Source organism: Cupressus sempervirens, chromosome 10 (genome assembly GCF_028749045.1).
Source record: "Cupressus sempervirens isolate cs-2001-9-10 chromosome 10, ASM2874904v1, whole genome shotgun sequence".
NCBI lineage: Eukaryota > Viridiplantae > Streptophyta > Pinopsida > Cupressales > Cupressaceae > Cupressus > Cupressus sempervirens.
Window position 1 is genome coordinate 362,961,213 of NC_143127.1, and position 72,089 is coordinate 363,033,301.

Consider the following 72,089-nt stretch of genomic DNA (forward strand, 5'->3'; position numbering starts at 1 on the left):
AAATCTCTTAGAGGCACCTGAGGATGGAGATTTCATCCTTTCCCCACAAGATCTAGGCCTCCCATATCTTCAATCTTGACAAAGGAAACTAGACCGGTCAATATCAATCTGACTGAGATACCACAGATCACATATATCGCAGCATCTCTATGACCTAAGCAGGAGGATCTTCTCATCAAAGTCCTCCATGAAAATGTTGGTCGCTTTGCACGGTCCTATCAAGACATGTCGGGGTTGGACCCCAAGTTAGTAGTCCACCATTTGGTTGTGGATCCAGAGGCCAAACCTGTCAAGCAAAAGCTCCGTAAGATGCACCCCAAAGTTGCTTTATTGGTTAAAGTGGAGTTAGAAAAATCGCTAGAGGCAAAGATCATTCGCCTAATTGACTATTTAGATTGGACCTTCGACATGGTACCTATCACAAAACCTTCTAGTGATATCAGAGTTTGCACAAACTTCAGATATCTCAACAAAGCTCGCCCAAAGGATGATTTCCCATTACCAAACATAGGCATGATTGTTGATCTCACCGCAGGCCACGAACTCTTATCACTCATGGATGGTTTCTCCGGATACAATCAAATTCAGATAGCGGAGGAAGACCAGCATAAGACAATATTTACCACCCCTTGGGGGACATTCTGTTATAACATGATGCCATTTGGGTTAAAGAACGTCGGGGCAACATATCAATGTGCCATTACGGCCATCTTGCATGAACTCATCCATAAAACTCTTGAGGACTACGTGGATGATATTTTAGTCAAATCTATTAATGCCCTTGATTACTTGTCTCATCTTGAGGAAGTGTTTGATCGATTGGCTAAATATCATCTCATGCTCAATCCTAAGAAATGTGTCTTCAGTGTTACCTTAGGAAAACTCCTCGGATTCATTGTATCACAACATCGTATTGAGATTGATCCTAAGAAGGTCAAGGCCATCATGGATATGGCTCCTCCTAAGACACTCAGACAACTCTGCTCTCTCCAAGGAAAGATGCAATTAGTCAAGCGATTTATCTCACAATTCGCTGACAAGTGTCAACCATTCACACATTTACTCAAAAAATATCAGAATTTCAGGTGGGACCCCATTTACCAATGCAATTTTGAACTAATCAAGCAATACTTGGCTAATCCACCTATTTTGGTTCCCCTGATTGTAGGTCATCTACTCATATTATACATCACAACTACCCCCATAGCATTGGGTGCTCTTCTAGCACAACTTGATGATACAAGAAAGGAAAGGGCTATTTACTACATCAGTCGTACTCTAGTTGGATATGAGCTCAATTACACACCAATGGAAAAGGCTTGCTTAGCCATGGTATTTGCCACTCAGAAGTTGTCATTACATGTTGAGCCACACTGCACAACTAATATCCAAAAGTGATCCATTAAAGTATATGTTGTCATGCACAGTGCTCATAGGGCGCCTAGCGAAATGGGTCATGCTTCTCAGTGAATTTGACATCCAATATGTTGACAGAAAGGCCATCAAAGGCCAAGCTATAGTAGATCACTTGGTAGATGCATCTTTGGTTGCGGATCACCCTCTCATTATGGAATTCCTAGATGAACACCTCTATTTAATAGAAGAACAACCATCCTGGAAGTTATACTTTGATGGATCATACACATCCCATGGCTCTGGAGCCGGCATACTCTTGGCCACACCATAGGGAGATTACATTCCTAAATCTTTTAAACTACAATTCTAGTGTACCAACAACATCTCAGAGTATGAGGCCCTTATTGCAGGACTCAAGATAGCAGTTGAGTGGAACATCACAGAGCTACAGGTCTTCGGAGATTCACAACTGATTATCAAACAGGTTCTGGATGAATATCAAACCAAAGATGACAAGCTACAACTTTACTAAGAGTTGGTAGATCAATTGAAGGAACACTTTACTCATATTCATTTCCTACAGATACCTAGATTGCAAAACAAGGCAACAGATGCCATGGCCACTATTGGCTCACTTTTAGAGATCTTGCAGGAGGCTACACAGTATGAATTCTTAGTTGAGCAGCTACACGAGCCTACATACGAGAATGATGAATCGACATGGGTTTGTGTCTTGGTTGGTCCCCAATCCCTATGGTACCACGAAATTCATGCTTACCTACAAAATGGTATCATATCTCCCCATCTCACGTGAACCCAATGCCAAAACCTGATTTGCAGAGCTTCCCGATATAATATTATAGCTCAACCCCTATATCGTCGTGGCTATCATTATACTCTCTCTCGATGTTTAGACCAAAACGAGGTTGCGATGACTCTCAAAGAGGTACATGCCAAACTTCGTGGTGAAAATAGTTCTAGCTAAGAAAATCCTACGGGCAGGATATTACTGGCCCACTCTAGAGCATGATGCATGCAACTTTGTAAAAAGGTGTCTACCCTGTCAACAGCATGGTAATCTAATCCGAGCCCCAGCTCAAGATCTCCAACCTATTGTGCTACCATGGTTGTTTGCATGTTGGGGGTTTGACCTTGTTGGTGTTATAGCACCTCTCTCTTCAGAAGGACACAAATGGATAATCACCGCCACCGATTATTTCACTAAATGGGTAGAAGCACTTCCCCTTGTCACTGCCATAGGAGTTCAAGTATCCAAGTTTATTCTCTATCATATCATATGTCGCTTCAGCATCCTGGCTACCATTTTCACTGACCATGGAGGTAATTTTGAAAATCTCAATATGGAGGAATTGTGCACTTCCCTTCATATACATCACCGTTTTGCTAGCCCATACTTCCCACAAGGTAATAGTTAGGTGGAGGCAACTAATAAAAACCTACTCAAAATCCTAAAGAAAGTTGTCAATGATTCTGGCTACGATTGGCATTTACAAATGAACCCCGCCCTATGGGCCTACCGCACCTCATTCCGTACATCCACAAGCACAACCCCATATTCCCTGGTCTATGGTGTTGAAGCAGTATTACCTATTGAATTTTAACTCCTATCCCTATGCATTTCTTTGCAGGGCCAGATATCAGATGAGGATTACAGAGTGGCTAGACTTACCCAGCTAGATTTACTTGATGGAAAAAGGCAACAGGCTTATGACCACCTCATGGTCTACCAGAATCGCCTCAAGCACAACTTCAATAGTCGGGTCCATCCGCGCCAATTTCAAGAAGGAGACATGGTCCTTAAAGAAAACATGAAGGTCCAAGCTGACCGAGAAAAGAAAGGCAAGTTCGAGCCCACGTGGCTTGATCCTTATGTGGTCACAACCTCTTTTGGTTTAGGGGCCTATCAACTATCCATACTTGAAGGTAAGTCTTGAATGATCCCACCAACGTCATTCACATCAAGAAATTCTATGCCTAAAAATTCCTTAGTGTATCTTGCTCCCTTAAGGGGCAGAAAGTGGAAGAGAAGAGAAAACAGAAAACAGAAAAAAATAGTAAAGAGAAATAAGCGTCCAATGGTGAAAACTGGCAATTCAAGCACCTTGGATAGGTCCCTTGGTGCAAACCTAGCAATTAGGCGCCAGGTGTACTTAGCCTTTTCATTATCTATCAATGACCTACATCTCCCCCATCACCTCTTCACACCTCACCGCCCATCTTCCCATTTTCCAAGGTGTTCCAAGAGTTTCATCTTCATACTCCACCACATCCCGACATTTCTTTTCAACATCCTTTGGTTTGGAAAGCCTTTATAGGTCATCTATTCTACCATGATTCGCATCTTTGTCCCACTCTTGTATCCTACCAGGTGTATTATATTAGGTCTATTTTATCCTTTGTATCATGTCTATGTATCATATCCTTGTAACAACAACAGTACTCTATGTATCATATCCTTGTAACAACAACAGTATTCTATATATCATATCCTTGTAACAATAGCAGTATTTTATGTACCATACCTTTGTCACAATAACAACCTTTGTGTATCATACCCATGTAACACTAAATGTAATGCATCAATACTATCTTCATATCCTAAGCTTTTCCCCATCATATGCACACCCGCTATCATATTCTATCATAAATCCCAACGTCATCTACCTATTGTATAGTCATCGCTTGTACATTTTCAAACTCCTACAGTGAAACCTCACATCAATAAGCTAGTTGTTTGTAGAACGTTATCAGTTGCCAATTTTGTCCTCATCCCAAAACATATTGTCGCTAGGTCCTTATAGGATGCATCCTTCCTCATCCTTAACATTGGCCTGTCAGTATCCAATTATCCTGATCTCTTTGGCAAAAGGTTACTTTTTCATGGATTTACATTTTCTTTCGCTCAAGATTTCAAGTTTGGTTCTTAAAGTATCTCTTCCAAGCGATTTAGGTTATTCCCTCCTTAAGGTCACCATGATCTTTTATATCATGGTGTGCTACAAATGGGGCAATTCGAGAGCAAGGTTTTGATCAGGTCTTTTTCATCTTCTTTTCTGCTTGTGAGTTAGTCGGATATGACCCTTGCATAGTCCAAACATGTGATCACTTGCATTTAAATGATGCACTTGGGAAATATCATTTACTTGTGGGTTATCTGGTATCGTTTCCACTCTGATTCCTCTAGGATTCATGTGTGATGCTGGGGCAATCCTTAAGTGTTTGTTTCAAGTCAGTCCTATGTAATATTGGTACAAAGGCCTTGATGTTCTTATTAACCTTGGCATATCCCCAATATTCCTATATCAAAATAAGTGTTCAACTACATGGTGGTGCTCCCCTTTGGGACATCCCCACACTCAAGCTTTAATGGATTACTTCACACTCCCATCCTCTCCAAGCCTCATATCCTATCAAAGCCTCCCATCCTATCCAAGCATCCCATCCTATCTGAGCATCCCATCCAATCAGTCCTACAATCATCATCCAACAGTTTTATCCATATGATAATCATATCTCCTACATCAATCCCATAGTATCCAATCTTGTATCAATCATAATCATAGCTCCTGCATCAATCATAATCATAGCTCCTACATCAATCATAATCTTAGTCATCACCAATCATAATCCTAGAATCATAACCTCCCCAACCCTACCATCTTCCAAATCACTTCTATGGGTTCCATTTAGAACAACCAATCACTCTCCCCCCTCCCCTTGTAACTAATGTTCTTAACCATTGGTTATCCTTGCGCACAAGGTTTTCCTTTGTATCATTCTCCCATAGTGAGAGTATGAGTTTCCTTAAACCCCCTCCCTTAGCCACTCTCAGTCCTCCTACTCGCTCTAGATTCTTGTGCCTTTCAAGAAGCTATCGGGCCTCGCCTTCTCTCCCCGCCACCTTCTTGAGGGGGCATCACGCAATCCATTCTCTCCTCTTCTATTCAAGACTGGGGAAACCATGTTGCTTTCAAAGTTTTCTTCATGTTGTCTATCTTCAAACTTCTTTGCAATAGTATTGTTCCAACACTATCTCAAAGAGGGGCAAAATGTAGACACCTAAATCTAATTACATCACTTAAGTAATCCTATTTAGTCATCTCCTAAGGCATCATTAATTAAGTATTTAATATTTAATTAATCTATTGTCATCCCCTAGTTAATTAATTCAATTAATCAATTATAGCCAAATTGATAAAATCAAATGACAAATTCAAAGTCTAATTATCAATTAAATCCCTATTCTCATATTAAATTAAATAAATGCATAAAACTATTTAATTTAATCCAAAAAATCCCCCTTGATCTAATAAATAATTTCAAATCAATTCCCAACCCCTGACTATACCCAAATCCCTACCATTAGCTAAATCCAACCCATTGACCCATGCTAACCTCGCTTAACCAATTAATTAACCTACCTCATAAATGCTAGCCCACTTGCACCCTAATGCCCTCCTAAGCTAAGCCTAATCCCTTTCCTAAGCATGTGCACAACTTTAACCAAGGGTTAAGAAAGTCTTAAACCAAACCAAAGTCAAAGTTCTATCCTATCCCTCTTACATTCTTATCCAAGAGCCTTAAAGACTCTTACATGACTTGAAGGCTCTTTAAAGCCTTTTACACCTATTTTCCACACTCATCCTCCCTTATCCTCCCTCATAACTCCCTCTGGCCACCTATCTTGACCCTCTTCCCTATCTAATCCCCTTACAACACTTGTCACAAAGTTAGAGCTTTGAAGAAGCACAATCCATGTGCTCTCTTCTCCTTGCATCCTAGCCCTCCTTAACCAATTCCCCTTCTTTGCATCTTGTCCCTCCATCCTCTCACCCTTGGCCTGTAAATAAAACCATTTCATTTCACAATTGATCATCCACTTCCAAGCTAAAGTTATCATGCTATTTTGAGAGCCTAAGAACTATCAAAATACCATTATAATGGCAAAATCCATCCACACATACACTTTGAGCCTATCCCCCATTGGAGCTTGAGCAACATTTGAGCACACATCATATCTTTTGGACACATCTACGCATCAAAAGGGAGTTTGCTTGGTTTAAGAGGTTTGCACATTCTTAGGCTACTTTGGTATTTTAATTCTCTTTCGTCCAATCATATATGTTAGTTAAATCTATTGTTTTGAATGCTTTGGTTATTCATTGTATTCCTTTAAGCACTAGTTTTACAGCTCTACACTTGAGATTATTGTTTTCAACTTCTATTGTACTAGCTTCCACTTTACTAAGGAAGGAGTTGATATCCATTTTTTCATTAGTAAAGATTCTTTTGTTTTTTTTCCTTCCCTATTGCCCATAGGAGAATGGAAGGAGAATTTCTCCATAAGTTATTGTAAACCTTAGAATATCCATGTTTGGGCTAGCTTTTTAGGAAATTCCACAGATTATAGGGGAATGTTGTTTGCCAATTAAATTTTTGGCATAACCCCAATCAACATAGCAAAGGGACATTGAAACAATAGGTGCTCAATCGATTCAAAATCATTTTCGCATAGCAAACATCTCAATGGCCCCTCAAAACCCGTCTTAGTGAATCTATCTGTTGTGAGAATTATCTTTTGCAATGTTGACCACAAAAAGGTATCTTCCTTAGGGAGGCACACAAAGTCCGAACATAGATTGAGGGGTATATCTATCTTTTCCCTCTAATGCGAGTTTAAAATCATTTCATATCCCCTTTTAACACTATATATCCCATTCTTTAAAGCACCCCAAATTAATCTATCCCTCCTCTCTTTATGGTTGACTTGTCTTTGTTTGAGAAACTGTTCAAAAAAATATTTTTCCTGAATTGACAAATTAGTCACATCTAACGATTTCCATTTCCATCCTTCATATTGTGCTTTGTTTATTATTTCTATATAATCATTCACTTTCGGTCCCCATAAGCTAGTTAGTATAGCTTTGATATTAGCAGGAAAGTTGAAGCTATCTAGATAAGGAAGCCCATTCCATGAATCTTCCCATAAAATTTACACCACTCGGGAAAGCTCTAGACATCAAACCCTAACCCTTGAATCTGACCAACCCTAAAATTACATATAGAATTGGCTCAAAGCAATTATAAATTTTATTTTGAAATTCTTGGATGGCCCCACTTTGGAAGACAATAACTTGCAAACCGTTGAGCTGATTGGCTACTATGACCCCATTCCAAAATCCGTAGCTTATGATCTACAAAGCCTAACTCACTCAACCTCTAGTTGATCGAGTTTCAAAGCCCATCTAGAGCCTCTACGGCCTTCCAAAACAAGCTTGAAGTTTTTGTACCTAAATTTCACACCAAAAGTCCAGAGTAACTTCATGAATACTCGTGACATGACAATGAACCCCACTTCATAAGCTAATATATATCCAAGGTGAACCTCTACTTCTAAAATTAGGACACTTCGAGCTCGTATGACCCACTTATTATATAACAAGCCTCCACAAACAACAACTCTCCACTGAGACAACCCTTATTTAAGAAACAAAAATGACATATTTTTCGGTCATACAAGATTCTCCTACACCTAGGATACTCCTACATCAACTACCTAAGTAGAAATTACTCCTAAATAGGTGCATGAGAACATGAATTTATGTTTAAATATGCTTTCATTCATTGACTTAAGCTCAACAAAACATCATGTGTGTGTGTGTGTGTGGAGATAGATCTACATACATACATACATACATACATATGTGTGTGTGTGTGTCATTAATACGTTTCATTTTTGAAAGGACTATATCATATGAAAATAAGCAATTTTGAACCTATACACTATATACCCATCACAAACTCTTCAAATTTTGACCTTGATTAAGGTGGTTTATTATTGTTCCTTCGCCAAATTTGATCTGCATTAGAATTTTGAATATACTTTATTTTAATTATGGTGAATCGCCATCAAATTTTGAATTGTATTCCGGTGACAAAAGCACAAGAATAAAACAAATATGCAAAATTACTATTTCCACGTGGAAAGGCACTAGTAACCGTTAACTAGATTATATATCAGATTTAACTGCTTGAGACTAAGGTTTTGACCAGGTAGTTATGCATAAAAAGGTAAAAATAATCATTTCTAAGTATTGCGTAATACATGTGATACATGTAAGATTAATTAAGCTAACGATTCTTAAGAGGCTCACTATGACAATTATTTCCGCCGAACGATAATTGGTACATTTTCTCTACATTGTTATGCAGAAGCGTTTTGCCATTTATATAGGCAGAAGCAAAAGATGATTATATAACTTATGATCAGGCAAACTTCGCGTTGCATCTACTGATACAATTCATGCAGATCAAATCATCAGCCACTGCCTGTATACCAAAATTATTAATTATTAATTGTCTTGCACAAATCTCTATTAATCCAAATTATTTTCACTCTCCTGCATTCCCATTTAACAAAAATAGAACTAACAGTGAAAAAGCTCTGCGAATTGCAACTCTGAAAATGCTTTGTGAAAGCCGCCGATAAAATTTCAATGGCAAAATATATGCTTTCACTAATTTGACGAGAGCACAGATAGAAATACAACTATGTAACTCATGCATAGTATAATGATTTCACTACGGTCGAAGGGAATACGGGTATTGGACTGTAGTATATAAATAGGAACAAATTTAGATTTCATTGATCTTAATTTGGGCAACACTTCTTTCATGGAGGCGGCCTAGGCATAGACATTCTATTTTACTCTGATACATTCTTTAATTTATCCTCGCTCCCAAAAATAAATAAGCGAATGCTTCATACTGTTAAAAAACTGAAGCAAGATCTCAATATACATACACTGCTCGTTTGTAGCACGAACCCACAAGTATACCAGCATTTATCAACACAAGAAGCTAAGTGCGTGGACGCTGTGTCCTGCGCCGCTTTCCACGGATAGATTTGGTCCATCCAACTGCGCCCCCCTCCACACCTGCCTCCTGTGTTTTGGGCTTACTCCGTCTAGTGGAGTTCTTTCTCTCACTTCTATGGCACGTGCTGTCTCTACTAGAATGACTTGAAGAAGGCCCGCCACAAGCAACCTGTCCTTGCTGATGGGTGGCACTTTCCTTTGTGACAGAGCTGCTTCTTTCAGACATGTCCTTAACAAGGCTCAGAAGTATATTAGCTGCAAGATTTTCACGTGCCTCCTCTTCTACTTCAGGGACTCCTTTGCTCTCCTGTAATTTATTGCATTCCTTAGGTGTCTCAGTTGCCTCAGGGGATCTGTCTTCGGATGGCATCTTTTCTTTTATGGGATGATCACTTTGTAGAGCTAGCATTTGATTGGTACATGAAAGTTGTGTACTGAGTTGGGTATCAATCAGACGTTCCATTCGATCTCGGTGTTTCAAGCTGTCGGTCTGAATATCCTCCATAGCCTTTTCACCTAATGGAGATTCCTCTTTCTTGACATCATCGAGCTCACTTCTTGGACTACGTTGGATCTTTACGTGACTGTTATTGATCAAAGGCTGGGAATAAACTTTGTTGAACTGTTCTTTATCATCAGCCAGAGCACCTTCCGGTTCTTCTATCTGTCCAGTTCCGGTTCTATTGTGGATCCCATTTGTTTCTATCTGTTGCCGATCCTCAACCCTTTCTCTCAACTTACTTTCTGAGCAAATACTTGTGTATGTGTCTATGGGATCAAGCTGTCGTACATCTTCCACTCCACATTGTTTCCCCACATGGGTTCCTAGATTGTTGCTTCCATGGCCAGAGGAATCAAGGTCATCTATCTTATTAGTTTCTTTCTGTGATCCCATTCTTGATGCACACATTTCACTCTTCTCAGTTGAAAGCGAATGCATCTTGTGGCTGGCATCTATTGACATTGACGACTCTAAATTCAATGATCCAGAGAGTTCTGTCTGCGTCCCTTGTATCTTAAACCTAGTTTGTAAGTTTTTCTCAGGGGCGATCGCAATTTTTTGCATCTCCTTTGAGTCTTGAGATACTGCTTGCCCAGCGGAACATTCACACTGGGAAGTATCTCTCTTTTCTAACAGAGGATAATTTCCTTTACCAGATGAACTTGACTTGGACCCATTTTCATCTTTGCTTTTACTTTCACTGCTCAATATTCTGCTCAATGTTTGTTCCGTAGAAACTGCTTCAGTAGCACGAAGCTCAGATTTACAATCTTTGCTAATTTCTTCTTGCTGCCCTTCTATTTCCTGTGTATCTAGACTATGGTCACTACATCTTGATATTCTAGCATTAATTTGCTGTTTCTCCGATGTATTGAAAGGCTTCGAAGGCTCTCCTGACAGCTGATTCCCTGTCATCGAGATTCTTCTTTCTGAGTGATTGTATTTCTGGATATCTCTTGAATCCAATGTACATCCAACTGTTTTATCAAAAGTTGGGTTGGCTGATGTAATGCTAGAATGTTGAGGTCTAGGAAACCCTTCAGGACCATTAACACTGGAACTTTCCTCGTGGCAGCCTTTTGTTTTAGCTTGCAAGGAGGTAGCGTTTTCTGCTTGCGGTATAGGCTTTCCAGGAGTGTAACTTTCCATGTGTCCATCCCGCTGCATTAACGACTGATCAGCACTGTGACATGGTGCTGAAAGTTTGTTGCTATGTAAAACTTGTTGCTGATATGGATATAATTGGAAATATGCTCCCTGGGGACACCATGCAGCTGAGAGTGGATTTGGTAGAGGCCCCATTTCACTGGTTTTATTAACTGCTGGGAATACAAATCCCTGAGCTGCAAGGGCAGCGTGACCTTCAACACTCCATTGCATGCCAATTGCAGGGATAGCTGCTCCAACTGGATATCCTGTAGGGAAAACTACAGGAGTGAGCTGATTTGGACCTCCATAAGGATTGGATGCTAAAATAGTTTGGAATGATTCTGTTGGATGTCTTATTAAGTTCTCCTGTGTGCTTCCATTCTCTTCACAATTCTGTGCTTCTTTATTTACATTTTTCTTATCCATGTCTTGCGTTGTACCCGATATCTTGATGTCTGTCAGAAAGGGGAAAATTCCTTTCCCTTGTACAAAAGAGTCTTCGGAGTTACCAACAAAGTTCCATCCTTGTGGTTGAGAGAAAACTGGGGCTAGCATCCAGCTTGTCATTTGACTTGGAGAATCATTTTCTGGGTTTCTCGAACCTGCCACTGATGCCTGAATAAAGCACCAAACTAGTTAGTTTTAATTTGCTGGAAAAACATATTGTGGGACTGGGATCTGCCTAGTCCAGTTTCCCAAAAAGGAAGAAAAGGATGAAATCAACAAATAATTGTAATTTTCCTCAGCTTATTCTTATTATAAAGGAAATGATCTATGTCATATGGTTGAACTCTTTCCATAACAAAAGATATGTATTCTAAAGATGATATGGCTATGTTATGTAAGCTTGCAAGACCTGTCCAACTTTCATCAAGGATAACAGGGTTTGCAGTTTCCAAAATTCATACTTTTACAGCAGATAAGTATTTATGAAAACAATGTCAGTTTCAAATGAAAAGATCTGGCGATTGCAAGATCTCTAATGTAGTTCTTGTATAAGAAATGATGATTATTAAATTTTTTAAGCATGATTAAGATAATACTCATATGCATTCTTAAAAATAAGATTCAAGGAAACGCGAAGTGAGATAAAAGTAGGAGAAAAAATGACACGGATTAGTTTCCAAACAAATATTTCGAACTGTGTATAACTTAATGCAGGATTTTATAATCAATTGAAGTAAGAAATAGTACATCAATGTTCAGCGGGTCTCTCAAAATCTATTGATTTATGTCTAGTACGGAAATTTGAAATTATTCCGTATCCTTTCAATTTGGAGATTTTTGTCACTATGGTTAAGATGCTTAATAGCATGATAAATTGCTGCATAGTATGCATAAGCTTTACCAAACACTATTGCAAACAGCTATTTTACATTTTTGAGTTTTAAAGAAAAACCAATATGACAACTAATTGACAAAATTGAAATCATCAGACTACAGTTGTCACCAATGATTAATGCTCCGAAAGATAGTGATCATACCAACACAATTTGAAAAGAATATTTTGTCTCTGAGATTGCTGGAAGTGACAAGATTCAGGATATCAGATGATATGGACATGAAGTTCCAGAAATCAGAGATGAAAAATGGAACAAAGCAGAAAGAAGCGGCCTGCTTTTTCCAGTGGTAAACAGCCAAGTTGTCAGAATGTTGATTTTTCATATCAGAAATGAAGATACGCAGCAAAACAAAACAATGCACAATAAGACACAACAGATACAATAATGGGCACAATGAATTGTCCTGGGAAAACCCTCCAACTTGAGGGAGAATAACCCAGCCACCAATATATCACTTATATATTTAATGAATGTGCAGAAGACTGATTTAGAATTTGCCCAAACACAAGGCTAAAAATGAAGTGATGATAATAGCACCTATCAATATGCAGACAAATAAATAAACAAAAGATATCTAGCTGTGTGTTCTTGGAAGAATATATAAACATCTCGACGTTGCAAGGTGAAGACCCTTCATTGCCTTCACGTTACAAAGATATTTATTTATTTCAAATTTAGGAGGAAACAATAACACTATAACATCAACTCTCCCTCTTAGCTAGGGAGGTATCTTTCCAAATATCCATGTCATAGAGCCTCTCAATATGACACCTACAATGGCTACATCCAATTGTGGAAAAGAGTTTATCACAGAATCACTTAACGTGAAAATGTCATGGAGTCACTCAACATGACACCCACAATGACTACATCCATTTGTGGAAAAGAGTTCATCACGAAGTCTCTCAACATGATAATGTTATGGAGTCAAGATGATGTCCACCATGGCTACTCCCATGACGGGAAATGCAACATCTCTCAAGGGCTTTCACCTCATATTTCTCCATCTCAAAGAAATATACATTTTAGTAAGTAAAGGATCACTAATGTTGAGACTCCCTCTCAACACGGGCAACACCAAGCAAAATCTCTAGGTACATAAACAGGAACAATAAAATTGAATGATACATCAGATTCCCTCTGAATGTTAGAGGTATCATTGGGAGATATGTCCATATCCTGAGGAGCCTCCTATTCCTCAGGGTGCTTCCCATGTAGTCTCCATGAAATTTGTCACCGAATAGTACTTCACAATTCTAGCACAAAGGACATCAAAATGGGCATTTGTGATCAGTAGGGGCACCTTCTGGGAGTCATAAAGGGCATAGTCCATGAAATGCACAACAAACTCTCGCATGTGGCTTCATCATGCAAACCGACCTCAGTTCTGCTAAAGAAAGAGTTTTGTCTCTATGACAAACAGTAAGCAGTCCACACGAGTCTTAGATGATGCACAAGAAATCTCAATGACTCCACACGAGCAAAGAAAAGAGTTCATAGAAATCCAATCCATTCAACACATTCACAACCAATCCTACCACACGAGATAAATGTAGATCTGCTTAGTCACCCAAACCAAAATTACACAGTACCATTATATTTTTCCACAGTAAATGTATCAATGAATATAAACTTGCAACCTTAGTTACCGGATTCGTGCCCTAGAGGCCGGATCCGGATTCGGGTCCGATCCGGATCCAGATTCGTGCCTGGATTCGTGCAGATCCGCGCAGGATCCTTGTTTTACACAGTGGATTCGTCCGGATTCATGGCCCACGAATCCTGACGAATCCACTGTGTAAAACAAGGATCCTGCCCGGATCTGCACGAATCTAGGCACGAATCCTTAAGGATCCAGTGTGAATCCTCAAGGATTGACAGGTTTAAGTGAGTCTAAGTTATTTAATATGACTTTTTTAAATATATTTTTTTGCTTTCTAGTGCTAAAATGACCTTTTTATGCATTATATATACTAATAAATGAGAGAAACAAATATATATATATATATATATTTGTTACTAGTTGGGGCTTGGGCAAGATCAGAAATATATATATATATATATATTCACGAATCCTAATCGGGAAAAAAAAAATCACGAATCCACGGATCCGATTCACGTGTCCGAATCGGATTCGTATCCCGAATTGGTAACTAAGCTTGCAACTGATCAAAATAGTAATATTCTTTCCCTTTTTCTTAAAAGTTCAATAGTTTGCATGATGTATGTATCCCAAGGACTATACTCATGTAAGGAGACTTAGAGAGAAGTGAAAAGACAAAATCCATAGCAAGAACATCCACCATATTCTTTCGATGAAATGGCTTCATCATCCCTCCATACTATATTTCCTGCTAGACTCGGAATTCCTTACACAACATCACATATCCCTCTTAAAACTGGTTTTTGCACTAACCAAAATGCCCAACCCCAAAAAGAATAAATGTCCTGCTCGACTCATAACAGCTCCACTCAATCATACTTGGAAATGATTAAAGCTGCACTGAAATTGCTGCACATATTGTCCCAGCCTCACAATCACATTCAAATCGCTACTTTCCTCCAGAAGATTTGAGTTCACATTCTGTGATTCCCAAGCTCCCACGAGTGGTGATGAAGCAAAGTAATGTGAGGAGTCCAAAAGTTGTGCCCAAGCACAAGGAGAGACAATTGACTCAAAGAATTCAAGATGCAAAGTTACAGTTAGCAGATCCAAAACCATGTAAAAGTAAGCGTTTGAATCAGTGTGATTTCAAAAAAACAAAACATTTAAGATGGTAAATAGAAACAAACACCTTCAAGATCTGGTTTGAGCCAGATAATCCATCGAAAGCAGCAAGATTTACCAGTGCGAAGCAGTAAACCCTTTGTGCTAAGTTGTCTCATAATGTGTTTAATACTATTTGTTGACTGCACAGTGGAAAAAAAAGTGATCAAACAATTCAAATCCACCAAAATGAAGAGACATAAGACTCCATTTGACCAAGGTGCTAGACGCCATAGTATGATCACTAAGTGCTCGTGATTCCATCGCAATCCTCCAGAAAATGAACAAATGGCAGTGCATGAAGTCCAAGCCTATGCATTTCCGTCAATGAAAACCAGTCCCATTGTTGAACCAAGGATCATGGAGAATGTTGCTGCCACATTTGTGGACAATGTCGAGTCAAGTGACTATTTGGATAACCCTCATTGCCATGCCCCATGTTACAAAGAGAGGACCCTTTGTTGTCTTGTCCCTCCATTGCCTTCATGTTACAAAGATATTTATTTATTTCACATTTAGGAGGGAAAGGCAACTCCTGATGCTATAACATCAACATGGGAATCATGGTAGAACCTAAATTTGATGTAGCTTGTTAGCTTCCTAGAATCATGATCTTATTTATTTTCAATGCAGTGACACCATGTTTTTTATGTTTCTTTGTGCAACCAATGAACAGATTCCCTGCAAACAGTCTCTCTGTGTCAACACAATTATGAAGCTTTGCATGAGATATCTACCCACCTAGTAGAAATACCAATCCTAGTAAAAGTTTCCAGGGGCTTATGGAAAAGTTTGATGTGTTCATAGAATATAATATGATAAAGGTAAATAGGAGGCCTCCTTTCAAAGATAATTCATTCTTAGATGTATATCAATTGTACATTCAAGCTGAATCCTTAGCTGTGACATAGATTTAGTGCTAAGATACGTCTCTAATATTACAATAATAGATAAGCTTCTATTATTAGTTAATAGTTATCTATTTGTAATGTCTTGTAAATATTAGAATGTTTCTAATATTAGTAAGTCTATAGTTATCTGTTAACTTTCTTTTAGCTAGAATAGAATGTTTCTACTCTTTACGATCGTTTCTTAAGGAAACATCATTTTATTCTTTTGTATATATTGACGTATCGGTCTCTGTTAATATCAAACAAGTATTTTACCAATTACATTTTAATATAATATAAGCCACTTCTTTAAAAAAAATTGAAAATCATAATTTCTTTTCTGAAATTATCAGACCCTATTTTTTTGAAATATTTGCTTTGAACTAAGGTTTGTCTAAGAATATTGACCATCGATATTCACGTTTTTTTCAGGCCATTTTTTTAAAAACATGATTTTTTTTTGGCCATTTTGGTCCATTTGTACTGCACATCTAGGGCTAGGAGCCATGCCAAGGGTTTCTTAAAACCCTCAATAACAGATTGGCACCCATAAACTGTGTTTTGTTTGCAGATTTGCCATTGATTTCAAGCTTTTCTTAGCCCAGGACGTTTCTGTTTGAAACCCTAATTTTTGGGCTCGAAATTTTTTCTAATCACAAATTCTTATTGGATTTTTCGAGAGCTCAATTGGGTTGTCATTAGATTTGTTGGGTGCCTCAATTTTTGTGCCTCGATTATCGAGTCAACAGATCAAGAAACCAACATATTCTTTTTGATTTTTTCGAGCTCTCTTCTAGGTACCCTTTCAAAAAATTTAGGTCTTTCATTTTTTGCCTCAAAGTACGTGCCTTCACAAATTTTTACACTTTTCATTGAAAAACGTGCTATGGCTCTGACTAATATTTTGCTCAAGGGCAATTCATAATTCAATGGTCAAAATTATGGCACTTGGAAGAAGTGGATAATAGCAATTTTTGAATATCAAAATATTGATCAGATTGTTCTAGGTGTTTCACAGCATCCAACTGCCCTTGGTACTGATTAGGATATATGGGATCTGAATAATCGGGAGGCAGCAATGCTTCTCAAATTATCTGTAGCCGATGATCAACTCTCTCAGATTCCATCCGACAAGACAGCTGCCGAGATATGGGCACATCTCAAGAATCTTCATGAGACTTCTAACAAAAGCAGAGCTTTCTTTTTGAAGAACACTGTTTTCTATTATCATGGATGACCAAACATCGCCCCAAGCTCACCTGAATAGGATTCAGGAAATCTATGATCAGTTGCTTGCCATCAGTCACAAGATGGAGGAAGAGGACATTATGGTTATCATTCTCCAGAGTTTACCCAAGTCCTACGACCATTTTATCGAGACTCTCAACATCACATCTTCTAGTGTTGATATGAAGTTCACAGATCTCTGCACATTTCTACTTCAGCAAGATAGGTGGAAACAACAGTTGGGTAGCAGTTTTAGCTCCACCTCCATGAAAACCTTTGTTGCTAAATCCTTTCAGAAAGATAAAGGCAAATCTCAACAGAAGTCCTCTACTCCAGCTTTAAAAGGCTCCTAGAAGAAGAACATTCAATAGTTTGGTCACATGAAGGTTGAATGTCGAAAATGCTTAGCTGCCCAATCCAAGAAATCAGGTTCACAGCCCAAAGCGAACAATGCAGAGCACACTAAACAGACAAAATCTGCCTTTTACGCCTTCATGGCTAAAAGACCAACAGATCATGTAAAGTTGTCTTCCTGGTACATTGATTCAGGTGTCTCTCGTCATTTCACCCATCACAGAGACTGGTTCACTAACTACCAGCCTTATTCAAATTCTGTTATTTTTGGTGGTAGAGAAAAGTGCATGGTTGTCAGCAAAGGCAACATTCAAATTCAGTCTGCTAGGAGGAATCTCATTTTCCTTGATGTGTACTATATTCCAGGGATGGAACTAAATCTACTCTCGGTTAGTCAGTTGTTGGGACATTCTCCACAGTTGGATGTCACCTTCAGTGTACCATCACTGATAGGGCGACTCGGTCTATTGTTGTAGTGGGTCTTGAGTATCATGGTCTTTTTTGACTTACTAATTTTGGTGATTCTCGAGACCTAGTTATGATTGCTTGGCGGTCTTCTATTAGCACACTTTGGCATCAGCTGTATGGGCACTTAAATGTGTAATATATCTCTTAGCTTGCTCAGGAGGAGTTTGTCCTTGGTTTGCCAGAGATTCAAACTTAGTAGCTTGGAGTTTGTGATGCATGCCAAGCTACAAAGCAACATCGCACACCTTTCACAAGTGGTGATTCATGGTGAACTTCTTAGGTACTTCAGCTTGTTCTTGGGTTCATGTATTTTCTGTTGTTTGTTGATGATTTCAGTAGAAAAAAGTGGGTATATTTTTTTAAAAAGAAATCAAATGTATTTTTTGTCTTTCAGATGTTTAAACCTTTAGTTGAAAAAGAGCCTAGGAAATCTATTATTACTCTTAGGTCAGACAATGGGGGGAATTTTGTTCTAATGAATTCTCTAGCTTCTTGGATACTCATGGCATCAAACGCCAGTTAACCACACCCCACACACCACAACAAAATAGTGTAGTTGAACGTCGGAACAGAATAATCACCGAGATCGCTCGATCTATGCTCGAATATAGTCATATTCCAAATAAGTTATGGGCAAAAGTAGTTAAAACTGCAATTTATCTTTTGAACCGGTCATCGACAGTGGTGGTAAAAGGTAAGACTCCAAAAGAGATCTGGTCAAATCGCAAGCCCAGAATCAATCACCTGAAAGTTTTTGGCTCCCTTGCTTTTGTTTGGATCCTTGATGCATCACGCACCAAGTTGGATGCCAAGAGTCAAAAACTCATGCTTGTCCAATACAGTAGTGTTCACAAAGCCTACTGCTTGATTGACACTAAGACATCTCATCTCCTTCACAGTCGTGATGTAGTCTTTGATGAGCAATGAGGACCATTCATGCTTGTTTCTCCTATTCTCGATCCAACAAGCCAACCTATGAAGGCTCATGATTTGGGAGTTAGACTTGCATTAGGTCCACCTAATGGGAGGGCTCTAGTAGCTCCTACAACTCCAGTTATACCAATGATCCCTATATAGACACCTCCAGCTTCTCCTACAGGATCACCCAGATTTGTAGAAGCTTCACTTGAGTTTGATCCAGATTCTTCAGATGAGGAACCTGATCATAGAGCATCTCTTGATTACTAATGTTGATCATTCTCCTCTCTGGCCTAAGTGGTGGGCTAAGACACTTGTCGATCTTTGTGATGACGAACTTGTTGATGGAGAACTGCTTGGAAAAAGAGGAAACCTACAGAATCTGTTAACTTTTCTCTCATGGCCAACAATCACAGTGTATTTGAACCTCAAATATATTCCAAGGCTAAAGGAATTCCAGCGTATTTGACATCCAAGGAAGAAACCCATTGGCTGCAAATGGGTTTACAAGATCAAATACAAATTTGATGGTACTTTGGATAAGTAGAAAGCTCGTTTAGTTGCAAAGGGATTTTCTCAACGTTAGGGCATTAATTATGAAAAGACTTTTGCTCCTACTGCAAAGATGAGCACAATCAGATTTTTCCTAGCCATGGTGGCACAGTTTGGCTGGAAGGTCCATCAGATGGACGTCAAGAGTGTTTTCCTGAATGTTGATCCCCACGAAGAGGTCTACATGACACAGCCTCCTGGTTTTAAGGTTGTTGGTAAAGACCATCAAGTTCTCAGATTGGTGAAAGCTCTTTGTCACTTGAAGCAAGCCCTTAGGGCAGAGTACATGAAAATTGATAAGTACCTCAGTGATCAAGGCTTCTAAAGGAGTTCTTCAAACTCAAATTTGTACATCAAGACTATTGATAGTGACATCATCCTTTTGGTTATTTATGTGGATGATTTGATCATCACTAGTAGTTTGGCATCTTTGATTCAAGGAATCAAACATTTATGCCAGTGTTTTGATATGACTGACCTTGGGCTTATGCATTATTGCCTCGATGTTGAGGTTTGGCAACAATATTCTAGTAAATTCATCTCTCTGTCCAAATATGTCAGGGCTCTATTAGACAAATTTCGTATGCAAGATTGCAAGCTTGTATTACACCCATGGAGAAAGATCTCAAGTTATCAGCCAAGTCTGATTCTCCTTCCATTGATGATACTACATATAGGCAACTAGTAGGTCACCTCATCTACCTCTATGCTACTAGACCTGATATTAGCTTCGAAGTCACCTACATCTCACATTTTATGACAGCTCCTAAGGCTGATCATTGGATGGTAGCAAAGCATGTGCTTTGTTATGTGAAGGGCACTACAGATTTTTTACTTCTTTACTCTCGAAGTTCTGATCCTACACTCAGTGGGTTCACAGATTCAGATTGGGTGGGCTCTGTTAATGATAAAAAATCAACTTATGGATGTGTTCAGTTTGGGATCCGGTGCCGTCAAATAGACCAATAAGAAGCAAGCAGTTTCTATCTCCTCTACAGAGGCCGAATATAGAGGGACAATCAAGGCAAGTTGTGAAGTTGTTTAGCTTCGTCAAATGCTTAAAGATATGCAAATGTCACTAGCAGGACTGACCACTTTGTTGATAACTAAGGCGTTATCAAATTAGCAAGGAATCTAGTCTTCCGTGAATGAACCAAGCATGTGGATATTCATTGTCACTATATACGACAGCTGGTTGAAGATGGGATAATAGACTTACAGTATGTTCCTACCATAGATCAGATTGCAGACATTCTCACCAAGCCTCTTGGTCCTAATAAGTTTGTTAAATTTAGAGGACAGCTCGATGTTGTGGATAGATTAACCATTAAGGGAGGGTATTACGATAATAGGTAAGCTTTTATTATTAGTTAATGGCTATCTATTTGTTATCCATTGTAAATATTAGAATGTTTCTAATATTAGTTAGTCTGCAGTTATCTGTTAGCTTTCTTTTAGCTAGACTAGAATGTTTCTATTTTTTACAATCGTTTCCTAAGGAAACATCATTTTATTCTTTTGTATATATTGACCTCTCAGTCTTTGTTAATATCAAGCAAATATTTTACCAATCACATCGTAATATCTACCACTTATCTAAATTTTATGTGTATGCTTTAAATATAGGTTTCATGCAAATCAATTACTTGGCACTTTTGGAGGCCTATGGACTTGGTCCTGAAGACGAGCATTTTTTTTTGAATAAGTGTTTTGCGTTTTGCTAATAATGTTCGAGAATAAAGAAAGCGTATTGATTTATGTATGTTATTGTTCATAAATGTTTCATTTGTTCTTTGGGTTATTGATTTTTTGTTCTTATGTGGTTTTCAACATCTCAACTTTTGCAGCTTTCTTAAAATATTTTTTGAGTCAATAAAGATAAGTGTGGGCACATATGTAGCCCAAAAGAAGAGTGGGTTGATCTTTTAAAACCCAAAACAAGCAATATAACCTATTTCTAGTACTATGTTGAGAATATCCATTGTCATAAATCCACAAGGGATTGGAACAAATTGTTACCTTACTCTTTTCTCCACACCTCCTCTATGGTATAAGCCCTCATTTTTATACATGTCTGCACAATTTTTTTGAAGGCCCTAAACTATTTTCTAGAATTGTGTGCTTCCTTATCCAAGTGGTTCAAAACCATCTTGCAAACTTATATTGCTTTAATGAATTTATATTAGAACCATACACACTAAACATAGATTAATGATCGCCATAATGTTCGCACAAGCTTAAACAATATCTAATCTTTTAGTAGTTAGAGCCTGCACATTAAATGTATGTATAGTATTGACCAACATTATATTGAAATGGTTTACAAATCTTGTGCCCATTCAAGCAACAACATGAGAATTACAAGCTTATTCAAGCTCCTTACGAGCAATCACACTAGAAACAACATTTGGAAGACCAAGAGTCACAACTTAGAATCCACCTTTTTACAATGAGACAAATACAACCAATAGAAGACCAAGAGTCACAACTTAGAATTCCACAAAGATGTCCCTCTTGGGATTTGAACCAAGGTCTCCACAATGAGAACTCACCGCTTCAACCAACTACGCTAAACCCCTTGGACAGTATTGACCAACATTCAAAAAATCTCATGGTTGGAAATGATATTTAAAGCTCCATATTCAAAGAATTATTTTGGAACACCTAAGTTCCTGCATCAACTGTACTCTATAATGACAAACTTCATTGATGCATATGCTGCATTGTCTGGAGTGTTCAATTTAATTGATACACTTCTCCAAACTGCATTATCTCTTAGACTAAGTGCTAATATAGATTTCTGCACTTAGATAATACATGAAAAGGAATATTTCACCAATTCCAATTCAGTTTGAGTATCACATTCAATCATATTTGGTAAGTGGTAATTGATCCAATCCAATGTCCTTTCTACAGTTTCGGCAAACATACACAGTTAAACCACTTTACAATCTTAAGTAGCAACTATGTACTTGTGCTTCAGTTATGGATAATGCTACTGCTATCTACCTCGCAGCATCTACAAACAGGATAGTATTGCAATCCAAGCATGCAAGTCCAATAAAAGACTACCCTGCCTAGAAATCACTTGTGCTCAGATTATATTCCAAGTGAAAGCCTCAAAACATTACTATTTTATTGATTCAAAAGAAATCTGCCCTTACATGCTAGAAAGGGCTGATAATAAACCGTTCCACCATCTTAATACAATCCCACATGCCCTGCAAACTATGGCTTACAGAAGGGTACATGAACGTATTGGTTTCATGGTTCAAAAGTAAACTAGAAAACTGATTTAATCTTCTACCACTTGACATATCTCTATCTTCAGCTCTTTCTCAGTCTCAAAGAACTTCTGTGACTATCCACTAGGCACGTCATCTGCATGACCAAACTCTGGCAGATCCATCTCTAAACTCTCTATCGGCTATAGTCTATCCTCAAGTAAATCCCTCTCCCTTTCTCTTCCTTGAGAAAATTATCTATCTTTCTCTACCTTGAGCAAATTATCTCTCTTTTGTCATTTATAACCTCTATTCTTCTGTATTTTTCTTAAAATGATACAGTCGGGAGTATAGATAAGCTTCAGTGTATGGCTTAAGAGGAGAGTCGATTGACCTTTTAAAACCTCCATTAAGTCATGACCTAGTTTTGATACCATCTTCAGAACATCCATTAGTTAAAATTCCACAAGAGATTGAACACAGTGTTATCTTCCTCTTTTGTCCACAGCTCCTCAATGATACAGCCACATTTTTTACACAATTGTGCATAAAAGTTTTCAAGGACCCCAACTGTTTGCTAAATAGATGTGCTTCCATGGGCACTAATTTCAAAAGCATGTGCAAAACCTATCTTTCTCTAATATAACTATATTTAAACTATAGAAATTAAATGTCAATTGGTGCTTCACATAATGTCTAAGCATCCTTGACCAACATCCAATCCATAAGTAATTAGAGACTGCCTGTTAAATGTAAGTGATTGGAACACATGCCATCAATCTCTTGATTGGCAATCATATCTAATGCTCCATTTCCAAAAAAAATCAGAACTCCTAAATTCCTACATCAATTATGCTTCTCTACAATGACAGGCTTCATTGATAGATGTGCTACATTGTCTGGATTGCTGCAGTTTTCAATACCACCTTCCCAAATTCCACAATGGTCAAACAAAACACTAATATAGATTTCATGTGCTCAGACCATGCATTGTAAGTGTGATTCTTCACTAGTGCCACCTCACTTTGAGTATCCATTAAATTGTTATTTTTTCCTAATCAAATCCAATGTCCTTACATAGTCTCTACAAGCATACACCCCCTTTACAAGATTGAATAGCAACTCTATGCTTGGATTCAGCTTTGGATAATTCCCTACTTGGAAAACTTTAGGAATTTGACAACATATCAAATTTGTGCAAGCTTAAACAATAATCGAAGGACTGATATAAATGCAGTGATATTTGTACGTGTCAAGTACATCAAGTATAAATGCTTATAATTGATTTTTCTGTAATAAATTCATGTGAGAATAAAGATTTACTTTTACTTTTTTATTTGTGCATTGCTATTTTTTTCATTATTTCATGTATTCATTTTATCAGATAGGAGACTAAAAAGTAAGAAAGAGGGTTGATAATAATTGGTAACAACTGACAATACTCAAAATAAATAATTTATAAAAATCACCGTTCATCACTTTTCACATGTTCCTCCAAAAATTTGGGTAAACAGCAAAATATCACAAAACAATATGGTGTGCAAGGAAATCTGCTCTTCAATTTAGCAAGAGAAGCTTTTTGATTTAATCTGTTTCTGAAATTTAAAGCAAACAAACTCAAGTGCAAATTGTGTAGACTGCACAAATCACAGTTACAAGAGTTGCTTGAAGTCCTCTTTCCCTTAAAAATCTCTACGTTTCATGGTTTTTTCAGTTTTCTGAATCTAGGTGCCGAGTCTGGACCCCTGTTCCGTGTCCGAGTCAAACATCAACTTGCTGAATCTAACGAGTTCGAGTCTTGTAATGCTGGTAGAAATTATCTTTTGCGGGCTTTGTATGTAAACACAGTGCTCTTCAGAAACAATTTAGACCTATCTTTTCATCTCAGAGGTAGGAGCACAAGACTAAAAATGCTTATTTCACCATGACATTTTTTGTCTTTGTAGCTAAACAATAATATGACTCACTCTATCTTGGTTGGTCAACCTCTTAGACTTCTTCTTTTCTCTTTTATTTCTCACTCTGTCTTGGTTGGTCATCCTCTTATCTTGAATTCCGTGCCTGAAGTCACCTCTCTCTCTCATCTCCTAGGTCTTTTTATTCACTCTGGTCTGCCTTATTCATTTTCTCTACTTGCATTTCTTCATCTTGATGATGGATCATAGAGTATGATCCGAAATGTTGATGAAAAAAAGAAAAACACAACCGGATCCAAAAGATTCGTTATTAATTGATGGATTGTGGAAAAACAATGAATTTGATAACATGATTGTAAAGTCCAATGTTATTGAACAATTAAAGCAGAGTTTAATGAATAAATATGAACATGTAGATTGATTTGAGGAAGGAAATAATACTGAAAGAATGAAGGAATTTTAATGACGTCCATGAAACCAATGGTCTAAGAGACCAAGAGAAGACCTCTTGATCAGTCTGCTGCAATTCTCCAAGTTAACCCTTCTATGGTGGATCTGCATTAAGAAAGTAATCATTTTGTGCAGTCTTGCCTCTTCAAAAAGTTCATTCATGTTGTTCACCTATAAGTTGTCATCGTATTGTCTGTGAATATCTTCATAAGTTGCACTCTTTGATAAAATGCCACTCTGTTTCAACCACACCTTTGTTGCAAAAGTTACATGTTCTTTCCTCCCACCCCTCTTGGGGAGTTTTCCATCTACCCCTTTTCATATCACAAATGGTGAGAGTTGGTCCTCAATTGTGCAATTAGGATTTTGGCCTTCACATTAATTGTGGATCTTAATTAATCTTTATCATCATAGTTCCAAGTGGTGTTAAACTCTTTGACATAATAATTTTGTTTTCTGCCTTTTTTGATTTTGAGTTGTCTTGCGGATACTAACAATGATATTTGACAAAGGAGGTTGGATGCAAGCAACAACTCCAAGCATACACTTCACTTCACTTGCCAAACTTGCACCATTGCAACACAAAATTCTCACTTTTAAAACTTGAATGATAACGGTTGGCTATTTTTGCCCCCATTCAGCCCATCACAAATAACCAATTTGAGAGATCTTCAATGGGCTGGGTTCATTTACAATGGGTTAACACATCAAATTTGTGACTAAGTTTTGTGTTGTCCACATTTCACTATTTCATAGGATACACTTTTCTGCCCTTTGCGAAATAGTGAGTTCCGCTCAAATTTCTCATGTGTTCTTCTTTGGACCAATAGGTGTGGTGGACCCACGACAGTGCCACATGGCGGGGGCTTAACCTTCGTGTTAACCCATTTCACTATTTCGCAAGTTATTTTGGCAATCTGTGAAATGGCGAAACCTTTTGCCAGTTATTTCCACTATTTGATGGAAACTATGCCAACCTTCAAATATTAAGGATTTATTCATCAACGGTTTTTTTTTAATCTTTCATCAAGAATCTTTTGCAGCATCTAGGCCACCCATTTCAAATAGAAAAATCGTCATCAATGGTTCATTTTTTTTCTAGCAGAGATCATTTTCCACGCAAGTTGACTCTACAGGTGTACGCAGGTGGGTTAACACTCTGTTTTACCCCTTCCCTCATTTTATGACTGCTTTTAAAGAAAACCCAAATTCTTTCTATTGCAGAAAGGAAACAAGGCACCAAAAATTAACAGAAATGGGCTCTTATATTGTTTTTTAATCTATTTCACAGGGGTCCTTTCTGCCCTCTTGCGAAATAGTGAGTTCCGAAATAGTTTTTTTTTAATCTTTCATCAAGAATCTTTTGCAGCATCTAGGCCACCCATTTCAAATAGAAAAATCGTCATCAATGGTTCATTTTTTTTCTAGCAGAGATCATTTTCCACGCAAGTTGACTCTACAGGTGTACGCAGGTGGGTTAACACTCTGTTTTACCCCTTCCCTCATTTTATGACTGCTTTTAAAGAAAACCCAAATTCTTTCTATTGCAGAAAGGAAACAAGGCACCAAAAATTAACAGAAATGGGCTCTTATATTGTCTTAACTCCAATTTCTCCTCAGTCAAGTTATTTTTTTCCAATCTACTCCTTTCTTTTGGATGCCAATGTATCTATCACTTAAGTGACATATTCACTTTGTTGAACATCTTAGCCATCAAAACTATCAAGTTGCATATTTGGAGTGACAATGCCACATAAACAGTGCCTATTGCACTTGAAATGTATCATATCCTTTTGTCACACTTTTTTGGCCACTTCAACCATCTTGATGACACTTTTGGGTTGGCATAACCATTAAAAATGTGTAAAATTGTCATATGTTGCACTTTATGACATTTATAACCACCATCGGTGTGCCTTCTATGTTACATCCCAAATTTTTTATCTTTTAAAATAATATTATAGCCATTGTAATGGTTGGTTAGAAAGTCTCAGATATCATGGTCTTGTGAAATGGAAGTTTGATTAACCAAAATTGATTCATGTGTAAATGACTTATTAGTTGATTATTGTCATTTCAATGTTTATATTTTAAGATAAATGTTAGAGGTGGTTAGGAGTTGTGACAATTATCAGTTATTGTGTTTCCTTGATATTTCATTTTAAATGGAGGAACATGTTATTATTGTGGAATATGCATTTTTGGTTGTAGGAGCAAACAAAGGGAGGAAGCATTGCTAAATGGGAATCAAGGAATGGAGCACCAATTTAGTCCTTCATCAGACCGTAAGGTATGGACTCTTAACTACCTTGATGAAGGATTTAACGAATAGGCAACAGAATATATCTTGGACAAATCATGAGCTACTTGGTCAATTTTTTTATAACAAGAGAAATATTAAACATTTAAAATTATAAGAAGAGCTATTACCTCTCCTTTATTTTGAAACTGTGGAAGTTGTCAACATTATAACTTTACATATATATATATATATATATATATATATATATATATATATATATATATATATATATATATATATATATATAATGCCACCATGATATTCTGGTAATATCTATGAGTTGCACTTACATGTATATATAGAAATATGCGTGTGTACCTAGAGGGAATATAATGATAGAAAGGAATTATACGTACTCAGGGATAACTTTAAGAAACCCCCCTTTGAAAAAATGTATAAAATCGTGGCAAATCCAACATTATTTTAGGGGCAAAAAATTAATTTGTATTGGCAATTTTTTTTCAAAATAGAAAAAAATTTAATTTTATTGGCTTTTTTTCGTTGTATGAAAATTTTGTAGAACAGGGTGAATCTTTAATTATTTTAGAAAATCGTGACCAAAAGTAAAAATATCTAGAAGCCATAAATTTGTATCATCCATGATACAATAACCCTTTTTAATGATAGTTAGATGATCCTAAATCAACGGTATAAATCCTATATCAGGCTAAAAAGTTAAAGTACAACAAGTTTCAAAGAAGGTTTCCAAAATAATGACACTTGTCCCTAGTATAATCTATTTCAGGCCAAAGATTAGAAGGATAAAAAGTTCCTTAGAAAGTCTCCGGAATAGAGACACTTGTCAAATCTATGTACTTTACATATAACCCATCTTAAAGTTTTACTATAGATTGGTGAATGTGACCATCTATTAAGTAATGCCTCAGAAATTGTGGGTGAAAATATTTAATTTACCATGTGGAAAGACTAGATTCCATTGACGACGTCATTGTCAAAAAAAAAAATTATGTATCATTATTGGCGATTGGTCTGAGCATGGGACCCAGTTTTCATAAATTGCGAGCAACGTGGCCACCCCAAAAGTCCAAAAAAATTTGCCAATGAGTGAGATTCGCCACTAAAGTAAACCATGTACGTACTCTCAAGTTACACACGTGCATAGATATATGTATATGTATGTAAAATTATAGGTAGAATTCAACAACATGATGACATAATATATATATATATATATATGGCACAACCATGAGAAAGCATAATCTTTATGTTTTAATTATGACTTTGTATTGACAAGTGTTTGCCACCATTTCGGCATCACTCATTTAAAATTTGAAAATTTTAAAGTTCTCGTAATTGGTGTTTGGTCGCGATTGAGCTTCCTTTCTTGTAACCGAAGAAGCCATGGGAGGCCTTAATTTATTCTCCCTATGGCCAAGGACAACCGTAATCATTCACTTTCTTCTCCACCTACGATTGTTCTGAGCCAAACGATTTTCTCCTTATTCCTTTTGGTAATATCTCAATATCCATTACCATACCTCAATGACATTATTGGCTGCGCTTCAGAAAGTGGTTCCGCGTGGAGCTATGTATAAGATCACGTCAACAGATTTTGAGTTGCATTTCAAGTCATGAAATCATTTTCACCAGTCTTATTTCATACTTCATATGCTATGCCTTTTACAATGCATCTTTTCTTTTTGAATCTCACTTTAGAGTGAAGGAACTTTATAATAATGTGTAACCACGATCTTGGTTTTGTATCTTGGTCGTAACCAAGGCTCAAGATGTATTAAGAATTTTGATAAGCATCAACATTGTTCTTCCTTATGCACAATAGTTCTTTTATCCATGCATATCGGGTGCTAGTACAGACCCGTGGAGTCTGATCCAAATGGTCACATTTAGAATGTCGAACAAATATTGCATAATGCATAATATAGTACTTTTTGTTCAAGGAAGGTTCCTTCAATTTTCACAAAGTATATAACCGACTTGTACATTGGTATTAGTCATATATCAGTTGAAATAAGAATCAGATTGCTTCACATAAATTATGATTGATAAAGAGCTCATAATTACTAGCAATCTCCTAGGATGCACCCTAGAACAACAAGGTCAAGTATGAATGGGTGAAGAGGAGAGGTATCACTGCAAGGACAAACTGTAAATCAGCAACTAAAGTGCATAAACATTTAAAAAGAACTGTTTAGTCCAAGTCAGCTCACGATTGTCCAAATTATATTCAGTTGTCAAGTCAAGCGGTGGTGATCGGGATGTTTATTTGCCCATCTAAATCCTTGGCCAAGGTAGATTAGAGGCATGCTTGCCATGAATGATCACTAGAGGTCAAGAGTGCTAGCTGACAGAGGGAAGGTTGAAGGAGGAATTCCTCAACCTTGTCTGCAACTTAGCCGACTCTCGAACACTGAAATGCTCAGATGGCAGGACTATGGTGCCCCAAGCCTAACCTGGGGTAGGGAGGACCTTTCTTATAAGAGATTGTGTGGGGATATATTAAGGTCTACGGTTGGGAGGTTAAGCCTATGTCAATGCTTCTCCTCTTTACCAGATGCCAAGGCTTGCACAACACATTGACAGTTATTTCAATTCATGTATGAAATTCTATATCTTTTACTTGTACGTACTTTTATAATACTTTGAAATATATAGTTGTAAATATGGTTAAGTTGATTTGTTTCTTTCAAAATGTAAATGTAGAAAGTTATGGAAGTTAATTTAGTTGTCTTTCATATGAAATGGATATAATCGTTACTTAAATTTTGAATTTATAGCTTGTATAATAAATTCAGAAATAGTTTCATTTTTGTATGATGTATTTTTTCTATATTACTTCATGTCATTCCGTTATGATGTTCGGTAATAATCTTAGAATATGTTCTTTACTTGCAGCTTAGTATAAATGGTATGTTACATTCTAAGTTATACTACCACTGCCTCTTGAATCGCCACTTTTTAAGTGGCAATGCCACCAAAAGAATGTAAATAAGTTTTCAGCTGGTCACTTTTGTAGTCATCATTGCCAATGCTTTCATAACATTTTTGTGGCATTGCAATAAGAAAAATGAGCATTTTTCGCAATTCTGCAGTTTTAAAGTGGTATAGCCACCTAAAAATTAGAAAATTGCTTATCTTTTACTTGATTTCATTTTGTCGCACATTTTGTCCACTATAACCAGTTTTGTTGCATCTTTTGAGAGTCATACCCACTTTGAATAACATGAATTTGCAACACCTAATGGTTGTCACACTAACAGTCTCTTTGAACATTTATGTTGCAGTTTTAAAATGGCTTTTGCCATCTCAAAAAGTTGATCTGTACTTATGTCTTTTTCCTTTCAATTAACTTAAATGCTTTTTGACCCCCTTCAACACTTTTGAAACAACTTTGAGGGGGTATAGCAGCAGTCACACAACATGTGCAAATTGGGTTGTCTCATTTCCTCTTTCCTTTGTTAGAATTCTCAACCACTTCAACTGCCTTAATTGCTTCTTCTCCCTAGCATAGCCACCAAAAATATGGAAAATGACTTAAAATTTCAAGTTTGAACTCTTTGATACTTGTTGCATATTTTAGCCATTATGGCCACGTGGATTGCTTTTTTTCACTTCTTGTACTTCCTTGCCAGCATTACCATTTAGAGCACGCCTTTTCCTTGGATAAGCAAGTGAAATGGTGTGGGATGTTCACTAAGACTTGTATGTATCTCTCTTGGACATAGTTTCATGTCTTATTCATCATATTAGATATCCATCTTCATTTTTGTCAACTACACTTTCTATGGCACTTTGGTACCTTCCATAAACTGAAATCTGGGTACATTGACCATAACACTTGTTGCTTCTTCGATGTTGTCACTTGATCAAGGTGCTAGAATATTGCTGTTTGGCAGCCTTGACAACTCTGAACCCAATCTTGTGATATTCATCTTTTCAATTCACTGCCAAAGTCACCATAATACATTAAACAGTTTCATGATTAAATTGAAAAGGATCAAACTCGAACAACTTGCAAGACTTTATAGTTGAAAATTGACAAAGATGGGACAATTGTACCATTGGACTAGATGGATATGTACTCAACTTTGATAACATGAAGAACAAAAACTAGTTTAAAGCTACAAATTGACTGTAGGAAATGTTTCACAGGGGAACCAAATTGGTACTAACAAGGGATCTAAGATAATCATTTTTTATCAACGCGGATTAAGGATAATACTCATAACACATCATAAAGGCAAGTCAAACTCCATTCAAATAAAATAGCCCATAAAACATTGTTATTTAACTAGGGATATAATATTATAAGGCATTTAGGTGGGATGGAGATGTTGACAATATAGCACACATCCCTTATGTTAGTTATATTGAGTCATGTAAATAATTTATGTAAATTAATTATATCAGGAGTTGGGTCGGCATTTATTGGATTTACCCTCATTATTAGGAAGATGTATATACAAAGTAATGTGATATCATTGTAGGAGACGTGTGAAGTATGATATTGTATTTGGGATCTCTTGCAGATATAGCAATGAGTGGCTTCTTCCTTAAGGCATATTGTAACGTGTTACCCTACCTTAAGGTTTTACTCTATTTTGGCATATATTAGACATTTAGAGCACATTGGCCCACATACATCTCCTTCTCATGTCATGTGCAGTATATCTTCTGCAATTTATTATATATCAAGTTCTTATCAAGTGTTATCGGAGCATGATCTTGGCATGGTGAAGGCAATACATTTTCTTAAAATTTGGAGGTCATTTTAGAAATCATATATCTTTCGAATTTGAGTGTCATTTTGGAAATCATATATCTTTTGAATTTTAGAGAAATTTGTTTGTGATTTTTAAAGGGTTTTAGAAGAACATGTTGAAGCATTTTCAGTTCAAGTTTTAGAGAAACTGGAGCAGAATGAGCGAGATATTATAGAATTAATGTTTCTACCCTAAATATTTGTAAAGCGCATATCTCACAAATATGAGAGAATTTCTTTGTAAATTTTTGAGGAGTTTTGAGGTCATTGAAGAATCTACAATGAAAACTTTAAAGTAGTTAGTGCAGAAATAAGCATCTTATTGCTAAATTAGTGTTTCCAATAACTCTAGAGGCCACAAATTAGCTAATTTCTAAGAGACCTTTTTAGAAAAGTGATACCTACACTTCATAGAAAAAAAAGAGAAAAAGGAAAATTAAAAAGTAGAAGTAGAAGAAGAAGAGAGAGAAAGAGAAAGAGTAGGAGAAAGGGCAAGCACAAGAGACAGAGAAAAAGACAAAAGAAAAAGAAGAGAACTTAGAGGAAAAAGAAGAAGAATTAATAAAAGAAGGTGATGAATAATAAAAATAAAATGTTAGCATTAAGGATAATGCTTTTGCAAAGATTGGGTGATGTGTCCCTAACCCTAGAGTTTGTATAGTTTTATGAGTTGTCAGCTTGTGGCTACATTAACTCTTAATATTATTCTAACCATAATTCTATGTGTGTGTGTGTGTGTTGGGGGGAGGGGGGGGGGGGGTGGGTCATCCTAGGAGTCATATTTAAGTACTAAGTTGGCCTAGGTGGTATCCAAGGCACAATATGGTATATATAGGAATTATACATTGCTTAGAATTATCATGTGGTGTATTGAGTACTTATTAGACACTCTTAGAGGTGTCCCCCTAGAAGTGGATTAGGAGGTTGTCCCCTCAAAGTAGAATATTGATATCAAGTATTTGTAGCATATACCCTATTATATTCTTCTTTAGACCCTATTTTAGGGGATTGTTTGATCACTCATTATCCGAGCCTAAGTGAACAATTTTCGAACCTTGACTAAGGGGGTTGTTTGATCACTTAGTATTTATTTCAGCTCCGTAGAGGAAGTTAATGGTGCGGGAGCACCTAGGGTACGTGCACACCAGAAGGATAAGGGTCACAAAATGATCATTTTTGAGTCATACGAATGTATTTGTTGTAAGTTGCTCAAATTGCCACAAATGGTCCTAGCTTGGTCATATGGCCCAATGTTTTAAAAATGCCCACAAAAGGGTAACCATGATGTAAAAGGTTATAAAATGTCCATTTAGTAATGTTTGGATGTTTTATACTAATTAAAAAGTCATTGGTTGAAAATGTCCAAAATGACAAAAATTGCAAAAAGTACAATTTCGCAGAAATTGCAATTTGGCAAAAAGTTGCAAGAAGGGAAACGGTTGGACAGGGAAGTTGGGAGGTCTGTAACAGTCCAAGAATATTATAAAACCATTGTTATGGTCATGGTTGAGGAGAGAAGGCAGATCAGAGGGTTAAAATGTAAAGTTTCACTTTAAATCTTTAAATCCCTCTAGCTGACCTGCTGCAGTAGGGTTCAGTTGAGGTTAATGAGATGTGAAGACTCAAATGAAGTTAGGGCTAATCAAAGAAGTGAACAGCACTATCACAATCATATTTGTATTGTATTTTGATAGGAATGATAAGTTTTCTTGCAGTGTAGTTTGAAATGTTTTTAACTGTTTCTGTTATAGTCATGCTTCCCTCTGGTTATGAACAATTTTCATACATGCAAATGAATTAGATAAATGCAAAATGGATATGGAGATGTAGTGCACTCAATGTACTTTAGACAACACTTGGTTTAAGTCCAAAACATTAAGGCATGTGCAAATACAGTGTTGCCCTAGCAGGCAATGTGTAATGATTTCGTCATTTGACAGTGTAAGTGATGCCTTGAAATATGCAGTTTCGCCACTTTGCAGGTCGCTTATTTTCCACCTTGTGAAATAGCGATGGCTTCGCTATTTCGCAACGTGCCTATGTTCACTCTTGCAAAATGGCAAAGGATCATTTGTGTTTGAACATGCAGTTTCGCTATTTCGCAGGGTACCTAATTACACCCTTGTGAAATGCAACAATAAATCTGCACTGAATGGTTGAAGTCTATCAATGGAGACCTGGTTGGTTCGTTGCTATATGCCTCTAAGGAGTTGTTTATGATAAGATTAAGGAAGGATCAACAGGATCCTAAGGAAGTTTATTTGAGTTTTCTGAGATGCTCTGCATCAGTTAATGTTCAGGAGGTAAATGCATTGTAAACCTCATCTCCTCTGGCTTTTGAACTTTTATGCTATCACAGTTATGAGTTTTCTTGGCTGGTATGTGTTTAGAGTTTTTGACAGTACTAAAGTAGTTAGTAAGGAGCTCCTTAAGAAATTAATTGTAGCTTTCTAATTCAGACATCCCTCTCAGATTATTAGGAGATATTGAAGTAGTGTTGTGAGAGACTCGTTTGGAGCTTAATTGTAATCAACTATTTTTGGCATTTTATGAATTGTAACTTGTACTTCAGCCTAGGAAATATTTAAATACATATACAAAGGGGTTACTTTGGAATTTAGTAGTTGTTTATTTTTTTTTTTTGAGCTGGATCTTCCATTTCAGCACAATTTGATCATGGAGCATAGTTGCTCACAGTTTCTATCAGCAGATTGAGATACAGTTAAATTTGAGTCAACAAGAATTTAAAAGTACAAACCTGCAGGTAAGAGGCATCAAACATAATTTGAAATTCATGGTTGTTGGCGATCGACCCTTAAATCCAACCCTCTTTTCACTATGATAAAAATTTATTAGAGATCATAAAAACTGTACCACAAAGTTTTAATCATAAACATAATTAGGTTATTTTAATATCTCCAGCAAACATTATTCATGCCATCTTCAAGACCTGGATGGAAAGGAATACAACCTGAGGAAACCAGGATGGCAGTTTTGTATTGATGTCTGAAGGTTTATCCTTAAATTCCATAGCTGACAACAGATGCTTCTGCTTTTTATCATGCTGGCCATGATTTATGCTATTGCTTTCCCATTCAGAACTTTTTTTGTTTATCTTACCCTCTTTCTCAATAGACATCACAGTTCCTGAAGTGCTTTGGACTCTAGTTGGTGTGGAAGTTTCTTGATCAATGCTATCTTTTAAATCTGTCCGCAAATCAGCATCATCTTGTGATCCTCTAAGCCTCTTTAATGGAACACTTTCCAAATTCTCTCTCTCTGCATGTCTTCTGGTATCTGTTCTAAACCATTCGCTCTGCTTGGAAAATTGTTCCTCAATCTGTGTTGTGGTACTGAATTTTTCACTGCCTCCAAGCATCTTGTCTGTATCTAAGACATTTCTAGGTGCTACAGAAACTTGATCAAGATTTCCAGCTTCCCTCATCTCTCTTTCCTGATTTTCCGCAAAGTCATCAATATCATCCAAATACTCCTCAGGAGGCCTTTCAAGGTCAATAGTTTTTCTTGCCCTTTTCTCTTTGACAGCTGAATTAATTGCTTTCTTTTCACCATTCCACAAAGAATTCTGGCCACTACTTTTGGCTATGTTCTCATCTGTAAGTGTGAAATGTACAGGAGACTTGGGTCTTGTAATCGAAATGGAATGGATTTCTGCTTGCTTAAAAGGAGATGCTTGGTGTAGTTTCCCTGTAACATCTGAGATTTTTGATGCATCATCTTGAAGATGAATAGAAGTTGTAGAAAATATAGACAAATTGCGTGGACTAAAAGAATGTTTTCTGATCTCATGCATTGCTGATCTCTGAATATTGTAGAGTCTGTGCAGTGCCTTAACCTGATACAAAAGAAAAGTTGAACATGTGTTATTCACATGTTTCCAATTATGTCTGCCACGTGTGTGCACCATTTATCTTTTAAGGTGTACCTGAAAAGTAAAATGAGATAAAATGCCTTATAGACAATACCATTTATTAGATTTGAGAGATTTCGGATGAATTTAGCAGATGCATTATCTAGTTCACTTTCTGCATTTTTGAGGCAAATATGAAAGGTGAATTGAGATAAATACAGTATTTCAGACATTTCAGATGAATTTAATGGGATGTTTATCTGATTAACTTTATATACTCTTTTGAGGTATACACAAAACATTAAAAAGTGAAATGAGATAAATACTTCATACTATTTTATATAATTCTAAGATTTTAGATGAATTTAGTGGATGTGCTATCTAGTTAGATTTCTGTACCAAATGTAATCTTACAGTTTACACGGAGCAAAGATTATAAAAGCTGTTGACCTTAAAATAATGTGGATGTTGTTAAATTCTAATCAGAAAGTGGGTAATTGTGATTGATATTAGGTACCTTATATTCAGGTTAAATTTCATTTTTTTCCTATCACTTAATATATTGACAAAAAAATGGTCTTTATTCAACTTGTGCTTCTGCGCCTCTGCCTACTTCCAACTATCTCTATATACTAATCATCGTGTTATTGGTGCCGCTAGATCAGCCATGCTCAATTTGCTCCAGAGCTTGGGCATGCAATTGAAACCTTTCGCTACAAAATCTGAACAATATCCATGTCCATGTTCTCTTGTTCTTGTAGACACAAAAGACATGATTTTTTTATGAGAAGGTTTCTGGATGGAGAAAATGTCTATCTAGCTTTCTCCAGCAAATCATAAATACAAGAAAGACAAACATAATGACCACAAGCTGGCATTTCAAGAACAATAAAAAGACAAGAGGAGAAGATAATGCATCATTCCAGGTCCCAAAGATCAGAAGGTTCATAGAAATTTGTTCCCCAAAATAATCATCTAGAAAGAAGTGGTCTGTTGAGGCTAACCATAATATAGAAATCAGAGAAAACAAAGCAGTATATATCCTACTCATCAGAAGGATTCATCATCCCAAGGTATGATAACTTTGGCCTACAATTAAAACCATGAGAAATCACATCATCATAATAGGGTAATCAAAAAACAATGTTCACAAAAAGGGTTCTTGGGGGATACACCTTAAGTGATTTCTTAAACTTAATTTTCATGGTTCTTTAGGTGGAAATCTTGGTCTAGCTATTGCTAGCATTGTCCTTCCTAATGAGAAGTGCCTCCTAGTGAAGGATGTGTCACTTTTTCTTTTGTGTCGTTCTAAGAATGAAGCTAAATGGGAAATTTCTGAGGCTTAGCTTGCTTTTTCCTTGTTAGTGGAATTCAAGGGTCTGGTAGTTGAAGGAGACTCTTTGATTGTGACTAAATTGCTCAAAAAGACAGATTGTTTTAATTGGAAGCATAGACATTTGTTGTGGAGGCCATGGCTTTGAGTAAAGGTTTTGATGATATCATGAGATGGTTAAGTCTGTCTTAGGCCATTCTAGGATAGGTGCAGTGTTGTTTGGATGGTTGGTTAAGCTTCTATCGTCTACTTTGTTGAGCAATATAGTGTTGGGTTAAGGGTGGTGCCTTTGTCAGCTCTAGGCTGGTTGCAAGCTCCAACTACAATAAGTTATTTTTAGGTGATTGGGAAGGAACTGCTTGTGATCTTAAGTTAGCTGCAAGATATCAAGGCTTTCTTCATTTGTTTGAGGGTGGCTTATAAAAACCTTCTGGTTACCCACACCAATTGTTGGTCTATTGGTCTAGGAGGATGGATCGCTTGCTTGTGCAAAAGAATGGCAACATTTAATTCATGGCTTGCAATTTCTAGAGTTGGATGTTGCTGTTGGGAGTGTCATTCCTAAAATGTCACTATGTGGTGGCCCTTCAAAGAAGGCTAAGGATGGTGATAGTTGGGAGGTTGGCTCACATGTCCATGTAGGTTGTTTGAGTTCTCAATGCAAAAATTGTTCCCTTCTCTCAAGTGCACTTAGGTTGGAATATAAATACTTGTTGCTAGTTGGTGATAGTATATAAGGTATGTTGTCTATTATTAGAATTCAAGTTGATCACTATAAGGTTGTTCTGTTTGTTAGTCATTACAAGTACTTTGGTTGTACTTTATTTTTTGTATAATTTCTCAAGCAAGGGTTCCTAGAGAACTGTCAACATATTATCTAGAAAACCATAGAGAATCAAATTTTTAAGGAGAATTATGCACATTTTTTATGAAGCGCCAAATATATTTACCAGGAATTATGTGGATCTAAGTGAAATCTTTGTCATTCAATTACTATATCTTTTAAGAAGAATACAGTTGAAGCTCTTATACTTACACTTAATCATTGCAATATTTGATTAATCAATTCAAATTATAAACATTTTAATCTTTCTAAGTCCAATTGTTTCTCTATCCTCACCAATTTGTTGCTGATGCTACCATTCATGGCGTCTTGTCACATAGGTGCTCCTTTCATTATACCTGAATTCATCCCTTTGTCATTTGTTCAAACGTGTGAGTGAATTTTGTCGGTGTCCTAATTACCAATTTTCATGATAACAACCAGGTCTGAATGTGCAGCCCAAACATGACTTCTATCTTCTTGTTATCTCATCAGAGGAATCCTCTCCCCTCTCCTCACACTTATTACATAATCCATTTTGCTATATCTTGGTTGAACTATTTGATAATTTGTGTATGCTTTGCTAGAAGATTCTCTGTATTTCATCTTTTTCAGACATCTCCCTGATCATTGCTTCTGTCCATGTAGAATATCGACTTTTAACTCCAGGCTGCAAATTTTCTGACAGGAATTCAGTATAAGCTTTCCAGCCTGCTTACTTCATCGTTCTTTTATTGGTTGCAACCTTTTCTATGAAAGAGTTGTCTTTTACCTCAAAGCTGCAATTTTCCAATGAAACTTCAATATAAGCTTTGCAGCCTTGTCACCTCATCATTTCTTTCTCGGTTTGTTGTTACCAGTTCCATTTTTTATTTTACAGTCTATCATTATATTCATTTCAAGATCACCTATTAATCAATTCATGTGTTATCCCTTGGTAACATCTCCATATCATGCTTGTTGCTTATCTTAATTTTCTGTCATAACTTCAATAATTCATTTTGTGGAATTCTCATTTGTCCCACTTTCCTTTTCCATCTTTCCAAAGAGTTTCAATTTTTCTCATGATGTAGTATGCGTTTGTCTTCATTTGGTGGACCACTATTTTGCAGCTCCATCTATAACCAAACAGATATACATCATGTAAAGAAATCTCTATTATTTTGGCAAACCAATAGTTCATTTCAATCTTCCGAGTAATTCTACGGTTCCACTGGGATCTCAACTCAGTTGTCTACTTTAGATTACTCTTTGGGACAAGACTCATTTGGTCCCTTGAATTGTTTCAGTGCTTGATAGTTTGCTTAAAAAGTGGATCTACCTTTTCCTAGTCTCTCATCATATTGCTGCAGTAAATAATGATCCAAAAATTTTAAAATTATTCTTTTGACATTTTTCCAAATTTATGTTTGCCAAAAACAATTTTCAACAAGAAAATGTTGCTATTTGAAGGAATGAATTTGCAGAATAGTTACCTAGAACACATGATACAGACACCAGTAAGGGCACATGGACAAACATTCAAATTAAGACATAGGAGCAAATGAATATGGGTACACCTATATTATACACAAATGTAGTGATCAACAATTATGGGTATGGAAACAGCAACATGGTTCTTGCTAAAAATGACTATATTTTGAAGTAATTTTCCTCTGCGTTGCTGAACTTGTAAGCCTGTAGCTAAAAACTTGCTCATCTCTTTTATAAACTGCTTCCTTTTACAATTTGTTATTTAACACCTCAATGGGAACTTCTATAGCCCAGTAGTTCTACAATTAAATCATCATAATTTTCCTATTACTGTTGCATGCCTGACTGCATTACTGATGTAGAGTTGCAGCTATAAAGGAGTTGACAAAAACAGTTATTTAAATCTTTTTAGTAAAATCCATGCAACTGTTTTTAACTTTTTCTTTCCTTGCTAAGAAAAATATATACCATATGAATGAGTGAAAATGCCATGACAAATTCACACATTCGTTTTTTTTAAGAAGCACCAAGAACCATAAACTTCTCAATAAACTACCTTCACATTCACGGTAACAGTAGTTAACTGAAAATGATACTTCGTAAAAACAGAAATAGAATGTCTGCAAAAACTTAAAAATTAAACTAAGGTATATCCCTGTAGCATCCAACCCAATGACCCCATACAGCTCTGAGCCTCTGACAGAGAGTTTTCCATGGGTAATAATGAAACAACAGAGTTATAGCTAGCAATCAAAAGGAAACAAAACAGAACATTAGTAGCCTAAGAGTTCGCTTTAGCTTTGTCTTGTCATAGCGCACTTTGTCAGTTGCACTGTCACATCAAACCTCCAGGAAAAGCTGTAGGTCATGAACGTTTTGTGCTAAACAAGCTGAAATCCTATGGAATCCACTAAAATGGCAGTGATAACTTGTATGGAAACTGTCCATGTCAAAAAATATAGCCATGTTAGCAACGATAACGTGGCATTCCCCTCCTCTGTCATTAAAATTGCATGTGAAGTTGTGCCCTTGAGATGAACAACTTTGTCTGGGCGAGAAAACCCCCCTTCAGTGGTTGTGGTATCAAATCTGGTCAATCATGGTGACTTGGCCTGTACAAGTAGGTAGGTGGGAATGTAGAGTGCTGAATGTGAGAGTTGCAGCATTTCAAGGATTGGGAGCCAAGGATTCTTCATAACCCATGCTAAAGTCAAGCAAAATAGTATACCTTTAATGTACGAACAGCATAAGGGCTCAACCAGCGAGGAGAGGAAGTGAAGTTAGTGAGTCAATGACAAGGAACTAAGAAGCCTAGCTTGCATGCACTCTTTTAGAGCACTTTCTGCTGTTTATAGCTGTAGTTAATATGAAAATAATGTCCTGTTTATAGAAAGAATTTGAATTGCTATACATAAAGGACAAGAATAATTTTTTAATTTAGCTTCATCTTGGGCAGTTTCTATAAACCCCAAGTGGAGTCCTCATTTGTATTGATGTCCTTGTGTCCTATGCCCCACTACTGAACCATCTATTATTAATTTCTTGACTTATCAATATGTATAAAGAATTTTTTTAGTATTCTTGGATCTTGTTCAATCAAAAGGCATATTTACGCTTGTGCATTTTGTCTCAGATTGATTATTTTGCAAGAAAACACAAGCCAAATGGAATAATTTTAAAACCATACACGCACACACACACATCATGTAATTCAATTCAGTTCAAGAAAAATAATGAATGACTGACATAACTGCTATCTTCATCACTTATTTACATATTCAATTCAACTCTAAGCAGCGAAACTGCTTTTTTACCCTACAATTTTACCTCTAGTCCTTGGCAAACGATCTCAGAATTGTGTGGACATAATTTATTTTCAATACCTCAAAGGTGCTTAAATTATTTCAAACATACATTACAAATAAACATCTCAGAGTGAAAAATATTAAGACCTGTTCCTTAAACATCTCTTCATGCTTTATCATGGTTTCCCTGATATGTTCCATTTTATCCTCTGAAAGATTCTGCAGAAAATGTGTCTGGCCAAAAGCATGCAGAACTTTGCTGCAACTGCTGTTCATGTTGGTGTGAGAGGTGATGGGGTAGTTTGAAGATACATCTTTAAAGATCATTCCGTTGCTCCTGCTTTCCAAGGACGGAACATCCTGAACAGTTCTAGTAGTCTGCAGATACACAAAAATGGAATACTGAATTCATATATGTTCAAAACAAAACATGAACGTAGAAATAACATTTAAAATGTCAACCTGAAATATATAGCCAATGTTCGTATCCCTTCTTTTCATTAGAGGGAGGACCATAGAAATTCAACATTTTTGGACAGAAGTAAGAAAAAAATGTGGCAATCACATTCTACTAGGAGTTGCTTATAGCCAGCGGAGCTTATATTCTATTTTACAAGGAAAAATATGCTGTGGTAAGTCTCACTTATGTCACAATCGATCATAAGTCATTGCATGTATAAACTGAAACTTGAAGGTGTCCCGAAAGGATAAGAGTAAAAGCTATAAGTCTTAAAGAAACTCGCGTAAGGTTTGCCCTTAATGAACAAGTAGTAAATAATAATAGCTATAAGGAAATGGACCAAGTAATATTTACATAAGCTGGTTTAATTGTGAGCATAACATTCTATTTATCTCTGCAGATCATCATTTATGATAAAGGAATTAAGGAAAAACTACGTTAACATGTTGCTGGCAGTGTTGGTTTCAGTCTTAGTTGTTTGTTAGAGTTGGATTTTATGAGGAAGCAAATTTGTTCGAGTTAGCTGTCAAGTTCAGATCCGGGTTTGAAGAAAAGGTGCCCTTAAAGACTACATATAGCATGTAATCTTCTCCAATAAAATATATACACAGTTATATTTTATGCATCTTGTCTTTGTAATGTTATTATCTCTATAAATTAAAACCCACTCAGCTCTGATCTCCTATTGTAAAGGAACTAAATCTCGTTGGCTTTTACTGGGCGCCCTGATAACCTCGTACTAAAAAATGAGAGAAGATGACACCTTCTCGTTAACATCAAAAACTCATACCATAATGTAGGAGGACAAAAGGAGATAGTTTTTCTGGACAAGAAGATAACTAAAGCATTTTATATTAGTTCCAGAAGATAACTAAAGCATTTTATATTAGTTTTCACAGTGAAATTTACATTGTTAGAAGAAAAGCATCTCATAATGGGAAGAACGGACCTGCTAATTATACCCTTTTAAGAAATTATATCACTACCTGTAAAGGAGATTCCTGTCAAGTAAGTGACCAAAAATTAAATCCATGAATATTGTCACTGAAAATATATTTGTGCACCTCGAAAATTGTTGAAGGTCATTTTTATCCATAGAACCATGCCAAAAGCTAACAGTGCTCGCTCCATCAATATGACTGTAAATTACATAAGTTTGATCATATTGCTTGTAAGAATTTTGAGATTCAAAAAACCCTTTGATGTGCACGGAATGTGATGTGTTCAGCCATAAATTAAAAAGTTGCCAAGTACTCGTCTAAACTCCTGATTTATTTTTGCAGCTGAATAAATCTCACATTAACTTGTCTAGTTGAGTTTTGCCAAGATTTTGGCTGAATTTTGCTCATTCTTGGCAATTACACCCAGGTTTACTGAGTTTATGAACTGATGTAGTTTTTTCAATTTGCCCAGTCCAAGTTAAAATTGGGTCTGCCATGTTTTGCTGAGTTGCCTAGTACGATCAAAATTGGGTCTACCGAGTTTTGTTTTTGTATATGCAAGTTTTGAAGCTTTCATGCGTGTACTGCTGGTCTGCTGCAAGATTACAATCCTCAATCGTCTCGCGCCTTCTCTCTTTAAAAATCCCAACCAATGGGCTTGGATTTTCACCATGTTCGCATTCATGTTCTGTAGACACGCTAGTTCTGTACACAGGCATGTGTTTTTGAAGTCAGACATACAAACTCAAAATAACTTGACCATAAATTAGACTCATGTTTCATTGGCATGTCTAGGGAGCGCATTTGTGCAGTGTGATAAAAATGCACTACATACTCTCAGAGAAACTACATTGCTGCTTAGAAAGCTCAAAGACTTAGGTATAAACCTTCTTAACGGGGAACGCAACAATATTAAGAACCTACCTCCATCTCAAACCCCTTTGTCAAGTCCTCTCTGTTACAACCGTCCATGTCAGTAGATCCTCCTTCTTGTTTATAGATTGAGCACTGATCTAAAGGTGGAGCAGGGTTGCTTCTGAATTATGTCACTGTCTTTCATCTTGCTTTGACATATGTTTAACCATTGCTATAATTTAGTAGTGCGTGTTCTTCCATTAGGAGTCAAGGTGGATATTCAGGGTACAACAACAGAACCCAAAGGACAGCTAAAGGTGTTTCAAAAATGCCACTTCCGGCTCTACGCAATGACAGAGGAAGCAATTGGATAGTGGAATGAGACACTTCCCAAATTTACAAAACGTTGAAGAAATGTCCTTGACTCAAACTTAGATATAAAATGAAAAAGCCAACTTTCTTGTAGATAGATCAGTGGGCCTACATAAACAAGGGCTGATAGATTTTTCTTCGTAACCTTGGAAACAGAGATTCAATAATTATAGAGTTCAAATAGCAAAGAAGGCTATCAATTTATAAGGTGAATCCTGAAAAGAGGATCACAAGGAGTAAACCTAAAAAGCTCTCTTGCATTTTAGGCTTTTTTTAATCAATTGACTTTTTGAAGCCTGAGAATTTGAATTTGTACCAGCTGGTCTTAGACGGTGTTCCATAGGGTTGCATATTGATGTATTTTTAATAAAATTCTGGATTGTAAAGCTAATATCGTTGTAGTTCCAAGTGTTGTTTTCCGTGTTCCCTCACTGCTTGAACGGGTAAACTGAAATACAATTATAAAAGCACACATCTAATTTTATAAGTAAAACAAATGCATTCGTTCTACTTTAATGTAAAGTTCCTATAAGTTGGTATTATGGTCATTACTATAAACAATTTTCCTAGGCACGTCCATTACTAATTTACATATCCTCTGCGAGTGAAAGATTGTAACTGTTAGGGGAGAGGAGATCTCTTTGAACTTCTACCTAACATTTACAGACTACGATAAGCTCTTTTCTGTATTCCTTTGGTAATCTTTTGCTCCAGTGACAGCCTTTTTATCCTTGGAAAAGATAAGTTGTCCTCTATGGCTGTGAAGGACCATGCTATAGTTTGCAAACAGGGACTAGAGAGAATTTGCAAGTTCAAAGTTTTGAATTGGTCAAATACTCAACAAAACGTGGCAACTTCTTAACGAAATATAAATTTTTTTTGTTAAATTTAATATAAAATATATAAAATTAAAAATTGATATCTTCAAAGAAAAAATCTATGATTCTACATTTTAGACATTGTTTTATCTTTATTGATATTTTTATTTGGTTATGATCAATGGTACTACTGTAATAGAATTTGTGTTCTTTTATGGTAAATTTATTTTGCTTCTCAAAATCTAAAATAAATTTCAATAAGATTTCAAAACTTTGTTTTTTTCTTAAAAATAATTCTGTATTTGATAAAATAAATCCATTTACAATGATATCTATAATTCAGTAAGTTATAATCTTTATATTAGATAATTCTTAATAGATAAATATATTTATATGATGGGTCTTTTTCCTTGTGTAACTTTAAAAATAAAAATAAAATTATAATCGTTTTGAAAACAGTATTTTTTTTTAAGTAAGAAAGAACTAAAAATATGTACATTTTGAAACTGATTGTATCATGAAAATGAATTTGGTATTTATTGTAAAAATTTACATGTTAAAATAATCTTTAATATATTATTGAAATTAAATGACTTGATAATCTACCAAAAGATCAAATCTTTTAAAAAAATAACTTCAATAATAACTTTTTTTACTTAATAAATTGTCTCTAAAACACTAGAAATGATAATAATAAGAGTTTCAGATAAAATTTTGTACCATATTATGTAAGTTTACCTAAAAAATCCACAAGTCTTATGTATATAAAAATTAAAATGAAACAAATCTACACTATAATAGGCAAGAGCCTATAACACATTGGTAACTTGTGAGCCTCTCATTGGAGAGGTCAATCTACTTGACTTTAACATATTATAATAATTAATCTGAATGAAAGATCTTTAAAAATATTTTTTTATTATTGAATAATCTACTTTTATTTAAATATTATTATTTTTTATTATGATATTAAATATTAATATATTTAATTTTGTTAAGTAAGTACTTAAAAATTGGAAAGAATAAAAATAAAGTTATTGATCCATATTTTATGAATAGTGATTTACACAAACAATTAATCATGAAATATGGATCAATGAGTTCAAGTGAGATCAATAAATTTGACTTAATTAAATCTTTTTTTAAATCATAATTTTTATAACGTACATTTCATTTTAATTGTATATTTATATATAGAAAACTCATTTAAAAAATAATATTTAGGAAAAAATTAAATTATTAGTAATTTCACAATTTTCCATTCTAATGAGTATCAACTAGACCATTCATTTTACAAAATTAGATTTCCATAAATTAAATTTTAAAATAATGTCGTCAAAAAAATTACTAAACATACTTCCTATTTATTAAAAGGAATTGTTGCAATGGTTTAGAAAAATTATAAATAATATTGTACCTAACCAAAACATAAAATTCAAGAGCTTTTATAAATTCTTTAAGAAAGTAAGAAATCTATTCTCGTTACATCACCCCCAATCAGATCATCAAATCTTCATAAATAGATTCCTTTCAATGGGTATAGATTCCTTTCAATGGGTCATAGCGATGTAAAACGTGGCGTCTATCAGATCTTCAACATGGTGGGCCTATTATTCCAAGAGTCATATAGCTTAATTGTCAATTTTCCCTAACAATAACGTAAAAATAAAGGAATACCCAGCTCGATTTAAAATTAAAATAAAATATTTGACGTAACTTAGACATTTAAATTTAAGATATATTTTAATAATTTAAACTAAAAATTATATAGGTTGAAATTTAGTCAATTATTTTTAAAATTATCTTCGACTTGCGTTGGCTCCGAATGCCAGACGATGCTAAAATTAAACCACCTAGAAGACAGACAGAAAACGTTAGGGCACAGTTCATCGATATAATTATTTTTTTTGGAAATCGAATAAACAATATCTCGGAATGGATCGGATCCACTGTTTTTTATTTGCGTGGACCAGGAAAATAGTAGAAACAAAAAAATCCCTAATCTCAGACGAAATGTCCAAGCTTTTGGAATGCCGAGTGCAAGAGGGCCCGTCTCCCGATTTCTTTAAAAAAACCCATGAAATTGGGGGCCTCCCTGAACAATATCATTCATTATTATATGAGACGGATCTGTCTCGGGGAATAGAAAATTCTATCGATCTTATCTTCATGATTTGTGTCTTTATACGATCGCCCAACTCAGATGGACGAGCTGAAAACATACATGCGCCTCGGGGAAAGTAAACAAAGAATATTGACGATGAGCAAGCTGTAAAGAAGAGATAAATCCCTACCAATCTTCTCCTGCTTGGACTTTTCTACGGCTTTGCGAGGGAATTCCCTAATTTTGTATATTTTATTTGGATTTAACAATGAGAAGAAGAGTACCTGCTGCTGCGGAGATTCTTCTTTCCACCGACCCATTCTCCGAAACCAACTGTATTGACCTGTCTCTGTAGATACAAAAACCGTGATCTCTTTAAGAAATAGGGTTCTTCCATGATTTAGTCAAAAAAAAAAGGGTTCTTATATTTTAGTTGAAAAAAAGGTTTGATTGTGTGGTTCTTAATGATCCGTAGATTTTAAAAGTAAATGGACATACCATACAGTATTCAAGTACAAGTTATGAGTTATTATGGTACATTGAGGTGACACCGATGGCCTTCCATGAATAAGATCTTCTACAATGCTCATGACCAGTAAAACTCCCATGGCCTGTCGAGAAAATTAAAATTTGGTTTATACCAGCTGGAGATTTGAGATATCGTGTGAATTTTTTTCAGATTTCAGGACCAAATTAAAGAAAATTGCGTAACCCTCTGTAGTGCCCTTAACAAAAAGTGGCCTAGAAACTTTTAAGTACAAAAGAGTCAAAGATTCGGTGATAACTCTGGATCAAGATTTCTACTCACATTATATGATTCGTAACAGATTTGCTAGGTACATGCAGCAAGAGGGCATGCTAGGAACAATTAGTTTAAAGAAAAAAAGGCAACTAAATAGTGAACATGGATACAAATTTGTGGAGTATAAGATTCCACAATTGATGCACAGTCGATCATAAGAGCCTTTTCAAATATGATGCTTCGATATATTCCTAATCATATGATTTCATGACTGAAAGTATCTATTATGGGCTAATTTTTTTCTTCTTTTTCAATTTGTTTTCCAGTCATTTATTTTACAACTCATCCATTATGGGAGAAATCACAAAAGATTAGACACAAGCGATTGGACTAAATGGTCCAAAGCCAACTGCATTTGCGAGTGACAAATTTCCTAGAAAGACATAGAATAAGAGGGAAATACTCTCAGTGTAGAGGATATAAAAGTATCAGTACAATGCCTGTAGGAATGCACTGCAATAAGTTGGTGTTTTGTTCATAGAAAATTACATTGAGCCGAGGCGATCAATTTGAATTAATTGTATATAGGCAGTTATACCTGAGCAACAGGACCTTACACTTATCAGGTTCAACAGTTTCTACAGAGCAATACAATAAACCATAAATATTTTGAATAGCCACACAATACGTGAAATTAAGAGCCATTAATTGAAGGTGAAAATTTTCAACCAATCATGACCATGTCAAAGGAAGGGCTCAAAGGGGCTAGAAACTAGAAAGGCCCGCACAAGAATTATATCATAGATCACAAAGACATTGGATGTGCCATCTAGATTCTACAGTCAGATATATCACACCAAGGGTTGCACGGCCATGTGCTAGTCCTAAATCAGACTTGGAGAAACAGAATTTAGCACTATATGACATTTCATAAGCAACAGTAGTGCCTCGAGGAGATGCAATTATGAACATTCAAACCAGAACAGGAGGAAAAACATCAACTTCATATATATGACACAAAAGGATTTAGGACACTGGAACATGCTATTATTTGGTTTCAAATTTTTAAATTCATCATAACCTCAGACAGCTTCCAATACTTTAACCTACAAAATGAGAGCTGAGAAATATCCAAGCATTGGAAGAAGCAAGTTTGACATATGCTGAACAGTTTCTGTGACGTTTGAATATCTGGGCAAGCAATTAAATCCTTAAAATTTTGGGAATGGTTCCAGTAATTGCAGCTTTAAATAATGGAATATGGAAGTAAAATGAAGATAAAATGTGATTTTATGATTTTCCAGAAATGCAGTACATTAAACAGATCTCAATGGGATCAAAATTGAAAACCGGAGCAGTCTTCAAACCCTCTAAAAACCCCATGGATTGCGGAAATCTACTTGTTCTAACCCATTAAAACCCATTAGAACTCATGACTACTGAAACTGAAAAGCTAAAAACGAATTCTGAACGTTTGAATGAACTCAGAGTCTGTAAGAATTCGCGTTGAATTATTTCATTTGCACACATTTTTTATGAACCGGAGACTCCCAACTCTGCACATTACAAAGGGAAACCCTCCTATCATATAATTTACAGAACCCTTTCCTACACTAACAGAGCTTACCGCCACAATGAACCAGGGTCGAGTCCGTAATGGCACACCTAACAATACAATTGGAGTGATTTGAGGGTTGTAATGGAATATCCAGCGCTTACGAGGGGTTTGCCTAGACTCCATAATCAACCCTCACACCAATTCAACATTAAATGACATGGATCAGCTGGGAATTAGGAATAAGACCACCCAGAAGCATACTGGAGCATATTACTGAACCAACAACCCCCTTCAGAAGTCCGAATTTTCTTGGGGTATGGAATAAACTTCCAACAATTTTAGGAGCCATATGTTATTTCAATCAATCTCGGTCAAGCCATTAAACACCCATTCCCTCCACAAATCACAGCAGGAACAATTTACCAAGAGACATTTCTTTGCAAAGTCGAAAGCATTTACACAAACGGTAAACCTTAATCCCCAGCGATTTCAAGCACCGCAATCAGAAAGCCAAACCCCCGACCCGAAAAGAAAAGAAGAAAGAAGAAAACATCCAAAAAAATTCCCGAACTCCTAACAGAACAGAAGGATTAGAATCAGCAAATTCTCACAGTTGAAAGGATTCACCAAAATGCATAACAGAACTCACCTGAAGCAAACCATCAGCGCAAATCCTCCTGTCTGGACGAAATCCGTCATCTACCATGGAAATCAGCAGGCAGGAAGTCAAAATCCTTGAAAGAAGGAAAAACTATAAAATAAAAATCGAAAATAGTGCTGCGAATCCTCCGTCGTGCGGACATAGGACAAAAGTTTGTCCGACGAATGCCGTCAAAAACTGTCGTTATTTCGTTCGATTTTCCGAATCAAATCGCCACTAGACGAACGAAGATCGATCTCTGCCTTCCTCTCTCCACAATCTCTTCCTCCCACAGAATCTAATCAAATATTTCTCCCCCTTCCTTTTCCTCAAATTTTCTTCAACCAATATCTTCCTTCCCCCTTCCCGCCGGCGAGCTGCCCCGCCGGCAAATGACTTTCCCGGCCACCGTGATTCTCCGATAAGACCTGGCAAATATCTGCGTCCACGTGTCATGCCTCCGTAGGCTTGATTGCCTTGGGCGTCGTGGCCGAAAGCAGATCAACATCGATCATCTGATTGGTCGGTATTTTGCCTTCACGCGCGTCAAATCAGTTGGAACTATCTGATTGGCTGCCACATATGCTTCTTCCAAACCATGGGGCCCGCCATGGCTGCGCGCCGAGCCACATCTAATGTCCATCGCCCGTTGGTACAAACGAACCGGTCACACTCTTACACGACACCTATTTCCCTTCTTTTCATCTCCACAGATTCCATTATCTCCTATTTTATATACGTTTTCCAGATAATGAAATGAAAGGAGGGATTTTAGTAGCCAGACAAAGCAGCCAATGGGACCAAGAGCTGTAGTGATGATATTTTAGGGTTACATATTTCTCAATATCTGGACTTTTAATTAGTCAATGGGATTTTCAGTTTTACACTAGATATACACCTTTTTTGGATATAGAAAGGAGTTTGAAGATAACTTGTAAGTTGTATTTATTGTTTATTTTTGGAGATGCATTAAAATTATTCATCGACCTCTTCAATAATTGTAATTTAAAATATTTTAGGAGTAATATTTATTGCACATTATTTAATTAATTTTTGGGACAATCCAATTATAGTGGACTTTGAAAGTGTATCTCTCTTGAGAATTGAGCTCTCCAAAAATACTTAATTGGCACTCAAATCATGGGAAAGTTAACAAATTACACTTGTCTTTGAAACTTATACTTGCTCCAAGAATTGAGTTCCTAAAAGAATGGTCATCCCCATTCAACTGATGTGGTATAAGTAGTTGATAGAATTCTCACAATAATAAGAGGTAGGTTGGGAAGCTCGCTATCCCCCTCTAGCCCTTTCATCAGTGTCCCTCAACTCAAGGGCTATTAGGGCTAAGAACCACCCTTGGTTCATTGGATGTCCAATGGGTGAGTTGAATTGGTGTGATGTCCTTCAGTGTTCCCAACCCCAAACTATAGTTGACATGGATACTCATATTCCTTTAAGAATTTAGTTTCTTAGACAAATGCTTAGTTCCCACTCAAAACGATAGAATAAGCAGCAAAGTTTCACTCAACTCAAAAACTCGTGTTGTCATGACAATTGAGCATTTCAAACAAATGGCCAGTCCACACACAACTTGAGTGGGATAAGTAACAAAGTTCTAGTTGACTAAGAAACTCTAATTTACCCTATGAGGATCCAGTTCCTTGGCCAAATCCCTAGCCCCCACTCAAATCAGTGGGATAGGTAGCAGAATTATACTTGACTCAAAAAGCCATATTAACCGCAAGAACCAAGCTTCTTAGACGAACAACCAATCCACACTCAACCTTAGTACGATAATTAGCAGTATAATAGTTGACTTCAAACCCTATATTCCACCCAAAAATCTAGTTTCTTAGAAGAATGGTAGGTCTCCGCAGAACCCAAATGTAATAAGTAGTTGACAAAGTTCTCACAATAAGAGTTGGGCAAAGTCGCTAACTATCCACCTCGAACCCTTTTGAGAAAAGCAATACAAAAGTAAAAAAAATTCATGACTGGATAGTCAGTGGTCTTTTGTCCACACCCCTTAAGGGTCCCTCTCTAGAAAGACTAGAATCCTCCATATTAAACACCTGAGTTCAATTCATACAATAGTCCCAACCCCATCCTCTCTCCCAATACACAAAATTTGACTACTCCCCAATTATCTTCATACTTAATACAGATGTATCCTATGAACTGATAATTGTACTGTACTGACTATTTATTTTATTTTCTCTACAGTTTCCCTCGGGCTGTCCCCACTTCTTCTTCCTAGCTCCTAGACTCACTTTTGGCACGTTAGGCTGTCAGACTCGTTTTGTATTGCATGGCATGGCTTGGATTGGAATGGTATATACTTTTCTCTGTACAGATACACTTGAAAACTGCAATTATGCATACATGTGTTGATTCGGAGGCAAATCGGGTCATGTACCCTTTACATCAATGATATGTTGTATCTATTTCGAGCATCCATCTTATTCCGCCTCGCCTCTTTTCAATCTCCGTCTCCATCTCATCCTTTTCCCCTTTCTTTCTTCATCACGCTACTTCTTTTCATGGGTTTTCCTTCATTTAATTTATAACCCCAAGGAGACATTTTTTGGCCTTTCAGGGGAGGTGAGAATTGAAAGGCGACAAATTGTGGTATTTGACAGGGACCCTTGCTTTGGCGCTAAATTCTTATGTTCCTTTCAACCCCTCTCTCTCCTCTGCAACATAAAATCTCGCCTACTTCATGGATTCTTCTTTTGCCACGTATGTACCTTCGCCACGAGACCTGCATTTACGTTTCTGTTAACTCCAGATTTTAGAGCATGCGTAGTCCATGATGGTGTAATTGGGGGAATTGCATCTGAATGAACAGCTCGTAATTCATGGGAAATTTGTATCTCGAATAATCCTGTACCAAATAGCTGGATTGGATTTTTTTGGTGGGGGGGGGTCCAATTGTAAGCTTGGATTTGCCGATCGGCAAAATATATATATAATATTTTTATTTTTTTAATTTGGGTCCAATAATAAGTTTGGATTTACCAATCAGGTATATATATATATATATATATAAGCATTTTGGTCTGTTTTTTAGATTTTTATTGGTTAAATTTATTATTAGGACAGACATTTGTTTCGAAGTACTTTTGAGTGGATGGTTATAGGAACTTCTTTTAGGTGTCATATGACCACACTTTGACCTTTTTGTACATCATTAGTATCTAGAAACTCTATTAATACTAATTATAAATAGTTAAGTCACATATAAAGACAACAACGATGACAACAACAAAATTGTTGAAATATAATATACTATTTAGGATCTTGAGTGCGTGAAGTTAGCTATAGCCACTACTAGTACACTTCCACTAGCTCAGGGGATTTAAGAAAATAAATGATATGATTTTTACCACAATATTCTAAAAAGAAAGAACCATATGATTTTTTAACACATCATTTTGAAGAGATGATGGTTGTTGTTTAGAAATGAATGAGTGAAGGTATTTTAATGTTCTCTAAGGGACAAAGATATATCAAATTCATAAGTTTTCAAGCTCTTTTTCAAATTATCTCTTTTTGTTATGAACCTTTGGTAAGAAATTAGTTTTTTTGTAAGGCCTTGTATCTTCAAAAGCTCATTCTAGCTATCCACTCTTAAGTCATTTGTAAATTGATTGTAAATAGCTCCATATGTTGCAGGCTCTTTGTTGAAATGACATTTGATTTCCACCACCCCTTTGTTATTGCAAATACAAGCCTTTTCATCCCATTCTTCTTCGGGCACCTTCCATCTACCAATTTCAAAGTTCAAATGATGAGAGCTAGATCTCAATTGTGTAAATTAAATTTTGGCCTTTCCCTTAATCATAGATCTCAAATGAACTTTTTCATTATATATGGTATATGTCCCTGGTGTCCTAAGGCCCCTACGAATATATGTTGTCATATATTGGGTAGAAAGGGGTCATAGGGTACCTTATGAAGCCTTTCCACCCATTTGAACATGTGATATATATTCATAAGGGTTTGAGAACTGCTAGGAACATATGTTGTCATATAATGGGTCAAAAGAGGTCACAAGGTACCTTATGACCCCACTTGACCCATTTGATGACATGATGTACGACCTTAGGGGTTTTAGGACCCCTAGGAACATATGTTGTCATGTAATGGGTTGAAAGGGGTCATAAGGTACCATATATCCCCTTTCAACCCATTTGAACATATAAGATATGTTTTGAGAGGTCCTAGGACCATTACGAACATATGTTATCATCAAAAGGGTTGAACTTTCGACCCATTCAAACATATGAGATATGTTCTTAGGGGTCCTAGGACAACTAGGAACATATGTTATCATTGAATGGGTCAAAAAAAGTCATAGGGTATATTATGAACCCCTTTTGATCTATTAGATCATATTATCTACGTGGTTAGGAGTCCTAGGACCCCCAAGCATAGTTAATTTCGTCAAATGGCTCAAAAAGGGACATTGGGTATCTTATGACCCCTCTTAACCCATGATACCACATTATCTATGTGGTTAAGGGTCCTACGACCACTAAGCACACTTAATGATATTGAATGGGTCAAAAGGGGTCATAGGATATCCTAGGACCCCTTTTGACCCATTAGATTGCATTATCTATGTGATAAGGGGTCTTAGGACCCCTAATTACACATATGGTGATCGAATGGGCAAAAGGGGTCACAAGGTACCCTATGACCCCTTTTGATCCATTGGAACCATGATGTGTATGGTTAAGGGTCCTCAAGCATTTAAAGAAATAAATAATAAGGGTGCTCAAAAGGGGTCATAAGTATTATAATTTAAAAAAAAAAATTAATTCATTTTTGGCAAATCAGGTATCTGATATGTATTGGGTACTTGATTAGGCTTGGTATTGCTTTAGATACCAACCCTACATGATTAATGCCAAAAATGTCCCAAAAACATGTTTTTGACCTATTCTTGTGTGTTTTTTACTTCAAGCATGTAGCTAACGACTTTTTGTTCACCCAAATTTGATGGAATGAAAAGGGTTTTTTAAGAACATTCTTAACTTTCCATCAATGTAATATTTGTAAAATTATGAGCTCAATAAGTAATTATTACTTATTTTCTAATAGATTTACCTATAAAGTGTTGATTGACACACTAATTTAAAAACAACTATAACTTTCAAATGGTATAACATTTTTGAAATCTGAAAGATGTGTCACATTTTATGCTTCTTCTACTATAAGGAATAAAAAATTAAAAAATTGTGAAGTTTTGAATTAGTTAAGGTGGTCAAACACGTGAGTTTTTCTATTCTAAAAATGTTACAGTAGAAAATTCATAATTAATTATTTATTTGAAAGAAAAATACCCAAGAATATGTGTCACATTCATGCATTGGTCTTCTTCTTATATATAGAATATTATTAAAATATATTAGCATTTGGTTTTGATTAAGGTGGTCATACATACACCTACTTCTTATTTTTGTACTACTGCATTAAAATCTAAAATTTTGACAAATCAATTTTTCTTTTCAGACAAGGCCTAGCATTTTAGAAGCTTTATTAATTCAATTTCCTATAGATTCTTTTCTTAGAAATTTCTGATAGAAAGTTCATAAGTAGTTTAAAATTGTGCATCAAGTGGATATAACCCTGATTTGTTGATTTTCACTACCACTTAAGGGCATAGTTTGGTTGACCATGATCCTACATACCCTTATTCCAAAGAATCCTTGAGACAAGTGGATCTATCTCCTTCTAATGTAATTTCAAGTAGTGAGAGCAAGCATAAGCTTCTTAGTTTTCCCTTACAAGCTAGTGAACCCTATCTACACTTGCTTCCCCAACAATACATTTTGGCAAGCCCAACATGTCTCACACTTTGCTTATTTATAATTTATATGTTTAGATGTATTTTTAATCCATTCATATCTTACATTTCGTGCATTTAGAGATTCAATTTTTTCTTCATAAAATATTTCAATGGCCAATATTTTATTAAGGATTTGCATTATACAGGCATTCCTTTCTTCTCTAACTTTGTGCATTAGTTTTGTGACCTTAAGCTCCACATCTAATATCTCCATGAGAAGAATCTATAGACTTGTGACTTCCCTAATTTTTAACACTATGGGTGTAGAGCTCAAGTCAACCAACAATTTCCATGGGAATCTAGGTTAAACCTTTATGCCTACACATTAAGTACCTAACATTGTTGAGAACTATTATTCCCACACTTCTCATGTTGAGGATGAATCCAAAATACGAGTATCTCTTGACTAACTAGGATTTCTTGTCTATAATTTGTGAAATTTTGAACAATAGATGGGTCAAGAACATTCACATAAGGAGACAACCCCCTTGATTGAAGGGTCAAAATGATGAACATGGTGTGGATGTATTTTATGAAATCTCTCATATTTTGAATTAAAATATTATGCCTATGAAAATTTTTCCAGAGCTCTTAATCTATCTAATCCTACCAATCATTTTGACAATTCTATTCCTATGCCAATCTCATTGCTTAATATTCTTACTTGTACTCTACCTATCATGGCTACATCTACAAAGCATAAATTGTACACATACTAGTCTTGGATGAATTCATTTTATAACCTCCTTTAGTGAGTGCTCCATGTATTTACCAACCATCACCTATATACACTAATCATAATGTCCCACTTTCATATTCCAACACTCCATCCATTTCACACAATGTTCTACAACATTTATTATCTAACATGTCAAATACAAAACTACCCATTGATACACAATCAATAACCTAGATTAAATTGTTTCTTCCTTTCAACAACAACTAGCTTACATAACTTGATCCAACTTGTGACATTGATATCCCTAAATGGAAATCATAAAATTAGAGACGTACGATGGAGAAGATGATCCCTAAACTCGTGAGGAAATATTTCAAGCCTTGTATAGTGACTTCTTAAATGATCATAGACTTAAGGACTAAACATTTGCTTAAATATTTATAAATTAGAGCTTAAAAGTTTGTTTCTCTTTATTATTCAATCACATCTTTTAAAAATTAGCTAATGCATTTATACAAAAAAATTCACAACAATGTTAGACCTCACATTCCAACAACAACTTGGCAGTGAGCCACCCTTTTAAAAACCACCTTAAACTAGTGTTTCTTAATTAAGAATTAGAATTCTCTGTGATTATTACCATCTTGAATTTTCCATACAAAAAATTAGTATTCTCACGTGCTTTCATGTTCATATATATTTTATTTATTTTATTAAATTAAGGTTTCTCCATATCAATTAATACTAAGAAAAAATAATATATGATGATTAATTCACACCCCCCTCCCCCAAGTTATTTAGACTATTGAACAAGTTTTACTATCAATTTATTCTTCAAAGATCCAAAATAAATCCTTCAAATCACTATGATAATATGATTTATATGAAGGAATCTAGTTATATACCATAAAAAACTAATCTAATGAAGGAAGCAAGATTTTAAATGCTTTGAGAAAAAGTTAAGAATTATGTAGTATGTTAAGGATCTAGAAGAATAATTGTGGTAATACCTTTTATAGGGTGCATTATTGTATAACATTAATTCTAGCAATATATTGGACTACATTTAGTTGCAAGAAGAAAGCATTGAGATGACTTGAATTGATTTTTGTACACTAATAAAGAACTAATCTATGTTGTCTCCTATTGTCCATAAGAAAACTTTACAATGATTAAAATATCCAAATATTTCATGTTTAATAAGTTATTTTAAGTTATGTATGTTCTTAAATCTAGTAATAAATTATATTCAATAATTAAGTCAATTCTTAGTAGATTTCATAAATTCTTGGTGAATTTAATGAGAGCATCTTTTTTATTAGATTATAGAATTTAAAATAAAATAATATTCCTAAAGGGTCACTTCATTAGTCTTTCAAAACATGTAATGCAAATGAGATAAATTTATAATTTCTTGTTTGTTATCCACTTAACTAAGGTTTCTAATCATGAGATATGACCCTAATGTTTTGTTTTTAGTTTCTTTCCAAGGAAGAGATTGAGTGCTTTGAGAAAAAATGTAGGCAATTATGTAACATGTCAAGGATCTAGAAGAATATTTGTGATAAATTCCTTTTGTAGGTTACATTGTTAAATGACACTAATATTGGTAACCAACTTAATTGAGTTTTGAATGCTTTATATTTTTCTTCTTTTCAAGGAAGACATGAAATTACTTGAGAAAATATAAGAAATTATGCAGTATCTTAAGGATTTAAAACAAGAATGGTGGTAAATTCCATTTTTAGGGTGCATTATTATATGTAACTAATGACGCAAGCCCACTAAACCAATTTTAGTTGTTAGAAGGAAATATTGATGTATCTTGAATTCAATTTGTTACCCTAATTAGGCACCTATTTATGTTGTTTTCCTCCCATTGTCCAAAGAAATATTTAAAATGGTAAATCATCTAAATATTCTAAGTTTTAATTAGTTATTTTAAATTATATATTCACAAAGATAGTAATAAAAAATATGCAAGTTTTTAAAGTACAAAAGTTTGTATCTTAAAAATGGCACAAAGAGTAGAACAAGTGGAAAAAGTAGTAACTACGAAAAAGGCAGTTAAACACATTGTTTATGTAATGAAACCCAAGCACATTTATCAAATGAACAACCATTTCCCTAATAGGGAAAATCTATACACTCAGAACCCTACGAAACACCTATACCCCAGACAAAATGGCCATTAGGAGCATTCAAGCCTTCTCATCAATAACAAATATGTTATTTAATCAACTGAAATGGAAGGAGCTAAAGATCATAAGAAGGCTATGTTCAATGTCGTAGTCAAGCTTCATGAAGTAAGACATAGAGAAATAATCAAAATGCAAGGAAAATGAAATACAACCAATGTAGAAGATGGGTGGAAACAAGTAACTACAAGGAGGAACAGGAGGGGATTTGTGCTCCAAAAAAAGATAGAAACAACAACAAATCAACTAAACGTAGATGCAATAATCAAGAAACAAGAGGCATTTTTTAGAAAAATGTTATATGTAAAGAAATCATCAAGGATCGAGGAATAGAAAGTACTCAAAATAAAGCTAGATGATGAAAGAATTCTAAGGAAGCAAAAACCTATAAAAATCTCATATGCTAATAGAATCCCTTTAGGCCCTAGCTAGCAGATCTCTACTCCAACTTCTGACCTTAGGGTTCCCATTATAAAACTTCACAACTTGCAAGCCTATATTCCCTCGCATAAAAGAACAAATGGAAGAAAAGGGGTAGTGGATAGTGTAGCGCCTCCTTCTACAGAACCCTAACTAATCATAAAGCTTACTCTGATATACTAATAATAAGTGATAGGCATGTAGAAGAAAAATGGATGGAATGAGCAAAGCTAGGCATATTTGCATATTGGAGTGGACCAAATAAGTTTTGCCCTAACCTGATAAGGAGGTTAGAAAAGATTTGCAAGTAGTAGGTAAGTATCAATACCTTCTCAAAATTTTCACTATATGTTCTCTATAAAAATAAGGAAATGAGAAATAAATTAGTTTCAATTTAAAATTGCTTTTATAAAGGACACTGTTAAATTTCTATCGTGGGAACCAAATTGGAGCAATAAAAAGAAAAATCAAGCACCCAATTGGTTTGAATGTAAAAATTTCCCACCAGAACTTAAACATCTCCAAACCCTAATCAAAATAGGTAAATTTCTAGGAAGCTTAATAGGAATTGAATCAAAATTGAATCAATCCAGCAATATTAAATTTTTAATAGAAATAGAGCTAGGTTAGAGAGAACTTAACACAAAAAAGTTAATAACAAACATATCCATATAGAATCTTAAATTTAAAAAATTTGAAGGAGAAATAAAAGGAATTATCAAACCTAATCTAAATATAGATTACAATATATCGAACATACAAGTGGCACTCAGTAGTATCAACAACAAGCAAAGGAAGGAAAGAATCAAGGTATCACTAGACCAGAAGGAAAATAAAGCAAAGGAAAGTAAGGATAAAAGAGAATAGGATGAAAAAGTATCAGAAAGGGGAATCATGTGTCAGAGAAGCCAAATAGTAGAAAGAGCATCAGAAGGTCAAAAATTAGCTAAAGAGAACTAGGAATAAGGGGGAAAACAAAAAAAGAGTAGAAGACAACTACGAGAACAAGCTAAAACTGAGAACCCTTAGAGAATGTGAGGTGTATCAAAGGGAGAATAGAACATTGGATGACATTGATACAAGCTTACATGAATTAAATAGAATGTCCCATGATATCCTTTTACTACAAAATGATATTGAAGATCGAATAATGATAGGAGAGCAAAATCACTTTGATCATGGGAATACAAAACAACAAGGTTAGAAGGAAGGATAAAAGAAAGAATTGATCAACAAAAAATTAAAGGGGATGAAGTTAGGAGACAATATTATAGAAGGATAAATAGGAGAAACTAGAATAGAAGGAAATCGAAACTAGGAGATAGACAATATAGAGAACCCCATTAAAGAAGGAGAGATATTACTAAAACAAAGTATAGTTGGAAACAATCAGGACCAATCTAATGATCAAAACAATAGGATAGAGGTAAGAAATCAAGAAATCAAAGGAGTATAAGAGATAAGGGATAATCAGGAGCAAGGAAGCTCAATCCCAACAACTTCATCAACTTAATGGAGCAACATAACAATCCGAAAAAAGAAAAGAAAAAGAGCTACAAATTCTAGCAGACACCAACGAATGGAAAATATATCTTTGGAGAAGACAATAGAAAAGAAAAAAATGGAACAGAGGAATACTTAATTCCTTTAGAAGTAGCAACATATATAGAAGCACAAGAACCAGAGACAATATTGGCATATGAAGAGAAAAAGATGGAAGCATAACATAATGGGTATAGCCAAAAAAGGGAAGAGTTTGGGGTTCTAGATGACACACTTGAATTAAAGGAGGTAGAGGAGGTCAATGAAGTAGAGCAACAAGGGAAAAGTAGAGAAGATAAGGTATTAGAAGATCATATTTTTAAAGATTTAATAAATGAGGGTGAAGATAAGGAAGAAGAAACATATTCAAGCAACAACCAACTCTTAATGGACAATCTGGGCATCTCTATAAATCAGGAGGGCTTCAGAACTTCAAAATGTGGTAAACAAAAAATGAAGAGAGGTAGGAAATCACTAAAAGAACTAAGAGAAGTAGATGGACAAACAAAGAAACTGAAAAGGATATTTGAAGTCCTAAATGTAGGGAAGGGGAAGATCCTTCCCAATGGTCAATGAAGATTGCAACATGGAATGCTAGGGGCTTGAATGCCCCTAACAAGCAACGGTTGCTAAAACTCAATCTCTACTTATTTGAATTTGTATAATATTAATACAAGAAACCAAATTGAATAAAGAAGAAGGATATAAATTAGGAAAGAGATTAGGTAGATGGAAAACAAATATCAAAGTATCAAATGGGGCATCAGGAGGATTGGGAGTCATTTGGAACATGTAGACAATAGACATTATAACCAAAGAATCCAATGACAACTGGATGAGGACTAGAGTCTTCAGTTATAGACATAACGTCGAGTTAATATTAATTAATGTATATGGACATACATAGACAGCAAAGGAGAATAGATTATGGGACGAAATCAACAAATTTATGGAAAAATACCCTAATGAAAATATTATCATTGGAGGAGATTTTAATGTCATTCTGAACCTAGATAAAAAAATACGAAGGATCTCAAGTTATTACTAAAGCAACTATTGAATTTAGGAAATGGGTAGGGGCTATAAGCTATTAGAATTCCCAACTAGCAATGGAATATTTACTTGCAATAATAGAACGAAAGACTTTAGTTTCATAGTGGAAAAATTTGACAGGTTTTTCTTTAAAGGAGATTTACCAAAGATGGATTTAACAGTTCTAGAAACTATTCAACCAATAGTAGGTTATGATCATTATCTAGTTAGAATCAAATTTATAGAACCTAAAAAACCAACTAGGAACCCTTTTAAGTACAAAAAAATGAGGTTCCTAGATAAAAACTTCATGGAATGCATCAAAAAATGGTGGCAAGAAGGTAATTTTATAGGATTAAAAAAAGTTTTTTCTTTGTTTCAAAACTGAAAATGATCAAAGAAAAAATATTTAAATGGAATAAAACTCACTTCAATAAAAATTTTAAAGAAAATTTGGAAACCGAAGAAGAACTTAAAAACTTAAATGAAGAAGTAATTAAAAATGGTATGCACAATGGAAAATTCTTTAAAGAAAAAGAACCATTAGCTAAATAGGAAGAAATATTAGCAAAAGAGGAGATATTTTGGAGGCAGAAATCAAGGGGAAAATGGCTTACAAAAGGAGATAGAAACACTAAATTTTTTCATAATAGCACTATCCATGACACAACTATTAACACAATAACTAAAATTAAAGATAGAGATCATAATATGGAAGATAACCCTTTAAAATAGAAGAAATATTTGTAAATTATTATCAAAACATACTCAACAATTTTGATTTCTCCAATCAAAGTGCTCAGGAAAAGTTGCTTAGGGTAATACCCAAAGTGATCATAGAAGCTAATAACACAAAACTTAATAAACCATTCTCCAAAGAGGAAATTAAGTTGGCCCTCTTTAATCTTAACCTAGATAAATCTCTAGGGCTAGATGGATTCCAGGCCTTCTTCTTCCAAAAATAATGGGATATTCTAGGGGAAGAACTCTAGAAGGCAATTGACGCATCTAGAAATGGAGGATCAATATTAACAAAAATCAATCACACTTGTCTTGCTTTATTTCCAAAAAATCAGTATCAAAATAGCCATGTGACTTTAGACCTATTGTTGTATGTAATACTATATACAAAGTTTACTCTAAAGTATTAGCAAATCAGACTAAAACTATTCTCCCAAGAATCATCTCAAAAGAAAAAATTGGTTTTGTGCTAGGTAGATCCATTCTGGATGGGATATCATTTATTCATGAAACTATTCACTCAACAGTCAGCAACAAGGAAGCATGTATGTTTATGAAACTCGAAATTCAAAAAGCATACAATGTAGTGGAGTGGAGATTCCTATGTAGAACTTTAGAAGCATTTGGGTTCTCTCGCCAATGGATCAATGTAATATTTAATTGCATCTCAACACCTAAGATCTCTTTTTTAATCAATTGAACCCCATAAGGATATCTTAGTATATCAAGAGGTATTTGACAAGGTGATCCAATTTCGCCCTTCTTATTCATAATCATGGCTGAAGCCTTTGGGAGATTGGTAAAAAAGGCTTAAGAGGTAGGTAAAATTAAAGGGATCATGGTAGTAGATAATATCACTAACATTACTCATGAACAATTTTTCGATGATACTATACTCCCTAGAGTAATAACTCAGGAAGAAGTACAAACTTTCAAACAAATCATTCTAGACTACACAATTGCCTCAGGATAGAAAGTAAATGTGAAAAAATTGGAAATATTGCTCCTTAATCCAACAATATATATGGAAGAATATATATGTAACCAAATGGGATATAAGAAATGTACCTTCCTTTGCAAATATCTTGGGATTCATTTAGAAAAAGGAACAAGGAAGAACAAAGGATGGGACAATATCTTAGACATAATTGACAAACAAATAGAAACATATATGGAAAGGAAAGTGGCTAACAAAAGCAAGCAAAGCTATTAAAATTATATCGATCCTCTCAACAATCCCTACCTACCAATTGTCTTTCCTTCCTTTACCTAAGATAGTCAACAAAAAAATGGAAGGAAAGGTCAAAAGCTTCTTTTGGAATTGAACAGAAGAAAAAAAGAAAGCAAAATTAATAAAGTGGGATAGGGTATGTTGTCCTAAGGATAAAGGGTGCTTAGGTATTAAGAACTTTAGCTAGCAAAATGAAGAATTGGGAGAAAAGCTAGTATGGAGAATGTACCTAGAAAGGGAAAGCAAATGGGTTGAAATCCTGTATAGTAAATATTTAAATGCAAACGATTCAACATCATTATTCAGAATTAGGAATCCACCAGCAAGACCCTGAAACTTAGAATTTCATGGTAAGATAATGGTCAATGATTAGTAAATTTACCACTTGGGACCTCAGAAAAGGTGATGATGCTCTCTTTTGGGAAGATTCTTGGGATGGTCAGCCCCCTTTGACTAATTCTAACATTCTCGATAATGTCAATAATGTGCTCAAATTATAAACACATTAAAAAGGTAAATAGGGAAGATACTTGGGCATGGAAAACTTTGGAGAATGTAGACACCACACCTATAGATAAAGAGAATTTTGAGAACATCCTCAAACAATGACAAGTTAATCATAAAGATATGGCAGACAAACTTATATGGGGAGCATCCAAAGATTGATCTTACAAAGTCAAGTTAGGATATAATCTGATAATAAATTCTCAAAGATGGGATAATATTAACCTTCTTCTTCAGTTATCTTGGGACTCAACATGTTGACCCAAGGTAGGCATTTTCTTAAGGGTTGCAATTCAAAAAAGAATCCTAACAATGGATAGATTCACAAAAATAGGATTTGAAGGCCCATCACGATGTTTCCTTTGTAAGGAAAGCTCAGAAACAGTAGAGCATCTCCTTTACAATTGCTCCTTCACAAAAGAGTGCTGGAATTGGCTTTATCAAAAAAAAAATTAGACTTCTTCTTCCAGAGGATCTAACTAGTCACCCACTACGATGACCAACAAAGAACAAGTCTAGTATTTATGATAAATTGTGGAACTCATCCTCAGCTATACTAATGTGGGAAATATGGAAAGAACGAAATAGACACATCTTTAGTAATGCAACATTGAGTGTGAATTCTCTTTTTAACAAGGTTGAAGCTAGTATTATTGAAGTTATGAACAACTATTTAAGGAGATCTTTTAAAATTGAAGGGACATTCTCAGAATGGGATGGGAATATGAAAAAGAACTAGGCCTTTCTAATTAATCCTCCTTTAGTATATGAGAAAAAAGACCAAAAAGAAAGGAGATAATATAACTGGGAAGCACCACCAAAAGGATGGATGAAGCTAAACTTCGATGAAGTATCAAGAGGTAACCTAGGGAAAGCAGGAATAGGATGTATTATAAGATCAAAAATTGGAGAGTGGATTATTAAAAGAGCCAAACTTCTGGGTATCTCTTCAAATAACTTAGCGAAATTAGAAGCACTTCAGGAAGGATTAGAATCAAGTTTTAAAAAGATGAGAAAAAGAATATTTATAGAAGGAGACTCTCAAATCATTATTAATGCCATTAGAAAATGTCAAACTCCAAATTGGGTGATGAATTCTAAACTTGAATATGTTCTCAGTTTAATCGATCGATTCGAAGAAGCCAAATTTCAACATATATATTAAGAAGGCAATACTAAAGCAGATATTTCAGCAAATAAAGGAGTTGAAGGATAGGATTATATCCTCCTATTGCTAGCATAAGATATTTGTTTTGCTTCTTTAGTGTTGGGTTCACTCGCTTTTTAAGATTTTGTCCCTATAACGCATCTTATTTTTTAGACGAATCATCAAGATTAGTTATTTCCTTATTCCAAGTGCTAAAATATTATTTAGCCTTCTAAGAGGTGATCATGATTAATTAAAGTTTTTAGCTCATCGGGTCAATTTTATTTCTTGGTTGGCCTGTGTAGCTCTCCCACCTATTTTGGTTCTAGATCCTTCTGCAGCCTTGAAAGTCTATTTATCTGTGCTTCTTTGGCTATGTTGTTGCAGTGTCTCTATCATAGTCTTAGCTTCCTTCATGTCACTATGGACTCGACAATATTTGTGTATCATTCATTGGAGGTTAGAACCATGGCATTTTGGGGGTCTATTAAACCTAAAAGATGAAATAGGATTTTAAACCCTATTGATGACCTATCTAGGTTTGCAATTAGCTGGTCTATAGGTGAGAAGGCCTTCAATTATGATTTTACTTAGCGAACCAATAGCTTTGTTATTGGCTCCTTCATAGGTTGTCTAGCTAGGGCTAATATGTTAGAAATACTTTGGAATAACTGAGGGGGGGGGGTTGAATCAATTATTCAAGGTCCAAATGTCCAATTAAAACTTTTTCAACAAGTAAAGTGAACTTATAAAATTATTCATTCATCCAAGCTTAAACTTTTCTTCTTAGCAAGTTACTGTAAATCAACATGCAAACATAACACATGAAAGATCAACACATAACACAGTGATTTATGTGGAAACCGAATTTGGAAAAAACCACCAATAACATGCTACTCAATTCTCACTCTTCTGAAGTGATGCCCTATTAAAGGCTACAACACACTATTAAATGTGACCTGGTTAAAGGATTTATCCACCTTGTTAGAAGTGGGTAAGGTTAGAGGACTTTGGAACATGCACTTGGAATGTCACCTTGTTAAAGGATTTACAAATGGCTGTCAAACCAACCTAAGTCCATAGGATTTTACCCTAGCTTGCACAATTGTTGGAGAGTAACAACAAGGGCTTCTGACCTGATACAACTCACAACTTAACTTGTAGATTTCAAATCATAGTTTAGCTCTTCACAATTTTCCTGGCTTTCGGTCTTTGCAGCTCTGACAACTTGTTCTCCTTTCAAGCTTCATCTCCTTGAGTCTTCATGCTCGATGTACTAGTGCAATCTTCTTTCTGACCACTTATCGAAGCAAAGTCTCTATGCTCTATTCTTCCATCATTTCTTGATGTCTTCTCCTTGACACCTTTCAACCACTTCGTAAATTGGCACCCCAACTACTCTTGCTTCTTGGCCTATGAATCCTTAAATAGAAGTTTGGATTTTCTTTTCTCACTCAATTGTTCCCTTCTTTAATTTCAATTCAAATGGATTAGGTAGGATTCAATGAATCTGACCCATATGTTGAATTCGCCTAAAAAATGGTTTACATAAAATTTATATGCCACCAACTCATCATCCTTATCCTCCATCTAGTTCACAAAATTCAAGGTAACAAACTTGTCAGCTCATATTTGGCAAATCTTTGACTTTTCAAATAATGTAGTAGCTTGACACTATTGAAATTCTAGTGCTTGACACATACTGTGTTACTCGACATCAACTACATTTTACTAATGCTCGACACTTAATGTGGATTCACTCAGCATCCACTAAGTTTTTCTGATGCTCGACACCTGTTAATTTGCTCAGCTCCTGTATCACTCGACACACACTAGTTTTTTCTTTTGCTCGACGCTAACTAAAAATTTGCTCAACTCAAACTAGCTTGCTCGACACTCACTAATGATCTTAGTTAAGCTTTGCAGACATCCTTGTTGCAACTTATTCTTCCAGTGTTTCTAAGTGTGGCCAACCTCTTTATCTTCAAGTATGTTATGAATACATCATTTTACCATTGTCTTAACTAATCCTTGCACTTCATTACAAAACCATAACTCAACCTTTCCCTTAGGTACTCTTGTTACATCTTGTTGATTAAATCCTCTTCATCAATCAACTAAATGATAGTGCTTGGATCTTATAAGCAATTGTCATTCCATCGAATAGTAGGTTTGACATCAGTGACAATACAATGATTGAAAACATTCTTTATCAACAATCTCCCTCTTTGCAATCAATCTTCTTCTTACAATGATATTTTCAATTAGATTTCCAAAAATCTCCCTCTTTGACATTGATGGCAAACCAAACTGATCAACTAAGTTATCAAAGTGCTAACTAGGTTAAAATAGTAAATCAAATGCCAAAAAGAAAAATTTATTAAAAACTATTCATTTTATCAGCAACATAAACTAGCTTATGACTCCCTCTGAATTCTTTTGTTGATAAACTATCTTCTCCCTTTTTGTTCTGCTATTCCTTTGATTGATTCTTGTTTGTACTGTTTTCTCCCTCTGAGCTGCTATTTCCCTTTTCTTTCCTTCTCTATATGAATTGATCAGTTCTACTCTATTATCTCTCCCTTTGTCTGTGGTGATAAGTTTTTTCTACTTTTCCTGATCATTCATTTTGACCCTCTTTTTTGTGGCTTATCACTGTTCACTTTGATCTCTTACTGCTCCTGACTCCCTCTTACATTATTTCTCCCTTTGTATGCATTAATCATGTTCTGTTATTCTGGTATCAGCTACTTCTCCCTCTGTCCATTTGATCTTGTAGATTTGATCAGTTTCTTGCTACTTCTCCCTCTATCCAATTGAATGTTGTTGATCAGTTTCTTATTACTTATCCCTCTCTAACAACAATGCCAAAGACGTACTATTTCAACATCTTAACATGCAACTGTAGCATTTGTAGGTACTCCAATTTCTCCCTCTGTCACTTTGCTTGTGACTTGTTTGGCACTTTAGCACTCTAATTACTTCAAGCATGATCCTAAAGTAAATATCCTCTGCATCAATATGTAATATGTCAACAATTAACTCATTTGATGTAGGGCAGTCTTGCTTTTTCTCAAGTGGCCTTGGCTAGGGGTATCACCCCTAATTTACCTTCAAGATACTCAAAAGAATCTTTAGGTAGCGCCTTTGTAAAGATGTCAGCAATTTGGTCCTTTGAGCTGACATATTCCATCCTTGCTTGTCTTCCACTAATTCTCTTACATAGTGATACTTAATTGCAATATGCTTTGTTTTGGCATGCATCACATGATTCTTTGATATGTTGATGACACTTGTGTTATCACAATAGAGTATCATAGGTTTAGTTACCTCTTCCTTCATACGTTGTAGCAAATGTTTGATCCGTACAATATTGGTGCAATTGATAGCAATAGCAACATACTTAGCTTTTGTTGTGGACTGTGAGGTGCAACTTTGATTTTTTTTGGTCCACGTAATCAATCTTTTTCCTAAGAAAAGTGCTCCTCCATTGGTGCTCTTTCTATCATCAATAATACCTCCCTAATCTGCATCAGTGTAGGCTTTCAACTCAAACTTTTCACTCCTCTTGTAGTATGAGTCAAAGTCATTAGTTCCTTTTAGGTACCTCAATATTTTTTTTGCTACCATCATATGATTTTCTCTTGGGTTAGCAAAAAATCTTGCCACTATTCCAACAACTAATGCAATGTCTGGTCTACTATGTACAACATATTGCAATTTTCCAATCATTGATCTATACATTGTCTGATTTACTTCAGCTGACTCATCATATTTGGATAACTTATGTCCTATTTCTATTGGTGTACTTACTGGTTTTGAATCTTCTAATCCAAATGTCTTGAGTATCTCCTTGATGTATTTTGATTGGGTCACAAATATTCCATGTTTCAGTTGATGTACTTGCAATCCAACAAAGAATTTGATTTCTCCAAACATTGACATTTCAAACTCATGTTTCATTTGATTAGAAAAATCTTTGCATAGAGCATCTTTTCCTCCAAATATTATATCATCAACAAAGATTTCAGATATCAAAATGTCTTTACCTTTTTCTGCCTTGATGTACAGGTTGCTATTGTCATCTATTCTCTCAAATCCTATCTTCACAAGGTATTTATGCAATCTCTCATACCATGCTCTAGGTGCTTGCTTCAAACCATAGAGTGCTTTATGCAGTTTGCAAACTATATCCTTTTTGTTGTCATAACAAATCCCTCTGGTTGTTCTATGCAGACTTCCTCTTCCAGTATTTCATTTAGAAAAGCAGACTTTACATCCATCTGTTAAACTTTGAAACCTTTATAGGCAGCATATGCAAGTAGTGTTCTTACTCCTTCCATTCTTGCAACAAGGAAAATTTTTTGCCCATAATCCAGTCCTTCTTCTCATGCATAACCTTTGTAGACTAGTCTGGCCTTGTTTCTTGTTATCTCACCATTCTCATCAAGTTTGTTCCTAAAAACCCATTTGGTATGAATTACATTTTTATCAGTTGGTCGAGGAACTAGGGTCCAAGTTTTGTTCTTCTCGATCTGATATAGCTCCTCTTCCATAGCTTTATGCCAATTATCATCTTGGAGTGCATCTTTCACTGTTTTGGGCTCAATCTTTCTCAATAGACATGATTCATTCCTTAGTCTATTCCTTGTCATTGGTCTTGCTTCCTTGTCTCCAATGATTTGTTCTGCAAGGTGATGTCTTCTCACATACTTGGATAGTCTTGGTTCTATCCTTCTTTCCATGTTTGGTCCTTCAGCTTTAGAGTTACTTTGCACATCGCTGTCTGGTATTTCATTATCTCTTCTATGTGTATTGATTTCAAAAAACATGCATTTTCTTCATTCTACAACTCAGCTTCTGAATTTAGCTCAGCATTCACTGGCTGTGACTTGGCTAATATTGAAATTTGTTGTTGATTCTCAACTTGATTGGTAGCATCATCTTCAGTTGGCATTCCTTCATAGAAGTATACAAAAGATCTATAATCTTTTTCTTTCCTGGATTCATCATCTTGGACTTCTGCTTGCTCATCAAAATTTACATTTGCACTCTCCACAATCTTGTTAGTGTTAGTATTCAAACACTAATATGCTTTACTTCTAATGGAGTATCCAAGGAATATTCCTTCATCACTCTTTGCATCAAACTTGCCATTTCTAGTATCTTTAAGAATATAGCATTTGCAATCAAACACTTTGAAATATTTTACATTAGGTGAATGACCATACCATAATTCAAAAGGTGTTGCATTTGTACCTTTCTTGACTTGAACTCAATTTAGGGTGTAAATAGCAGTACTTACAACTTCTCTCTAGTACTTCAGAGCAACATTTTTCTCCATCATTACTGTTTTGGCATAGTCTATTACTAATTTATTCCTTCTTTCTACAATCGCATTTTGTGGTGGAGTTCTTGGTGCTGATGTTTGTCTCTTGATTCCTTTATCATTGCAAAATATCTCAAATTCTTTTGATGTAAACTCTCCTCCTCTGTTCGATCTCAGACATTTCAGACTCTTTCCTATTTCCTTCTCAACCCTAGCCAAATACCACTTAAACATTTGAAATGCATTAGATTTTTTCTTTAAGAACATGGCAGTCATCATCCTAGAGTAGTCATCCACAAATAGCATTATGTATCTGTCTCCTTGGTAGCTTTGCACTTCTATTGGGCCACATAAGTCAGTATGCACTAACTCTAGTACTTCTTTGGAAGTGTAGACTTTGCTTTTGAAACTTGACTTGGTCATCTTTCCTAGTTGATATTTTTTGCACATTGTATTTTCAGGCTTCTTCATCTTAGGCAAACCTCTAACTTTCTTCTTTTTGCTAATGCTAATCGGATTATCAAAGTTAACATGACATAACCTTTTATGCCATAAGAAAACATCATCAAGTCTAACAATAAGACAGGTTGCATCTTCCATATCTAGGTAAAACAAATTACTCCTAGTTTGTTCACCTTTTCCTATTAGATTTCTATCAGTATCATAGATTTTGACAGTTTTGTTTCCAAATTCTACTTTGCAACCTATATTTCCTAACTGTGATATACTCAGCAAATTGTAGTTCAATCCTTCAACATAGTATGTATTATCACATAAAATTTTCTCTGTAAGTTTGAGAGAACCTTTTCCTTTGATTAGACATCGAGCATCATTTCCAAATATAACTATATTTCCATCATACTGGGTAAAGGTAATAAACTTACTTTTGTCTGTTGTCATGTGATGTGAGCATCCATTGTCTATGATCCATTTGTCATTCTTGTTCACACAGGTTACTAGTGATGTTGCCTCATCTTCATCTGACTCATCCTTCATGGCTACATAGACTACTTCATCATCATTCTCATCAGAATATTCTTCAACAATGTAGCGTCTTTTGCCTTTGTCCTTGTAATCTCTGCTATCATCTTCTCTTTTGTTCTTGTACTTGTTTCCTTCTTTGTAGTTCTTCTTCTATGTATGCCTTGCAGCAATATGTCCTACTTCATTTCAATTAAAACAAATGATAGGCAGCTTACCATTGAATTTACCTTTGCCTCTATGAAATCTTCTAGCCAATAATGCTTCCAATTGTTCCACATCTTCCTCATTTGTACTGCTATCACTAGATGCATGTTTTCCTTTTCTACTCTTCTTGTTTGATTTCACCTCTTCAATATCTTTCAATGATAGCTTAGCCTTGAAAGTAGATTCAAGATTCTTAGGTCTGTAGTTATCAAAATTAGACAACTCAAAAGTAGTGAGTCTCCCTACTATTCCTTCAAAAGCTAGCTGATTTTCTGGGAGACACCTTAGCTCTTGGATGGCTGAGACTCTAATAGCATAAGTGGGTAGGAAAGTTCTTAAGTATTTGCTATTGACAATGTCATCTTCCAAATG

The 72,089-nt window shown here is 35.5% G+C and overlaps 1 protein-coding gene across 4 annotated transcripts; it reads right to left on the reverse strand.

Annotated features, from left to right (window-relative positions):
- Positions 1-8,835: 8,835 nt before the first annotated feature.
- Positions 8,836-50,173, reverse strand: LOC149534158 (uncharacterized). Of its 4 annotated transcripts, XM_089803091.1 has the most exons (6): positions 49,862-50,173; positions 47,411-47,523; positions 47,197-47,261; positions 41,510-41,740; positions 35,029-35,913; positions 8,836-11,520 (listed from the first exon to the last, which is right to left on the reverse strand). In XM_089803091.1, the coding sequence occupies exons 3-6, from the start codon at positions 47,230-47,232 to the stop codon at positions 9,238-9,240; spliced, it is 3,435 nt and encodes a 1,144-aa protein (XP_089659217.1). In that variant the 5' UTR covers positions 47,233-47,261; positions 47,411-47,523; positions 49,862-50,173; the 3' UTR covers positions 8,836-9,237. The 4 variants fall into 4 exon arrangements, with proteins under 4 accessions (XP_089659217.1, XP_089659216.1, XP_089659218.1 ...); XM_089803090.1 differs by lacking the exons at positions 47,197-47,261; positions 47,411-47,523; XM_089803092.1 differs by lacking the exons at positions 47,197-47,261; positions 47,411-47,523; positions 49,862-50,173 and adding an exon at positions 42,809-42,828.
- Positions 50,174-72,089: the final 21,916 nt, after the last annotated feature.

Excerpts from the sequence above, each read along its gene's own strand:
- LOC149534158 (XM_089803090.1), bottom strand. The coding sequence starts at position 49,918 with ATGGTAGATGACGGATTTCGTCCAGACAGGAGGATTTGCGCTGATGGT. Across the intron at positions 35,914-41,509 it reads AAGAGATGTTTAAGGAACAG|GTTAAGGCACTGCACAGACT; the intron begins GTCTTAATATTT and ends CTTTTGTATCAG. Across the intron at positions 11,521-35,028 it reads TGCCATCCTGGTTTCCTCAG|GCATCAGTGGCAGGTTCGAG; the intron begins GTTGTATTCCTT and ends TGCTTTATTCAG.